The 72,089-nt window shown below is 28.6% G+C and overlaps 1 protein-coding gene across 2 annotated transcripts; it reads right to left on the bottom strand.

Moving 5' to 3' along the window:
* Positions 1–14,045: 14,045 nt before the first annotated feature.
* Positions 14,046–63,963, bottom strand: LOC136973496 (Kv channel-interacting protein 4-like). 2 transcript variants are annotated; one of them, XM_067268225.1, is made up of 7 exons: positions 63,857–63,963; positions 17,821–17,945; positions 17,671–17,740; positions 15,875–15,948; positions 15,575–15,787; positions 15,132–15,194; positions 14,046–14,707 (listed from the first exon to the last, which is right to left on the bottom strand). In XM_067268225.1, the coding sequence occupies exons 1-7, from the start codon at positions 63,876–63,878 to the stop codon at positions 14,660–14,662; spliced, it is 615 nt and encodes a 204-aa protein (XP_067124326.1). In that variant the 5' UTR covers positions 63,879–63,963; the 3' UTR covers positions 14,046–14,659. The 2 variants fall into 2 exon arrangements, with proteins under 2 accessions (XP_067124326.1, XP_067124327.1); XM_067268226.1 differs by having other exon boundaries at positions 15,575–15,784.
* Between the last annotated feature and the right edge of the window lie 8,126 nt (positions 63,964–72,089).

The raw sequence follows: 72,089 nt of genomic DNA, 5'->3' as shown, positions 1-72,089 counted from the left end.
AGGTGAAAAACGTTAAAAGTAAACAATATCAATGTAAATTATGTAAGAATATAAATGTGAGATCTGGAAATCCCCTTGAACGTAAAGTTATAATAAATTATATCCGAATTAATAATTACCTTTTTCTTATATCCGGATATAATTCGAATATAATCCGAATTATAATAAATTGTTCCCTATATTGAATTGAAAATTTTCTTATTATAAACATCCTGCCTAAAAAAGGTCCTGGACGAGAAAATATGCGTCCCCGGCCGTATAACTGTCAACTATCCATTGTTCTTACGCTGAGTACAGATCATCTTGCAACTTAAGTTTATAGTTAGCGCCCGAATTCACCGTATTGTTTCCAATCCCGGGAACACCTGTGACCTAATCACATTCACGTGACCAACTTTCCCAGCAGAAAACTATATAAGATGCTTTCTTCCCCCCTCGGGGGAGTCTATCATCGACTTAGATCGAGTCACGATCCAGTCCATTTTGTCCTTTGTGCCTAAGGGAATATTTTACTTTGTGCCTCAAGAGTTACCGATCCTTCCCTTTAAAAGAATTATCGATCCTTGTGACCGACAGAATATTGGAAATACTGATTGTCTAAGAGGTATGGAACCCATTTATGTGAGCTCTCTTTCTCTCTCTTCGCGTGGTAGGGATATATAGCTTTTTATATATGTCATCCCTTTAATGTCAAATTTGTGTAACGTATTTTTTTTTCATTAAATCGTTGTTATCCAGTTACAAGGTGTCTTGTTTGCTCGAATATTCGCTTATCGCCTTGCCACGACTCCACCTTCCCTCCTACACTCGACCGGATGAAACGTAGTCCCGTCCCTACCGACAAATAAGCCATCTCTGACACCTGGGCAAGTCCCTCCGACTTGTTAGCCGAATTTAGACAGAGATCTGACCTCGTCGTTCCTCCCCGGTACTCACATAAACAATAATTGCTATTTTTTGCTTGGGATACGATTAACTACATGGCATCAACAATGGAAATATCTGTCAACATGGGTTAAAGAAGATTTGATTCGTTTCTAAGTATTATAAACCGTGACCCTGTTAAATTCCATTTTTTTTATAAATAAAAGTGAAGAAATAACAATTTAGAATACAAAATATGGCTATAGAATCCCTATGTACGCGATTGCGTCATGAGGTAATTAGATTAGATTGGTTTAACGGTATAAAGCCGATCACCCTTCTGCCCAAAAGGTGATCGTCCTTATATCCAAATGAGTGTTGCTGCACAGGTAGACTTCCTGCTCCTATTTCATGAAGAAAATCCGGGAGATTCCTCATAACTAACCTAGTTGTACGAGACCAATAGGGTCTCGTACAACCCTGTGTTCTGGGTATCGTACAACCCCCGCAAACTAAACTACCTGTGTTCACTAGTGTTAATCATCGAGCCGTAAGTTTATAAGTATTTGAATAAGACAACAAAGATAAGTGTCTTTTGAGGCACATTGCGCTTCTAAATATCTTATTATAGTTCAAAACTCGTTTAACCGTTACTTCAGACAGAATCAAACCTCTGAGCAACCGTTACCAATGATCGTTGTTTGGATTTGACTATTTTATGAAGGATGTTTTGCTTCTATTTTTGTGTCCGTTATTCGGGGGTTCGATGTACTAGATAAATTACAAACATTATGAAAATTGTTCTTTCTTGTTCTCTACACAAATAACAACATTTTAATAAATCTATATGTAGAAATTTACGTGGTATACAAGAAACTAAACACGGTTAGTTAACCGTGTTCAGTTTCTTGTATTCCACGTAAATTTTGACTTTTGATCCACCCCATATTTTACTGAACTTTTAAGTAAAGTAACGACACTGTCGAACTACCTGTATGGTAAAATTCTTACATTTCTCATCGATCACTCGATGGTTTACCAGGTACAACTTTCCTCTAAAAAAAGAACGAATTACATGTAACAGAAAGTCATTTGTCTTTGTGTTGCACTTATCTTTCTTCCTTCGTCTTTTTTCTTGTGTTTTTCACTTCACTATCGTTTTTAATTAACTTCACTTTACGTCCTTCACTTCTCTCTTATCTTTCCCCATATTTTTTTTCTACAATTTTTTCTGCCTTTATAGTTTAAAAGAACCTGCAATAAGGAACGACCTACCAACAACGACCACCTCTAAGCAGTGGCGAATTTTTCAGGAACTTTTAAACAAAACAGCATACTGAATAACCTCTGAACGATGGAATTTTTTGTTTCGTCAGTGGCCATCGTTTACAGGTTTGATTGTAATTATATTATTTAATCCTTTTAAAGTTGTTTTCCTGTAAAAATAACGACTTTTTCTCGCTATTTTAAAATTAAAAGATTGAAAAATTCTTCTATATTTAAAATACAGTTAACTTCTGAACAACGGACACTGACGAGGACATAGAAAAAGCTTTGTTCGAAAATGTCCGTTGTTTAGAGGTTATTAAAAAAAACGTCCGTGAAAAATTGACTGCCGTTTAGTAATGACCGCTGTTGGGAGGTGGCCGTAATTGGAGGTTCGACTAGCAAATAAGAAGAATGTGTCTTTTGACGTGTTACGCGTACTTCAGAAGGTATTAATCATAAACTGAGTTCAAATCAATGCATTTTTATGTTACATAATTACAATTATAATTTAATTTTTACAATATTGTTTATTGACTTTTGGCCACCCTCTATTTATTGCGAGAAATCTATGTATATATTGCGAGCATTACACGATATTCTGGGAGGAATTTTTCAGATAAAGATGGGTAGATGTACTAAATTGATAGTGATAAAAAATTAGGTGTTATATTACTACTTTACCTGTTACTAATGTAATTGAATATCGCTATTAAGGAAATAGCAGTAATATTAAGAAAAGAATAAATCAATTTAATGATATCTTTTTAATGCTGTGGTAATTCGAAAACGAATTCATTTGAAGAAATTTTCCGACAGTAGAAATTTTTAATATAATTATTTTTTTCCAGGGAAAAAATTACACTTGTTTGAACGAAATTTACTTGTCTTCCACTTTAAAAGTAGAAGACAAGTAAATTTATTTTTGAATTTAACTGTTTTATTCTCCAGAAAGGACAGAGTAATACAAGAAAAATAAATATTTAGAAAATAAATTTACCTATTTTATTCTTCTCGAATTTTTTGAGGAAGTAAATTCAATTTGAAATTGAGAATTTTTGGTTTTCTTATAGTTTTATTTCGTTTGGGAGGGGGCGAACTGAATAGATAACACGCTACTGAACTCTGGCAGTTGGTCTAAAGGGTTAGCCACGTGCAGTTTTTTGGGGTGAATTTTACATGTGTAACACCTAAATAGGATCCAGTTTCCCCATAGAAAGTTTTGCGGGCAATGTCAAAGAGGGTTCTCCTCAGCTATCCTCTTTGACACATCGCCCACGTGTTGTTTCGCCTTATTTCATTAATTCAATCCACCATTTAAGGCATTTTTACTCTTTCCGCCGTGTGGACACCAAGAGTACTTTCCCCATATATTGAGTTAGCCGGTCCCGCATGGAGTGTTGGCTAACTCGGTCATCGTTTGTGAATATAGTGGAAAATGCCCTTTTGATGAATGACAGGTTGGACTTTTCTGATTCCACGTTGTAGGCGGGCAGGCCCTCACCACTCTGCTGCCTCGATGTTAGGTCAGACCTGCGATGGGTTTGATTAAAAGACCGTCTTAAAGTCTACAGGAGAGAAAGAGTGAAATAAAAATACCTTATTAATGTGTGGGGATTCATCCACTTCGAAGCTTAATAGTTCGTGTACCTTTTGTCAAAAATTTCTGAAAGTTTTCAGTGAGGTTTGTGTATTAGAGACATTGATGTTAATAAACTTCGATGTTTAAGGACCGATGGAATGGAAAGATAGACGGGGTCGTGTTTCATATCTCGAGTGGGGTCGAACTTAATGAAGATTTCATTCGTTATTATCATATAGAAATTTTTTACGAAACTCTTCCCTACTCTCAAAATTAAGCTTTTTGCTGTTTTACAATAATCAATAATATAAAATATATTTTTAATAAAATATCCTAACAGATGGAGCCACACGCAGTTATAAATGTTGTAGTCGGAAAAGTTAAGTAACTCGCTGTAGAAATTTTTTCCCTGTTACTTTATAACTAGTTATATCATCTAAACTTCTATAATATTAAAAAAAATTAAGTAAACACAGAAAAATAAATTTATAAAGAAAATTAAATGTTTAAACCATTTAATTTTATACATTTTAAAATGTTTTTTTGAACAGGAAAATGTTTTCTTTTGTGTTATATACATTCATATTTGAATAAAATTAAATGATATTTATCTCAGTAAAGTCATGATATACGGTATATATATATTAATTATAAGATTAAATGTTATACAATTGTATAAATGGAATAATTTAATCATTAATAATTTAACTAGTGCCTGAGCGATTAACCATCTTCTACCTTAATAATGTAAACAATATCTTTTAACTTTGATATGCTCACACTGTCTCTCACCATTTATATTGTTTTTATTTGTTATATTTAATAAAATATACCATAGATTCTTCTATATTTGTTTCATTTATTCGCTATTGAATGTTAGTACAATTTGAATATACTCAAATTGCAAATACTTGTATGAACGAAATGAATTATATTGGTATATAAATTTTATATTTGTAACCTGTAATTTGTTTTGTATAAAACGATTACACGCTTATTGTTTCTTCACAATTACCTTCATTATTTATTTACTCTAGCAATTCAGTCAAAGTGATTGCCGAGTAAGGGGGTTCCCGGATCGAATCCGGATAGATCAGAATAAACCACAGAAAATTTTTAGGTATATCATATATGCCCAGGTTATTTCGGGCCCGAGCCCACAATACGGAGGTCGGGTGATGTGGGACAGGATTCCTAAACTAAGAGGGTCTTTCTAAGCCAAAGATGGACCTGTAAAACGGCTATATCAGTGCTCACATAATGAAAATTACTAAAAAAATGTAATCCTTTAAAGAAAGGCAATGCGAAATGCCAAGTCCACAATAGCCAAAGAATGGTAAAGGAGGGACCTTGTATATCCGGGAGGATTATCTTAGGGAAAATTCCTGGGATTATTCGACTGCCGGATTCGGTCCCGGATGTCCAGAGTGGTAGAATACAACTTAACTGCTCAGCCATTTAGTTGTCGCTTTTTCAAAGTAGAAAAATATTGTATTATCACACACAATTATGTTTATTCTACAGTAGAAGGTCATTTTTCTTCATTAAATAATAAAATTAGTAAAATATAGTCGAACCGCTAATAACGGACATCCCTAAACAACAATCATTTTAAAAGATTTTTTTTTTTATTTTTGAACAAATATCCGTACGAAATAACCTGTAAATAACGGACATTTTTTATATTCTTTCTAGTGTCCGTCACAGAGTTGACCGTAATTAATATAACATCATTTAAATCAAAATATATAAATTAATTATTTGATTTGATTGATAGAAATCAAATTAAGAAATAATTTTTATATACTACGTATATTTTTTCTCACAAAAATGATTTAAGATATAAAAAGTAAACAATTTTTATAATTTTAGATATTAATAACTCTTAATTAATAAAATATTCTTTAATGTCTAGTATAAAAATCAATAATTAATACTTAAAACGATTTATATACTGTGGTATCAACTATACTCCTCCTCATCTTTTCATCTTGAAATGTCATCTCCGTTGCTAAGCAACTGCATCTTCTGTTTAGTCTGACTTGCCATTTTATTTTGAACGATGCAATTCAGAAATGTCAAAACATATTCTACTCATTATTTTAAAACATTCTTTTAAATATTATTATTTTTAATATATTTATACGACTTTTTTCCTCAAATGTCCAGCATTGAGATGACTTTTACTGATTTAAAAATTAATAGATACGGCTGCAATTTTCAAATCGCAGACGTATAAATTCTCACTAATCGTCTTTCTGTCTGTCCTTCGTTAATCTCGAGAACGGAGTTAGATGGATGAATATCGAGAGCAGATACAGAATGCTTAGGTGCCCGAGACCCCAAAAATCACGCGAATTTTTAAAATTTAAATGCGATTTAAAAAAATTGCAGGCATTGTGAAGACATTTTTACCGTTTGCTGTTTTCTGATTGAAAAAAAACAATAATTTTCCTTCATTTTAAGGGTCAAATATTCTGCAGTGCCATTGTTTCTAGACCAGCCTTTCATTTAATTATAATGGTAAAAATTGAGACTCGTAGTACCTTAATATAACAACAACAACAGTGTCAGTTGTCGCGGATTCGAACCTCAAACGGGCTGATCGTATGGAGTATTCCGGGTTTTCTTTACATATCCAACACCTAAATAGAGACTTCTTCTATAAAAAGTTCTCCTGTTTTATGTACTTAAAGAAGCATATGATAGTCACGTGTCGCGTGTAAAAATTACACGAATAGCATAAGCGTTTTAAAGAAGACCACAAATGAACACAGGACGATTGTTGGATAAGCCAGTTTCAACAAGAAACGAAGAAATGAGTTTGCAAAAAAAATCCAAAAAAGACTATAAAAATCAATACAAGACCCGATTGACGTATACAGAATCTTGCATTACTCTGTGCACGTTTGGTGCATAAAGTTAATTCCAAAGTTAATAAAGAATCGTACATTGACATTTCTGACCGTTTCATAGACACAGTAAGATGAATATAGCCTCATCTCTGAAAAATTGAACGATGGTTTCTCCATTATGACAACCCTCTGATGCACGCACTACTGAGTATCTGGTAGAAAGTACAGATATGTGGTGGAAGCACAGGTATACAAGTATTTGATCGAAACACAGGTAAAACATCAGACTTAACTATCACGTGTTTATACCTGTATTTCCACGTCTCCCTGACCTTCAGGACTTCACTCCAGCACACTTTCGTCTTTATATCAAACTGAAATTGTACTGAAGAAGGGTTGCAAATTGGAGTCAGCAAAGAAAAAAAGATGCTACGACATAGGATGGATGCAAAAAATTATACATAAGTATGACACGAGCGTTGGCAGAAATCTGTAACTACACAATGTACTTATTTTAATGATAGAAGAAAAAATTGATAAATGGTAGCTTAATATTTATGTGCATAAAAATGTAATGGCATATATTACGAGAATTTTAAATTTACATTAACTTTTTCTAAACTCCTCACCCTTGTGAGTAATAAGAGGACAGCTTATAACTTAATAAATGTGAATATTTTACTTAACTGAAGAATATTAAATTCAAATGTCAAGGAACTTTACATGGGATTAAACTGATATTACTTCTATGACCCAGAAAAATTATGCATTAGAAATTCTTTTTGGATATTATATAGGTACAAAAGAACTTTAGAGATTTGAAGAATATTGGATGGTCCAAAATTGAATTAAACTATTATAAAGACCCAATTTTTCCAGAAAACTCTAGGTGAAGCGGGAACTCACGACCGATCACAAGTGTTTAGTGGTTTTATGCGCTCGTTAACTGGTAGGATAAGTCATTATTGGAAGTTTTATTATTTATAATTTTAAATAAAGAAATTCTACGTGGTTCCACTTAAGTAATGATTTTATTTTTCTTCATTATCAGCTAAAACATAAATATTTTCAAGCTGAAACTATATTAAAAACGTTCCTTTATAAGTAAAGTCTATCTGAAACTGTTAAATATCATTAGATTTAATTGCAATAATTGAGAGTAGTCAATTTCTTATTAATAAAAATTATTTCGTTAAAACAATGAAGCTTGTCAAATAATAAATACATTTAACCCGAATTACAAATACCAAACGAAGAGCCAGATTCTTTATCGGGCTATAAGGCTAAATAATTACTAAGCAATTTGGCAGGAGGCAAGCAGCCAGGCTGCCATCTCTCGTTAAGTGTAATTAATTCATTTATTATTGTATTTAACGAGAGATGGCAGCTCTGCTGCTTGCCTCCTGCCAGATTACTTTGTAATTATTAAGCCTTATAGCCCGATAAAGAATCTGGCTGTTCATTTGTTATTTGATTAGCTTTATTCATGTACGGTTATACGTCGTGTGGGCAGTCTTTCGAGGGAGCCATTAATGGAAAACATGCCTCTATTTACATGTAACTAAGGTGAAAAAAAATTCAGAAAACTCCACGTGGCCTGCCTATGAAGCCATGACCAACTACCAGTTATCAGTGTATTTACTCGGCCACTGGTGGGCCTAGAATTATTAAAAATTTGAATTTAATGAAACGGATTTAATTTATTTAACATAAGGATTTACAAATATATACGAGAAATTTTTAAAAACGCTAATTATCTATAATTAGTGCATAGGTATATATATATATATGTATATATATAATTTTTTTATACATTTGTGCTGTTTGACACAATAAATCTTACATAAATATTATATATATATATATAAACCTTTGGAACATTAAATTCCATGTATTAATATATATACAATCCAATATACACAATCGAATATTTAATTTACAAATAAAACAATTGAAAATTTTAAAGTACAAATTTCCATATTTGAATTGACAATAATTTGTTTTTTTATTTTATTTTTTAAATATTGTACCAAGAAAATGCATTGTTTTTGTAATAAATAATCAAACTGTACAGTATTTTAAATAAATATATTTACATAGTTTCTTCTCAATTACTCCGTATATAATTCTTGTACATATACTGTACAGCAATATGTAAACACAGTCAAACATCCATAACGGGCACGGTCATTTTTCAACGCGTACGAAATAACCTTCAAACAACGGCCATTTTCGTGTCCGTTCTTCAGAGGTTTTACTGTATTTTACATTAAATAAAAAAACAATTTTGTTCCTAATTATTTATGAAATTATTAAATTGTTTTCTTTACTATTAAATATATTTTACAATTATTTCTGTACGGAATTAACAAAAAGTCAACATGTTTGAATATACAGGGTGGACCACTGTAAATAATAAATTTTATTTTAGCCTTATTTTAGCAATTAGTCGTGATATTCATCAGAACATACAAAAAACATTAAAGACGATTGTTTGAAAGCAAATTTTAATGGAAATTATGTAAATTGCTGTTTTACTCATTGTAAAGGTTGGAACGAATAAACGAGCAGTTTTATGGAAGATCTCATTAATGAGCAATATGTTATAATTTTAATATAATTAAAGATACATCTATATGCCAATATTCACTTTTATATTCTCATAAACATATCTATATATGTATATATATATTTTTCAAAATTATTCCTATGAAGATAACGGTGATAATATTGAAAATTTGATGGTGTGGGAATTAGGTATAAATTACGTGAATATACTGTATATAGGCATATGTATTAACCTTTAAATAAAATTTATTAAATACACACGTAATAATTAAAATTAAAGAAACTAATTAAAAATAGAAATGACTTTTTTTTTTATATATTTATCAGGAAGTTCCTATTTATCTTCCAATTTCATACAGTAACGATACATAATTATCTTTATCGTAATTACTTTTACGTAAGATTAATTTAATAGAAATTAATTTCATATTTTACTCTATTTTAAATTTGTATTTAGAATAAAATGTTATATATTTCATATTAACTCATATGCAGTTTGATCCAAAACTCATTTAACCATTGTTAGGAGTGTTCTTGAAGTATCCAACAGACACACATTCTTCAGTTAACCATTATAAAGATTATTTGTCTATGGCAAAGATTTGTTCAGTTAACCATTGTAGAGAATTTTTCTCCATGGTGGACTTTTACTCCAGTTAGCCATTGTAAAGATTTTTCTCCAGCTACGGAGGAAGCTTAATGGAGAAATGGAACCAGTTAATGGAGAAAGCTTTTCTTGAAGTAAGCATCATAAAATCCTTTTTATTTATTCGTATATTTTATAATTTAACAAGTTCACAAAACTCTTTCTTTCTCGTTCAGTTCTCAGATTACAATGCTTTAACAAATTCAGTTTATGTTTCACACTCCAGTGTATCTGGAATACTCTTTCTTTATTTGTTCTAGGAAGACAATATGAAACTTTCATGCTTTGGTTCATGATTTTCCCAAAAGAACAAATGAGTAATATAATGAACATAGCGGTTATCTACAGTTTTATCTGAAATATTCGATAACAAATTACGGCAAAGTGATTTTTGGACCATCCGGCATTCTGACTCGAGTTTTATTTACTGTTTTCCAATTCCATTATAGTTTTATAGTTTATAATGACAAAGAATAATGGACGACGAAGGGATGCAAACATCGAAAGTGCAATTGAGCCATCAGAGAAAAGACTTTTTTTTTTTTATTGAATGAGGTGTGCCATAAGTGCATTGGTACGACGTCTTTCCAGACGCCTTTTATCAATGATTGCCTTTTCGCATCTTCTTTTATTTATTTATTTATTTAGTTTCTGGAAGTTTTTTCTCCATCGTCATGTTTATCACAGTGATTAAGGACAGGAGTTTGCAATTGCACTCATTTCCCCCATCCCGTTTCGCGTGTTTAACAATCTAGGAATAACTTTTTAATTTAAATTTTGAATTTTTCTCTCAATAGATTTGGGATAATTTTTTAAAAATTTTATTACATTAACATTAGCATCAAAATTTCGTTTAGTTAGCAAATTAAATTAGCTTAAGATAAATTAAGTATAAGGGTAAAATACAGCAAGATGGATCCTTTCTAAATAAAAACATTATAGAAATTAAAATTATAGAATAAAAATTAAATGTGAAAATTTTCTAAAAATATAGAAGATATTCATCAAATAAATTAGATTTTAAAACTAATAATTAATAATAATATTTAAAAAAATATTAAAGTTTTTTCTGTTTCAATTCTTAGTAATTGGAATACTTTTTAAAAAATTTAAAGAAAAAAACAGACAAGAGAAAGATGTCTATTTTTATCTTTTATATTTTATCAACCAATCGTCGTTAAGAATGTTAATTTCTCAATGCTCATTTGTTGAACTATTTTAATCATTCATTCTTATATATAAAGAAGAGAACCGAAAATGTTTACAGGAACTAAATTGGTTAATTTATCCCTTTTCATCTTTCAAATTCTTTAAAAACAGCTTCCTCTAAATAATTAAATGTACAGTGTACAGAGTAATTATAATTAGACAGTAGGTATTCAGAGCTTTCTATAGAAAGAACATTTTGGCGATCTCAATCAAATTTGATATATATACTGTTCTTAGAATGCAGTGTCCTGTTTTAGAAGAAATTTTACTTCAAAATTCAGTCGATATGGTAAAATTTTGCGCTATCCACCTGTTTAATGTTTATTTTTTAAATTTTCGGAAGTTAAAATACAAACTTTAATGTATTTATTTTAAACACAGATATGTAATTACAGATGTTGAATAAAGAACTGATGATTAGAAGAGTTTAACAGTAACACGATCAGAAAGAAACACCATGACAGTTTCCCCGTCAAATAATTGTGAAACGTTTTGTTTAACAATTATTATTGATAGAGATTTGCCCAATTGTTCTACAGAGAGATCTGAACATATACTGTGTAATCAAGATCACCCTGTATATCACATAAATTCAACTTATTATTACTTAAACTAGCATTTTTAACGATATAAATAATAAAGTAGGGATATATCAATTTTATAAGCCTCGATGTTCAGTTATAAATTTTTAATTTATAAATAATATTTATTAAAATTAATTAATTCAAACATTCCTGTTCGTTTTATAACTTTATTAGTAAATTATTTCATAAATGGCTGAAAATAAAACATAAGTGAATCAATAATTTTTAGATTTTTTCACACCTTTTGAAATTATTTAATGATAATTAATTCCTGTTTTATGGGAAAATCATTTAATGCTGTTAGTAATTTATTAATATTCGTGGTTTGTAAATAATTTAAAGATAAATATAAAATTGTGTTCTACATTAAACATATGATACACGTAGCACAGATTATCGCATTATTGTAAGCGCTAATTGAAAATAACCAATAGCAAATTGGCATTTCCATAAAATTTATATTTGTTACCATTGATAAACTACTTGTAAATTTGAGTAGAAAAATGCAAGATTATAAAATTTTAAATATACATACATTATCTGAATCTACAGTTTTTGAATTTTTTTTTTTTAATTGTGTTTAGTTTTGAGGTTTTCATAATTAATTTCGATATGTTCAATAGAAAATATATTCAAGTTAGTAATTATTATTTACACGCTTAAAAATAGTAAATAAATAAATCATAAATTCACTCCTACATTATCGTAAAATAATAAACTATGCTTCAATTTTCTACGTAACTACACTCAGTTTCACCTAAGAAGAATTACTAATGCATTTCTGTTAATTTAAAAAATATTATTTTGACAATATATATCTACTATATACGCTTTAATTTACATTTACGTATAATTGTTTACTGAAAGTATTCCATAATTAAGATTGGATTTGAAAAATCATAATTGAATTACCCAAGGAATATATAGGGTATTCATGAAAGAATGGTGGGATTTCATAGACGTGTATTTTCTGTAATTTTATCTGATACAATCATGATGTGTCTCGATCGAAACTGCAACTGTCCAAGTGTGATGTGCACCACACTCATCCATCTTTGACCACCCCTGCTCACATACAGGTGGCAGTTGAACTATTGTCATACCCGATCGATGTGTCTAGTGTGATCACCTTTACCGAAAATTGCGGAGGTACCCCAGCATTGGAATACGTAAACTGTGTCTTTCGCCTGCCCCCATAGATAGGAATTTAGTTTTACGGTTGGGGTGAAAAATGGAAGAAACAGTTGTTCTCAACAGCAGCAAGTCCATTGCAGTACGGCCAGGGTGTCATAAAGAGAAACAACACTGACCACCCTATACGAAATGAAACTTGAACAGCCGTGTGATCAATCTATTCATGTATTACACTTCGTCATCAAAAACCGAGGGTACTACCCATGTGAAACCAAACCATTCTGTTACGAATACCCTGTAATTTGTTAACCAATTAATTACTATAAATTTATTTGAACATTTTTGGATGGACAAAACTTACCACATAAAAAGGGTGGCCCAAAATTCAGATAATTGCGATATATTTTAAACAATAATTAGCCTGTTTATAAAGTAACCTTAGAAATATTTCTCGATTAACTAACCTTTAGGCCACCCCCATTATACATATAACAGTATTGAGTATTAAGCGAAGGTTATATTTATTTATTTAATTCAGTTTTCAATAGTTTTTTCCACATCAAGATCTCAAAGATACAGCATAGAAAAATATCAATTATGTGAATACACTTTCTTCAACAGTACTTTATTTAATAATAAAAAATACTATATTTGGAAATAGGAAAAATATTTTCAGGCAAAAATTTCATAATTTTTCTTTCATACATTTAATTCTTCTTAGGTGGACGGAGTATAGAGTAAATCTCCAGTTTGGTTTCAAATAAAATTTTTAAGATTTACATATTTACTTAGTACATAATTGTTTAGACTGCACACAGTAATATAATAAACAGATATGCAACATTAGTTAATCAGAATATTATGAAATTGGAAAGATTTCATGCCTCAAAAGTGTAAAAAAGTGCATTGTGCCGACTGAATAGATACATAAATTATTTCAAAAATATTTTAGATAAAATAAAATTAAAACAAAATTACAATTAAAAAAACACAGACAAAATTTAAGTACCATATTTTCGTGCATATTACTTATAAATTGCGTTTAAAGAATAAGTTGAAAGGGGTGCGGGTTATACGAAGATTTTAACTTAATTCTAGCAATTTTATGCAGATATACGCACGAACGTACGGTAATTTTGCATATAGGATTGAAAATTTTGAAATTTATCTTGAATAAGATTGGAGAAAGTATTTTATGTATACATTATTTTTATAAAATAAAAATATGTTAACTGTGTGATAATACCTATAGTACTATTATTTAATTCGGAATTTTTTCTTCCAAACTTTTATATTAAGTAAATTTACCAAAGATTTTCAAAAAATGACTAATAGTACAAATTCTATACAAGAAAAACTATTTTCACTAAACTGAAATTAATTTCGAACATGACACATCTTAACGTAAGCCGTTCTATAATATAATGAAAAACTATAATTTCTTAATGAATTTTTAGTAAGTATATAAATTTGAATCCTTTCTACATCCTAAATTTTTGGAGGCACCATGATTTGCATGGATAATGAGCTAGTATTGTATCCTAATTAGTGCATGATCGTGGACATTTGTCCAAAACTTTATTACATTATAGAGGGTCTCAAACAAAACTAGAAATCAAAATATTTACAAAAATTACAAATTTTACTAATTAAAATATTTAAATTTACAAGAATATATTGGTTTTGTTATCGATCATGCACCACTAGTGTCATTCAATTATTATGAAACTGAATGCGTAAAAACAAACCTATGGAAGCTCCCATGTTTGAAGAGGTAATTTACGTTGATGGAAGCCATAATATTGAGGGAATAACCCACAAAATATACAAGAAAATGTAGATTATTTAACTTAAATTATAGATATATACGAATACTTTTATATTATATTTTTTCTGAAGGATTTTCTGCATTTTCTGATGTATCAGAAGAAGCAGAACAGGAAGGTAATTGTCACAAAATGGTGTCCAACATGAATAAACCATTTGTTCTATTTTCATCCTGAAAATACAATATTTTTAGTTATAAATTTATGTAAATATATGATAATTATAATTAGTTATTACGAAAAGATTGATATTTTTATATACAGTAGGCTCTCAATTTAACACTAAATAGTAAAAGATGTGTCCGCCATTTTGAAAACCCATTAAATCGAATGTGTTTCATATTAATAACGAACAAATGTATTAAAATATTGTTATAACGTATAACTATAAATAAAATATTGTAAATATTATGGTGTACAATGTACATCGGGTAATTTAACTTATGTTCATTAATTCATTTGTTCTTTTTTTATCTGTTCAATCCCGACTTAAAAAATGGTTATAAATTTTTCCTTCCGGACAAATACATTTTGTCCGTTAAATCGAGAGATTACTATATTTATAAATTTTAATATTTAGTAAATAAATTTGCACACCTTTTGACACCATTCTGCAAATTCCTCAAATGATACAACTCCATCTTTGTTTGCATCTATTTGCTAAAAATAAGAAAATAATAGAAAACGACTGCTTTTATTCTATAAAAAATATCACAATTCTTCTATTTTTAATAAATAAATTTAAAATTTATTTATATATTTAAGCAAAATTCTAAATTTCGTAATTTTTCATCACCTATTATGCACTGTACAGTACAGTTCTTCAAGATAGGTTGGAAGTTGTCAAACCAGACTAAACCAATTTTAAGCTAGATGTAGAGAGAGACTACTTTATTAGTTGTTAACAGTTGATTGTTTGTTGCATCTCTGAATCATTGGGTATTCCTTTCTCCACTACAAATTGTATAAAAGTGGTTTAATCTTGTTTGACAACTGCCAACTTATATTGAAAGGACTGTAGAAAATGATTCAATTCTTACATGAAAAAGTCTCTCTACATGCTCTCTCGCCGAATGTTCATCGACTGCAGGGTCTGTGTAATGTCCTAACATATCATATATGGCACTAACAATATCCGTCATTTCTTGTTTCGTTATATAACCATCTCCATTAATATCATAAAGACCAAAAATCCATTTTAGTTTCTCTGTAACTGATCCACGTGATAACGAAGATAACATTCCTAGGAACTGCTATGGAAAAACCAATAATCAAAACATATTTTTATTTAGAATACTAAATATTTATACGAATTTTAATGTATTTTTAAAATAAATTACCTCGAAATTTAGCGTCCCATTTTGTCCAAGTTGTTTAAACGTGTTAAACACATAATGTGCGTATTGAGTTGCATCTGAAAAGAAAGGAATTGAAAGTGGAGAAGAATAATTAAATTATAAAATAAAATATATATAATTTTATTAAATTTAAGTTTATTTTATTGAAGTTTCATGTGTTACTCCACTGCCTATACATTCATTTCTTACAGGAGGATCACAAGAACCATTGCTTTGAATTTGATTTGAAAATGGACATTATAAAAATTTAACAGTAGTAATCATTTATATTATAATAAAATAATATAATTATAAATAAATTCTTCATTATAATAGAGGTCAGCCCAATAGTCAGCTAACTGTGTTTTTTTCAAGCGATTTAGCAATGTTTGCAAGAAAGTCATGTATTTATGGAAGTATGTCAATGCGTTGAAAATTGTGTTGACTTATTGGATTCGATTGATAGAATAAAGCAACTCAACACATCGGTCAGCATGACTTTCTATTAAAAAATTGATCCTACTTAAGTGTTAGACATGGAGAAACACCCGGAAAACATTACGTGAACACACAACTAACTACCAGTGTTCACTGGTATTATCCACTCGTCATTGGGGAGAGATTTGTGAAGAAGAAAGGTTTTATTCAGACAATTTTTGGAAAGATTTTAAGCAATAAAATATTTGTACAAGACAGAAACTTGATATTTACAATTATTATCTAACTTCACTGTGTATAATGAAACAATAATAGGAGCACATCCAGGGGGTGCTTGTGGTGCTGTAGAACACAACTGATACCAAAGCATTCAATTTCAACTCATTACTTTAAAATAAAAATAAATATAATAACGCGTATATTATGACTTTTATTATGTAATATTAGGTAACTAAAATAATTATCAGGTAATTCAAGTTAACAGGACAGTGGGCACGTGTTTTGGCACTCCGAATCTACATTAAGTAACACTCATAATCTCAAAATTATACTTAAGTAGTAGTAAACAGTACTACTTAATAAGTAGTACTTACAGTTAGTTATATTTTTACATATATGAAGAAATACTTATAACTGATACTACTTAGAAATACTACTTGTAATTGATAATTATAATAGAAAATTTGCTAATTTTTATTTTTAAATAATTTATTCATCACATAAACAGTGTTTTAATAATTTGCAATGAGGTAAAATCAATTTTTAATTTCTGAAAATTTAATATATAAAATTAGACAAATTAAAAAGATAATTAAAGTATTTATTTCTATAAAATATGCAAATTTGCACAACATTTGCATTTAAAAAATACATTGGATAAATTAATTTTAATTAAGCAATTTGAATTTTTGAATATTAAAAATAATTCAAATATGAATTATTTATTGAAAAAAAGTTTTAAAAATTATTTTATATATCACCTTTTAAAATTCTTGACGTCTAATATAATTTTTAAAATTTTCCCAAAAGTATATTACATAAAGTTGTATACATTCTCTTTTATATAATGTATATATCATCTCTAAGTATTTTCAAATTCTAGTAAATGTAATATACGAAAATTAAATATGAATGCATTTATTTTTATGGAAAGTAGAGAATCCCATTTCTGTTGAAATATTTCTATGAAAAGGAGAAGAAATAAGAAGAAATTTAAATACGAGACGTCACTCGTAAATTTGAAAATATCAAAAACTGTGAAAGTAATAAATTCTTTCTTTTTTTAATATATAGATATATTTATTCAACTTATTCTCATGTCAGAATTCTTATTAATCATTATCAATCATGAATACACTTACCTCCTTGGGGAAAAAATTGAGAAAATATTTCTTTAAAGGACTCTTCGGTTACAACACCTGTTGGGCATTCCTGCATATTAAATTCTTTAATTTAGAAACCAAATTATTTTATAATTTAAAACAGAATTTCAAATTATTTAAATAATTAACCTGTTTAAATCCTTGATACATGAGCCTAATTTCGTTCTTACTAAAATTTGTCGTTTTGCAAAGTGCATCTAATCTTTCTGGTTTATAACGCGCGACAAAATGATCCACGTCTTCGAATTCTTTTTCTGTGTGGAAAATTTTAAAAATTTAACATGAAATTATTATTATTTTTTTAAACTAAATAATTATATTTTCTTGTAAATACGCTGAAAATAAACCACGAGGAATTATAAAAACGGGTGTATTACAGCTATAATTTATCAATTTTAATGAGCTAAAAACTGATGTAATTTATTATTTATCTCTTAAAATCTCTCTCTTGACAATTATAACTGAATTATTCTTATAATAATTTTAAAATCACAATCGATTCTTTGAAGTTTTTTTCTTTTTCTTTCCATATCCTGAAGCAATTATACAAACATTCTAAAACAAGTTTGTTAGTGCAGATAATAAATTAAATCTCAATATTTGTTAGATTTAAATTATGTTAATTCTTTTCGAATTGTAATGGAAAAAAAAATAATAATAAGTGGTTAATTATTTATTTTAAAGTAACAACAGGCGATGCCATTGGTTTGTTTTCACAGCTGTATTAAAGTCACTTTACTAGGCATCCCCAATGTTTCTAATATAAAATACTATGAACAAAACGAAACTTATAATTCCTCATTTCAATACTTAATAACGTTTTGTTTTTTTTATACTTTTATAATAAATTCATCCTTCATTTTTAATGCTTTACATAGGAAGATGATTTCATCTTCTTCCTATAAAAATTCATTCTGGCAGGCATCACATACGTCTATAAATCGTTAAATATTTTAAAAATTTATACAGATTTCATGATGCACTTGGTAAAAAATCTATTAAATCAACATAAATTTCTCTAATAAATTTAATTTTTATTAAATTATAACTAATTAAGTATAATATGTGTCCATCATCATGCCCCATTACCATATAATAAAAGCGTATTGATATGGAATTAAATGAATAAAAAGAGGAAGAAAATACATATTCTCTGGAGATTTTTAACAAAAAATTCTAAATATTATACTTACTTTTATTACTGAAAACATAGAAAACATCATTTTATTTTTATTAAAGTTATAGATAAATACATTATAGTTAAAATTTATTAAAAATCACTCCACAGATGGCAGAAGAATGAATATTCATGGTAAAATGTAAAATTTAAAATAATAAAGAAAAAACTAGCAGTGCTGTTGCTCAACTTTTCCGGCATTCTTCATTTGTTTTCATCTCTAATAATTGCTACCATTATCCTGTAGTCTTCAGATTGGTTCAGGAGATATTAAGGGGGTGACAGTCATATTTCCGGAAATAATGGTTCAATTTTTCTGAAAAATTTTGGAAACATTTCACTCTAACACACAAACTTCCCTGCAAAATTTCAGAAATTTTAGACAAGAGACACGAGAGTTATTTAACTTCATAATGGGTAAAAAATCCTTAACACAAGCATACATACACAAGCATAACTTCCATACATACAGAAAAAATCCCGGATATTTTTGCATTTATCGACATAAAATAAAAGAAAATATACTTAAAAATATCGAAATAATCTATTTTTATAAATTATAAAGAAAAAGGGACGACATTTTAAAAACATTTCTTTAGCATTATTTCTTTCACTGGTGGATTGATCTCTATACTTCATTGAGTAGAAAATTATCGATTTTACGATTTCAGAGTGCATTTTATCTAAAATCAATCATTTCTTCGCTTATTTTCTTAGATAAAATATATTGTGACTATTAGCTGTGTGTGATAGTCTGATTATTTTGTCTCATTTATCAGATCGTTTCAATAAAATTCGACTCGCATTTACACCAGACAATTCACGCTCCCCTTTATAACACACATTATGATTTGAAGACCCTGCAATACGGCGTAATTAACATATTATCTTAATTGATTAATTAGTTAACAATTTTATTTTTCAGGCCCTTTTAGAAGAAAAGAGGCCTCAAATTTACGCAGACCTCTAAAACACAACAAATAATACAATAGACTACAACCAATGACAAATGAAACAATAGAATACAATGCACAACAGATAAAACAATTGAAAAATGTTAATAATTATTTTTAAAATTAAATTTTACCGATTTAAAGTTTAATAAATTCGAGAAAATAAAATGTCCGATATTAAATATAAATTACAGAAAATTAAATTATTAATAACGTATAAAATCTAAAATTTTCTTGATGTTTTCATGATTATGTTATTTATATTTTTGTTGGGAAAAAATTGATTTTTTTCTTTTTTATTGTGGGTTGAACACATTTTGATGTTGAAAGAGAAATCAATATGACATATACAGTTGTTGACTATATTAAAAAGTTTTCATACGTTTAAATTGTATATCGTGGAAAACATCATTTCGAATTTATACGATTCTATTTATTTTAATATAGTTACAGTAAAACTTCTTCAAACGGAACCTCGATAAAACGAAAACCTGCCTAAACAGAAAAATTCTTCAGACATTCTGTTAAAAAAAAAACCTGCTCAAAACGGAAACCTGCCAAACTGGAAAAATTTTCCGTACCGTATATGTCCGGTTTACACAGGTTTTGCTGTATGTCTATCTATATTTTGATTTAAATGAGATTTATACCATTAAAATATAGTGAACAGTTTTGCCGATCTTTGCATTTCTCTACGTATTTAGTGAATGATTTAATTGTATCTTTTGAAAGTTCACTATATCGAGGAGCCTACTATATACAGTAAAATCTCAAAGGATATAGTTAAAAATTTACTGTGTACTCTTGATTTAGTGACATCATCTTATAGTGAACACTATGGCTGGTATGTGCTAGTTTATTTGTATATATTGAGAATTGTTTTCTCAACATAAATTTCTACTCTAGTTACTAATTAAGCTGTGTGCTGTTTAATTTATACGCTTTTGTAGCATAAATGACAGTCTATAACAGTGTAAGCTATTGTTTCCTGCATAAAAACAGCCTCTTACTGTTAATATTCTGTTTTAATACCTGCAGATCTACTAAACGCATTGGAAGACATCGCTTTCTTTGGCCCGCATATCACTGCTCAATACAGAGATTTTTACTCTATATTGTTATCGGTTAGTGCCTATAAACCGGTCCTTGAATATATGAAAATATAAGAGCATCGTAAACATACATAAAATGTACTGTAGGCCTATAGTGTGTGTGAAAGTTTATGCGATAACGTATGGTAAAGTAAAAATTCTAAATATTTATGAATAAATTTACATATTGATAAATGTTTAATATATGCAAGGTAGCCCATACGTCAGTTTACCGTGTTTTATTTTGAGTATTCAGATACATTTGTGAATATCAAATGTAAACTGCATTTTTTTCAGGTGTTGTAACTTGCATATTAGACGAGATGGAAGGACTTTTATATAGTTTATAATAATGTATATTGATGAAACAGTAATTTAGTGTTTCTAATAGTTAGAGATATTGATATTATTGAAGCAAATTCATCTACCTTTGTTGAATTTTTATGCAAAAAAATAAAAACAAAATTGCAAAAGGAAACGTGAGGAGGAAGCAGTTACCAGTTTTAATCTCTCAATGGCCTTCTTATATTTTAATCCTTCTATTAGTCCAAATTTGTAATATGTAAAGTACAATAAATCATCGAATCTCACAGAAACTAGTCTATATAAATGAAAACCTATTCAGTTATGACGTCTCCTTAACACCAAACTTTTAGGTGCGATCAGATAAGGCAATGCAACTCGTAGGCTATCTGTTATGTAAATTGCTTTCAAAAATGAAATATTATGAAAACTGACTCCTATTTAAGTGTTAGCCAGGTGAAGAAAAGCAGATACTCTCCACATGGCCAGCTCCTTACTAAGATGCAAACCCGCAAGTAGCACTTTCCTCTAGTGGTTTTATCTATTCGGCCAATGCAAATTAATTTCTTCTTTGTAGAATTTAGTTTCTTTTATTAAAAATTAAATCTTCGCATCTCGTTATAAAAATGATTTATAATTTTATAAAGTGCTTCTAAAGTTACATTAATTTACAGAACTTTTTAACAGAATCTTCTTGCTTCTAATAAAATAAAACATCAATTCTTAAAAGAAAAATCTATCTTGCCCAGTAAATATCTGGGTTAATCAAAGTTTAGTTTTAAAACTTACCAAAATATTTCTACAATTTGATAAAATTTCAGTTTTCTTTAATGTTGTATGCACCGTTAATTAAATTTGGAATGCAAAGATTCATTAATTTCAACACAGAAAAGTATCTAAATTTATTCAAGGACTCCTGGTTTCATTTATCTCATACATTCTCCAGTTATTTAATATTATTCATAAGTTAACTGAGAATTTTAATTTCGAAAAATAAAAACTGTATCATTAATAATTATAAATTTCACGATCAAGTAGATCGATGCCACCTTTGAAATATTTCATTTCATAATTACCGAAAGTCACCACGTTGAAAGTCACCCGCATACTTCTAATTGTTAATTGGAAGTATGAGTTTCAAAGTGACTACAGTTTCGTCAATATCACATAACTGTACATTACAACTGATGATAATGCTACTATTCACTTCATTGTGGAGAGTGATGAATAGGTTCTTTATATTCACTGAAGTCTTTAGAATAGATCATCAATCACCATTGTGTCACCGCATTGTTGCAATGGTCTAGTGACGATATCTATTGAAGTGTTTTATACTATCAAAAATCCTGATAAGTTAAAGTCTGTTAGATTGTAGGGTGAGTTAAACATAAAGTTTTTTTTTTATACAATAAGATTTATTATCTTTATTTAAACAGTTTAAATTATCAGCAGCATCTTTATCTATATAGTGTAACTCGTGGAATAGAGATATTTTGCATAATTTAATAGATTTACTAGTGTGTTTTGGTGGTTATTAATTAAATTTATTACTTTCTCAGCTGCTGTATATAATAGATGAAAAATATATAGATCGGTGAAGAAATGACCCTCTAATTTCTGGACTTGAAACGTTGAGAAATAGAAAGAAATCTTGGGCGTTTTCCTGTATGTATGGATGTTTGTACTTGTGTGTATAGTGTATCGTTTGTCGAAAATTTCTGAATTTTTACAGGAAGGTTTGTATATTAGGAGGATTGAAGCTTTTAAATTTTGGTGGTTAAAGGAATGGGCAAGTAGAGGGGTGTCGAACTTTTATGAAGATTTTACTCTTTACCACCATTTATAATTTTTTTTTAAATAAAACTTATCTCTACTCTCAAAATTAACCTTTTTGTCATTTTATAATTGTTAATAATATAAAACTTTTTAAAAATAAAATCTAACAGATGGTGGTACACACAATTCTGTTTTTGCCGGGAATGTTACACAGCTCTCTGCTGGATTGTTTCTTCCCAGATGAATCACATACGAATAAAGTAAATTATGTGTTTTTTCACATTATCCAGTAACAAAAGACGCATCAACACTTAAATTACAAACCTTTACGACGTTAAATAAAAAGGAAAATATGCGTTAAGTTTTACTATTTTCCTTGCATATAACGATTGATCTACATGCTACACTCGCCATAAATCATTGCTCAAAATAATAAACAGCGTTATTATAGGCTTTCAACGTTACCAGTTCATCACTCACACGAAGCCGAAACGTAAACAATATTGAAAAATAAATGTGTTTCAGTGCAACGTTATCTCTCGTATGTGACACAATACACTTTCCATTTTCTCTTGTATTAACTCCCTTCGTACATTCATATCTAACCAGCGCTCTCTTTATCTGTCAGTCCTTGCCTTAAACAGGACATAATCTATGTTTAATAATATTTATGAATATTTATTTGATTATTTTTTGATGCTAAATGTTGTAAGATGCACTTTTAATGTCTGCAGTATTATTGTAATAACGAGTATTCTCTCAATAAAATGGATTCGTGAAGAGCTCCTCTCGGGTGTAGATTTTTATCTATTACGCAAATGAAAACTGTCGAAAATAGTGACAAATGATTGCCCTCACTCTTTTACTTGCTAGGAGTGTTATAAGATGGACTATACCATTTTTCCTATTATCAGCAAGAGATGAAGTGTTATACACTACGATAATGTTGACTTTTCTTCTTTAAGTCACGTTTATTTTGTGTATTAACTGTTGAATTAAATATTTTTACTTTTCTGGCTCTGTTATTTATAACAGAGGGAATGTATGGCGATCGACCCCGCAAGACTTTTACACTTTTAGACTCAGGAGACTTCGAAACGTCCAGAAATGCAAAAAAAAATTTGGGGGTTTTTTCAGTTTGTGTAGATGTTAGCGTGTGTAATTGGCGGGGGCACGATTTTCTTCATCCCATTTGAAGCTTAATAACACCTGTGATTTGCAGGGATGTTTGTGTATTAGGGGAATTCATGCTGTTAAATTTTGGTGGTTAAAAGTCGAGGGAGTGGGAAGATTAGTTACGTATCATATCTCGAGTGGGGTCGAAATTAATGACGATTTTACTCGTTATTAGCATTTACAATTTTTATTATAAAACTCATGTTTACCTTCAAAATGTTTTTAAATAAAATTTCATAATAGATGGCGCTATGCACAATTGTAACTTTATTGCCGGAAAAGTTACGCAACTCGTTTCTGGATATTTTATAAGAAGAGCATAAAGCAGTAAATAAGAAATATTTGTAAATAAATAAATAAATAGGGCAAATTCATATTACAATAAATTTACAAATATTGATTCTTCTCGTTGTATACAAATTTCATAAAAGAAATCTTTCTGTTTCACTTCGTTTCCCTCAGAATAATAAAAGAAGACAATCTGTTGTATTTTGTCATACGAACGATAGATTTTTCATTTGTTTTCTAGACAATACGACGTGTGTGTTGGTCGAATTTTAATAACGAAAAAAATAAATATAAATAGATAAAACAAATATAAAGTAAACACAATAAAGTAATTAAACATTAATAAAAATGAAATTTAAGAATTTTGTTTAACGTTTATTGATGAATATTTTGATGAGCATTATTGTGAATATAAGAAGAGTTTGGATACACAAAAAGACACGATACACATGTATATTGCGTATTCTGGACCACCCCATATTGTAACGATTATAATATGACTATAATTTTACTGTAATTATATTTTTAAATCGTATAAATTTATATAATTTTAAACAATATTTTTTCTCTTTTATATATAATATATATCGGGTTACATTGTTTTTTTTCGTTATCAAAGCTTTATATTTTTGTCATTTTTATAACATTGGCAATGTTCCATACTTGGATATGGCCGACAGCAATCTGTCAAGTTTATCTACCAAAAAAATAAATAAATAAATAAAAATCAGTCTGTCCAAACTGACGATACTTTCAGATAAACAACAACGTTATACAACAATTCATTTTTTAAAAAAATAATACGTTTATTATTAATGGTTTTATAAAATATTCTATAATTATTATTGTGTAGTAATTAAAATTGTTAATTGAAATAATTGTACTCATTAACGAGTCAAGAATAATTATATATATTTTTTCCTCTCTAAATTATAAAAATTAATATGTATAAGATTGTAATTTTTACGGCGAAATTAAAGTAATTTTATACTTAAAAATTATATTTTGGCAAGTGTAATTATTGGTATAAATATATTACGTTAAATTTTAATGGTAAAAATCATATTTGTACCACGATTTCTATTATCACGTCATCGTTTTTGCTGAAAACACTATTGTTACTCCACAATTTGCGCTCAAAATTATATTATTACGTCAGAATTTGTACTATATTGATTTATATGCTACTTAATAAAATATACTATTAAATTTTTAACTAAAATCTTCATTGTCACGTTTAATATTATATTAGAAATTCGACACTGTTACATTCACTTTTCACTTTAAAAAAAGTATTGTTACGTTGACTTTTTATACAAGAAAATCTATTGTATCGTTCACATTTTTATACTTAAATCTCTATTGTTACATTTATTTTTATTCTAGAAAATCTATAGTTATATTCATTTTTTATACTAGAAAATCAATTATTACGTTTCTTTCTTATATTAGAATATGTATGGTTATATTCTATTTTTACGCTAGAAAATGTATGGAAATATTTACTTTTATTACAGTAAAGTTCACTTTTATATTGAAAAATCTATTGTTACATTAATTTAGTTGTAACAGGTATTCCATTGTTACGTTTAGTTTTTATCTTAGAAAATCCCATGTCACGCGTTTTTTAATAGAAATTGTGTTATTATTTGCTTAATAAATACATTGAATATTCACTTTTTTACACCAGAAATTGTTTACTTTTATTTTACTATACAGTACTAGACGCTCTATTGTTACGTCACTCATTGTTTCTACGTTCAATGCTTTTGTATATAACAGGGCAAGTATGGCGATGGGGTAATCCACGTAATTTAAAGCTTAATAACTCCTGTACCTTCTGTCGAAAATATCTGAAATTTTGCAGAGATGTTTATGTGTTACGGCCATTGATGATGCTAAATTTTGGAGTTTAAAAGTCGAGGGGGTGGGGAGATAGAGTGTATCATATCTCGAGTGGGGTCGGACTTTACTTTTTATTGGAAGATTAAAACGCATCCCCACCCTAAAAATTACGCTTTATGATACTTTATAATAATTAAATAATATAAAAAGCTTTTAAATAAAATTTAATAACAGATGGCGCCATACACAATTGTAATTTTATTGCCGGCAAAGTCACGCAACTCGTTAATGAATTTTTTAAAAAAATAATAAATAAACATTTGAATAAATAAAGAATCAACAAGTATAAACATTTTACTTGTTGAAAGCAGTAATTAAATTTAAAAAAACAAAATTTCTTCCTAAAAATAACTTTAAAGTATTTCTATTTTAAGTAACTTATTATAAAATCGTTAATTATTTTAATAAAATTATGAAAATTCTATCAAAGAAAATAACTTATTTCGTTAAATTTCTTTATTTTTTTCTAAAAATTTTAATATAAATTTAGAAATTTGAATTAATTTCATACAAAATTAAATATTAAATTTTATAATGTACACAGGATCCTCGATATAGCGAACTCTCAAAGTCACTCTCTTTATCAAGAATTCAGTACACGGAGAGACTGGGGAAATATTAGTCATTATATCGTGTATTTACTATACAAAGAGTCTGATGTGTTTAAATAATTTAATACATAGAGAAACTTCGTTATATTGAACTCTCAAAACACTAAATCGATCGCTAGTAATTGCCAACGAATTCATCCACTATATCGAGTTCACTGTGTATTATATAAATATATGGCAGACCCTCCATATAGCGAATTCAAAAAATTATTCGCTATATCAAGAGTTCACTACACACGATAAGAGTGGCAAGTACAAAAGAATTATTCGTTATACAGGGTAATCGCTATATCGAGGTATTTACATTGCAAGTATTTAAGTTTTAGGATTGTTTTTATTTATTTATTTTTCTATAATAATAGGAACTTACCTTAAATACAAAAAAAAAGAAAAAAAAATACATTAAAAGTTGACAATTTATAATACGGAATGAGTTTATTTTTCCTTGGATTTTAAAATAGAAAATAAACTGAAATAGTAAAATAAATTGAATTTTTTTTTATATAAAAGAAGATTTAGTTTCATATATTTCTTAATTTCACGTTAAAAAGTATAAAAATAAAATACATTTAGTAATAATGGAGTAACTCATACATTCTACATTACAGAAACTTTTCTTTATTAAAATAAATAAATAAATAAATAAAACCTTATTAAAGTGAAAGTACATTAGGAATAAACACAGCTTAATTTTATGGTTAGGTGACTTTCGGGCTACCCTGTTCGATTCGGTTCCGTGGGATAAGGAAACGCAACACGTTGGCGTTATACCAAAGGGGTCCTGCCAGGTGTGTTTTTTGCGTGGAATGTGCCTCCCATTCGGGTTCTAGACACGTGAAGAAAATCGGAGGAAACTGCACGTGGCCAGAACCGTTAGTGAGGCTCATACCCGCGACTAATCACTACTGGTATTCGGGGTATTTTATCCACTAGGCCACTTGTGGCACATCCTGATATTAACCTGGATCCTTATTTAAAACTTGCTATTATAATTTAATTCATATTCATAAGTGTTACCCGAAAGGCAAAAAAAAAGGTGAACTTACTTTTGGTCGCTCTGTATTATCAATATTCATTAAAGATGTATTGAGAGACGAAAATGTTAATAAATATATTAAACGGGAAGAGAGATAGGTAGAGAGAGGGGCTGAGAGAATAGAAAAAGGAGATAGAGAAGAGAGAAAGCAGAGAGAAATAAAGGGGAGTAGAAAAAAAAGAGAGAAAGAGCAGAAAAAAAGAGAGGGGAAGTGAGGAGGCAGAATGAAGAGAGAAAGGTAGAGAGAGAGGACAGAAAAAAGATAAAGGGGAAGAGAAATGGCCAAAAAACTATCAGGTGTTTGGAACACTTTCGTCAATTTATGTTTTGTAAACATGAGGGCAAAGAATGTGAAGAGAAAACACGTCAGGAAACGTTTATTAAGCTGAGGAATTCGAAGAATTAACTGTTACTTAGCTGACCACTAACAGAAATGAAAGAAAATATATATAATAGAAGACGTTATTGCGGCAAGTGGGGCACGAAATAACAAAATGGAAGTTTTAGCACTTCCCAAAATGGAGGATATAAATCCTAATCTGCAGTTTAGCGATAAAGAAAACATAAAGAAATGATGACGAAGTAGGAAATATAAGAGGATTGGATACTAGGAAGTTTAATTTAGATGATGTAGATGGGTGAAATTCTTAGATGGATGAAAGGAAAACGTAAGAGGACACCCTTATAAAGTAAATGATGACTCATTAATGATATGGGATGTCTGGAGTAACTTTGAGTAAACAGACACTGCAATAAAAATTACGCATGAAACAACAGATATTTAGCTTATGAACAGAATGATTTATGCTATACTTTAGAATATTATTAATTCATTCAATTCTCAGTATAGTGAACTATTTATATAATAAATTAACTCAATTCTTTTGGGAGTCTACTGTATATGTTTTATAAATATCTGTAGTAATCTCTCGATACAATGAATAATTTTATGAGTAACTGCTAGTATCTATGTGTGAATTTACGTGAAAAAACTGAATAAACATAATATATTAAGTACAAAAAGTATTCTGTGAAATTGTAAAGAAATATTGAGACTCTACAATTAGGAAGTTTTCGTGAAATTTGTATTAAAAAATTGCGTTAAAATACTATCATATAATTGAGAAATTCAGCAGAAATTCATGCGAAGTTTTTACGAAAAAATACATTAAAACATCTTACAATTGAGAAATCCTCGTAGAATCTTTGTAAAAAACAAAAAATGCCAGAAAATTGTGTCATAAAATAAAAAAAAATTTGTTAAAAAATTAAAAATAATTTTGTATGAACTTTGCGAAATATTTACGCAACATTTCCCGAAAGCTGTTATATATTTTACTGATGATTGGTTGATGATATGGATAATTTAACGGCGATTGGTTAACGAAATAAATAGGCGGAGATATGTAATATTTACAGCATAAATAATTTAATTTCTTTACTCGTATTAATAACTTAACATTTAGAAATGAATAAAATTCTTGAAATTTTTGTGACCTCAAAGGATTTTATATTTTAGGTGATTTTTTTCTATGTATGAATATTAGTGTTTGACGGTTTAACCAAATTGAAGCTTAATAACTCCTATGCCTTTTATCGAAAACTTGTGAAATTTTGCAGAAAGTATTGTGTGCTACGGTGATTAGTGCTACTTAATTTTGATGGTTAAAGGTCGAGGGAATGGGGAGATAAAGGGGGTCACTTGTCATGCCTCGAGTGAAGTTAGATTTAACAATTTTACTTATCAGCATTTAGTTTTTTTCCGAAACAAATCTCTAATTACAAGTAAATTGTTTTCGTTATTCTTCAATGCAAACCAATAATTAAATTAATTTACTGTTAAAACTTTACTTATTTTTATGAATTTTACTCCTTTCTCTTATTGTAAATTCATGATATTTTTATAACACAAGGCTTTAATAATATTTTCTTTCATGTTTTTAAATTCTACATATTTTTACGTTTATAGGATTTCGGTATGGAGAGGAGGGTGAAGCAAGGCCACCATCTAAAACATCATTAAAATGTATTGTTATCGGAGTTAGATACATCCTAAGAGTATCAACTTTCTATCTTAATTACAGCTGGATTAAATTTAAGTTGCTAGGTTTAAGGGCATGAAACGAAGGAAGAAACTAAGTACAAACGTTTAAAAATGTAAGAAAAGAGCAAAACATTTACAATTAAAAAGTAATAAAGAGCAAAAGGGAAAAGAATTAACGAAAATTTAACAATTTCACACGAAAATGGTGCTTCAAAATAAAAGAAACTAGCAATTAAAATTAACGCAAAGTCTTCAGAACACCGGGCTAAATTTTTAATAATATTTTGATTTAAAAAACACCACGTGACTTCCGGACCAGACCGGAAATTCGTCTATAGTTAATCGGCAACTCGGGTCCCATAACTCGAGATTAACGAAGGAGAGAATTAATTTTAAAATTTAAAAACAATAAAAGAATACAAATAAATTCATAAGGAAAAAAGAGCATCACTTGATATTTTTCAAGAGTAGTTTGTCTAGTGAATGTAAGGCTACTTTATGTATGTACAAAGCTGATGCTGTTGCTTGGCAACTGGATACAGCAGTTGACATTTAAAGATAGAAAAGATAAGAGAGATGATACGTGATATTACACTTTGATAATATTACAGTAGAAGTTAATAGTTTATCCATTACATCAAGTTATTAAAGGCAAACTTGTTAGATAAATTAGGGAAAGATCATACGTTCCAATGGATAAATATACTGCTCTTACAGTATTGATTTATTGCGTACTTACACAGAATAAAGTTACTTTCCAGTGATTTTATTGATTATAAAACATCTTCAAATCCAGATGTAGTGAGTTTATGAAAGAAAATTGACCGTTCGGATAAAATTTCACATAATTTATCACCGTTACTTTATCCCCGTGATGAAATTTTTGTAAGGGGCAATACGTCTTCTTTTCCTTATGAAATTGAAGTTTATAAAGGTTTATACAATTATTTATTCATAGAAAAATGAATGAATTAAAGTAAATTTACTTTACTTTAACGTAAAAATCTTTATTTTAATTAATTAAATTAAATACATAGATGAATTTTTAAGATTTTTAGCGTGGTTTAATCAGTAAAATCATCACAGTTTGGACGGAGAGGTGCGTAAAATGACTTTCATTTTATATTGTTTTTCAGGTAAATTATATCAAATTTACCTTAAAATATCGCATTTTATCGTTTTAAATTAATTTCTAGTTGATTATTTAAATATTTACTTTCAATCAAACCTCTGAACAACGGACACTGGAGAGAAGATGAGGTTATTTTGCCTCAAACGTTCTTCAGAAAATGGTCGCTGTTAAGAGGCTCCGTTATTGCAGGTTCGACTATATACTTATTTTATAAAATAGTAAATAAGATAATAGAAGTTAATTTTATTTAAATTTAAACCTTAAATTTACTCATTTCAATTCAATTTTAAGGTAATTAAACATGGGCTTTAAATGTTTGTCATGTTTTAATTAGTAAAATTATTGTAATTTTGATAAAAAGCTGAATAAAATACATTATATTTTATGTAATTTTCATATTAAATTATATGAAATTTTCTTTAGACAATTGATTTTTTTAATATTATTTTAAATGAATTTCTATACTTTCATTCAATTTTAACAACGATTATTATACTCCAGAGAAAGGAGATGAGGAATTATATGAAAAGATTTTCTTATTTTTTATGATTTTAAATAAGCTTTTTCATTATCAATTAGAAATTTTCTTTTATTTTCTTTACATTAATTTAATTAAATTACTTAATTAAAATATAGGGATGAGCTGAATATTTATTAGAATTATTGCTATTCTTGAAGAGTAACTCGATTATTTCTTAATTATAATCCATATAAATAATATTTGTAATTGCCTTTTAACAAAAGTTGTGTGTTAAATATTAAATAAGAACATTTTAATGTGTAAAAAACGCAAAAAATGTTTTCGCAATTTGATGTATACAGTAAAACCTGCGTTAACCGGAATCGTTATATTTTCCGGTTTGGCAGGTTTCCATTTTAAACAGGTTTTTTTAACATAGAAAACCGTTTCGTTTAGACCGGTTTCCGTTTCATTCAGGTTCCGTTTTGGACAGGTTTTACTGTATTTACTTATTATTATTATTATCTAAATTTAAGTCTCCTTACTTATAATACGTGTCTGTGCAGTAAGCAATGAAAAAAATTACAAAAAATTATATAATATTTATTAAAAAGTAATTAAAATTATTTATTTTAAATAAAAAAAAAATGTGGTTTTTATCCATCTGAAATATGTTTTAGTTAGTTTTTAAACTTCTTAACTTCCAATTTATTGATCGGATGCTGCTGCTGACTCATCGAGTAGCTTTCACATTTCGTTTTGTTACAATTAAATGAGTTTATGTTTTATTTTAAAATTTAAAGTTTATGTATATTTATACCGTTTAACATTTATACCTATCAGAAACTTACACCCTGTAATGAACATAATTAATTAACTACTTCAGAGTGCATCACAAGTGGAGGAAGAGCTGCAAGTGGAGTAGTGTAGCTAGAGGAGAGTGTAGCTGTAGGAGAAAAGGGAGCAAGGGAAACTAGAGGAGTAATGGGACCAAATGGAGCTGAACATGCACAGGTAGCAAGAGGAGCTGGAGGATCTCAGGTAGCATGAGGAGATGGAGGAGCACAGAGAGCAAGAGGAGCTGGAGGACCTCAGGTAGCATGAGGAGATGGAGGAGCACAGAGAGCAAGAGGAACTGGAGAAGCACAGGGAGCAAGAGGAGCTGGAGGACCTCAGGTAGCATGAGGAGATGGAGGAGCACAGAGAGCAAGAGGAACTGGAGAAGCACAGGGTGCAAGAGGAGCTGGAGAATCTCAGGTAGCACGAGGAGATGGAGGAGCACAGAGAGCAAGAGGAACTGGAGAAGCACAGGGAGCAATAGGAGTTTGAGGAACAAAGGAAAGAAGAGTAACTATAGGAGCGAAGGGAATAAGGGAAACTGAAGCTAGAAGAGCAATAGTCAAGTTAATTCGATTTCTAGTCTGTAAAATATAGTGTTTAACTTAATGTAAATCTTATTTATTATAACATAATTATTAACATAATAATACATACAAACTTGGTTATCTGTAAAGAAAAAATATTATTATTGTTATTATTATTATCCTATATCCAAAGTGAACTTTTTAATAATAATAATAGAAAAATTCATCCACCTTAATGAAGAAAATTTCACTTCTAAAAAATATTTTAAAATATAAATTAGCCCGTTATCGTGTGATTTATTTTTTGGAATTTACTTACCTCTGCTTAATTCTATACAGCAAACTTTCTTAAAGATGTTTCTTAGTTATACAAAAACTCCTCTTTGTTATAAACAGCTTACAATTTAGAAGGCATCGCCTGAAGGTATTTAAGAAATTTCAAGATTTTCTTTACATTTTTATGAATTTATTTCATTATTTTCTTTATAATAACTGCAGATAATTGCTTCATTCTCCGTAACAACTACACTAGCAATACATTCACCCATAAGGAAATTGAGAACGTTAAAAGTTGTTAACGAATTTAGGAAAATTCTTACAATTTTATTAAAATTTTAAAAAAGTTAAGTTAATTCAAAGAAAGATTTTTATGTATTTTTAACTAGATTTTTCCATGGAAAATTGGCAAGTTAAACGTGTATCAGAAGCCATTTCTTTGCATGTTTTAAGGATAGTATATATTTAAAAAAGTAGAAAATAATTTATAAACAGTTCAGCATTAAACAAGCAGACATACAGACAGTCTACTTAAATTTACATAAGGCAATTTATGTCTTTTCATTAGAGTCTTTAAGCATCAATTCGCTCATTTTTCTTCTTTTCTACTGGAAATTTACGTTAAATATATTATTTTTTAATTTGATTTCACATAAATTTTTATATGTCATTATTAATTTCAAAAGAAATTCATAGCTTGGCGATAATAACAGGGAAAAAACCGTTTTCTATTATTTTTTTAAAATGTTTTTATTCGTATTTTCCTTTGTGTAAGCTGTAAAAAATGGAAAGAATGCAAGAAATTCCAATATCCTAGTTCATATTTCATAATTAGCAGAAGAGAGTTGATTGAATAACAACATTTCTGTACAGGAATTAATGAGCCAGTACAGGAATTAGTATTTTAAACGTAGTCCATTAACTACCACTCCACAGTTAATGCAGATTGCTGACTTGGCAAACTGCTCCTATTCAGTTATGCATTACATGCTGGAGATTGCTGAAATACTTGCTGATTATTTCGATGAATTACGAAATGGCGAAGTGCATCCATTACACGAGAAAATGAAAGAAGAAGAAAAAGAAAAATAGAATAAGAACTTCGTATATTTTTTTACTAATTGTTGCAATTTGTGTCCTCCACTGAGACGATTATAATGATGCAAAACTGGGAAGATAGAAAAGTCCTTTAGATGATGATCTTTAAAACTCCAATACCCATAAAGTAAAATAATTTATTAATTTATTAAGCATAAAATTTATACATTTTTAGACAAATTTTCAATTTTTTAAAAGGGTGTATTAATTGTTGCCTTTCCTAACTTACTACAAGTCCCTTGATCCCAAAGGGAAAACCAGCAATTCTGTTTATAACTAAGTCTTTTATAAAGAAGACTTCAAATCGTTTTTGTGGGTTTGTAATAGAAGATTTTTAAGTCTTTGTGGGTTCCTAAAAGAAAACTTTCAACATTTTTCGTAATTCACTTAATTAACTTTCAACAATTTTTCGTATTTCACTTAATTAACTTTCAACAATTTTCCTAAAAGACACTCAACTCTTTTCGTAGATTCCCAAAATATTTTCACCTCTTTTCGTAGGTTCCTAACAGGTGACTTGCATGTCTCTTGGTCTAATTTAGTTTGGGCATTTTATATACTAAGGTTTAGGCCCCTAACAAGTCTAAATTTAGACCTGATTCAAGGTTGTTGTTATTAAATTAATGGGGTTACTGAAGGGATTAAAATAAAAGGTATTTTTTTTGTTAGTTATAAGAAAAAATAAGAATAACGGAAATACGGATTAAAAGTAAAAAAAATAAGGTATTTTCTTAATATTTTTAGTGCTATAATTATCGATTACACGATAACTTTTTTTTGATTTAATTCAAGTGTTTAGTTCATTTCAACACAACCTCTGATTAAAGTCTAGCGCTAAATTATTTTTCTATTTTTTATATTTATCTGTTGAAAACACTTTAAGAGACTTAATTGGATATAAATTTATAACAACATGAATATTATATATATATATATCAAATGATATATATATATATATATCAGAGATGATGTGAGAAGAAGAGACGAAAGATAAAGAGGAGTAAGAAAATGAAAATTAAAGAGGAATAAGAAGATGAAGTTCAAAGAAAAGTAAGAAGAAGAAGATCAAAGATGAGTAAGAAGATAAAAAAAAGACAAAGAAAATGACGATTAAAGAGAAGTAAGAAGATAAAGATCGAAGAGAAGTACAAAGATGAAGATCAAATAGTAGTAAAAAGATCAAAGAAAAATAAAGAAGAGGAAATGGAAGTAGAAAGGATGAAAAACTTCAAGTTACGTTCTTCTTCAGAGAAATTGAACTATTTGATGTAAAATTTGATAATGTATTTCCAAAATTTGCAATTTTATTATCTAGCTACTTTAGTGAAAGATTTATTTATGAACTTTTTATGATTTTCATTTAGTATTTCCAATATCTACAGTAGAGTTTGTATAGATGGAATGCTAAATGTATAGTCAAATAAGAACAATAATTAAGAATTATTTGATTAAAAATAGAAATAATAACGATGTTTTTACTTGTATAGAGTATAGAAATTTTGAAAAAGTACAGCATTAATTTATTAAATATATATTAGAAATGTATGTACCATAATTATCATAAGTGACAACTGTTGAATAAGGTATAGAATGCTTCAGAATAAGATAGAACAGTAAAAAAATTAAAGATAATTCTCGTAAATATTCATTCAAATTAATCAGATACATTACACAACGTATACAAGAATTTATTGTATCGTTTTTTATGCGAATATCAACCCAAAATTATTGTTTAGTTGCTAGTATTTGCCAAAGAAATCGTTAATTCGCCAGACTATTTTACCACGAATATAAGCAGAATTTGGAAATTATTTTCAGATAACTTAGCAGGCATGGTAACTATGGAAACGACAGATGACATTTAACCTCCTGGCTGCATCAAAACGTACCCGAGATCGAATATTTACGATAAATTGAATCTTTAACGTAGACAAATTACGATAAACGAAACGTCATTTACATTACGATAAATGGGAATTAACGATGAAAGATATATAATTTATCGAAATCTTAATTGTGTTTAACACCTCTTATGTCTGTTTAGAACAGCTGTCATTTTTTTCACCTCGTGCCTCTACGTAACGGAAGTGACAATGTGAAGTTACATTAGCTCAGCAGGAAGCTACAACTACGTCAACACATGAAAGAAAATCAGTCTCAGGAGGTATTTTACACGATCTACAAGTATTTATATTATTAAATACTGTTATTTTATACATTTCTAATCATTTTAGAAATGTGCTGTACTTGCTGAATAGTAAATAAATGAATATGAATACTAGTAAATGTATTCTTAGATATACACGAACAGATAAGATAAATAAGCTACAGATTAGTGCCTCGTGTCACGATCGGCCACGCTCCATTTTCCAAAAAATTTAAAGAATTCAGCAACGAGTTGCATAACTTTCCCGGCATAAAGGTTTAGATTTGTGTATGGCTCCATCTATTTTGATATTTTATTTAAAATGCTTTTTATATTTTCAGTTATCGTAAAAATAGCGAAAAGCTTAATTTTGAAGTTAAGAATGGGTTTTATAAAAAATTATAAATTCTAATAATGAGTAAAATCGTCATTTAAGTCCGCGACCCCACTCGAAATACGATAAGTGTCCCCCTCTATCTCGCCACCCCTTCGACCTTTAACTACGAAAATTTAAGAGCTTCAACCCCCCTAACACACAAACTTCTCTGCAAAATTTCAGTTAGTTTCGACAAAAGACACACGAGTTATTAAGCTGCGAAGAGGGTGGAAAAAATCGCGACCTCTTACATACACTAACATGCATACATACAGGAAAAAAAACCCGAATTTTTTGCATATTTCGATATTTCAAAAAAACCCAGAGTCCATTTTGGGGGTCATTTTTGTATAGCAGGCGGGAAAGTAAAAATGTAAAAACAATACTTTAGTGTACAACATATTTCAAGAATTGTAATAATACAATACATTTTTGCCCCCGAACAAAACGAAAGGGGATAAATCGGTATCAATTGTAAATTTATTTAAATCAATAACGTCACAAGTAAGGTTTCTTTGGCTGCATTCTAATTAATTCTGGAAGCAATACTGTTTAATCTTCAGTACTGTTAGAAGGAAGCAATACTGTTTAATCCTCAGTAAGGCGTAATGTATTTTGTTATATTCCACTGTATTGGTGTATAGTGATTAAGTGACAACCCTGCTGCACTTCACTACAGCAAACAGATTTCCATCCAACTACCTGTTACTAAAAATAAATCCATTGCTCAATGTTACTAAATAATTTTTACACGTTGCTGAATAAATAAAACCATTTAATCTAAACATTTTTCATTATTTTTCGGCTATTTCGTAATAAAAATTAAAGAATTTTACTTTAAAAATTTATATTTATAATTTTTATGTTAATTTAATCTTTAATTTTACCATTTAAAATTTTTTTAATTAAAACGTAATTTATAGAAGAACTATTCTAAATCGTGTTACAAGCGACATTAGTGCGAGCGATGCGATTTTCGCTTTTGTCAGTATATTCGAAACACTAATCGCAGAATTTTAGCGATTTCTGTAATGTTATACTTTACAAATGTTTAAATTCATTTATATTATAAAATACATATGTTTAATGATAATGAATATAGAAAATTGCGAGTGATTTGCGATGCTACATTTTGTCGCGTCGTGTGATCGCGCGCCCATATTTAAAAGGAAAAAAAAAAATATTAAATTATTGTATTTTGTGTTAAACATGTAGAATAAGGCGAGATTTTGTTTTAAAACTAAATAAGAAACATATTTTATTATTAATACTAAAAAAAAAATACATTTTGTATTAAATTTCTTCAATATAAAGCGCTTAATGTCGCTTCGCATCGCTTGCGCTTTGAGTAGCGACGCGAATGTGTATGATAGAAAAAGTGTAAGTAATTACTTATGAGAATAGAATAAAAATTCAGAAATTGTATCCAAAAGACAGCTCGTAAATGTGTAATAAAGTCGCATTTAATGCTCCCATCAAACCTTTCTAACGTTCCTCTTGTAGTAATAATACTGTATTATAGATTATTATAATATATGTGTACACATAAAATATACTTTACGAGCTTAAAAATAGAGTCAGAAAGTAGAAAAATCTTTCCAAAAGTTGGCATTTGACATGAAAATTAAATTTTAAAAGAAGAATTTAAAGTTTTATGCCAAGTAATTTCGGGTCCATTTCATCGTCTTGATATTTTTAATCATAAAAATTCCTCTTATAATCCTTCATGTCCACAGTTGATTTTTATAATCTTTTGAGAATAATCGTTATAATTTATGGACAGTTGTTTTAAAATGTCTTCCATAAATTACAGGCAAATTTCAATTTTCTCGAAATTCTCTAAAAGGTAAAGAGATAAGAAATTTCCCCCTCCTTTTTTTTTATCAAAGCTTTAAAAAATTTGCTAGCTTGGCTATAAATTTTGTTTAAAGACAAATAATAAAAATTGATTCATACAAAACAGGATTAAGTATATTGAATTCAACGTTCAGATAATAGTCTCTATCAGTTATTACGTAATTTACTTCACTCCTTGTCAGGTATCTCTTCATTATGACGTCTTATCTTTTAACGTGTGTATCGAAAAAACTTATTCTAGAAATTAATAAATACAGTTTATAAATTGTTGTGTAGATTTTAAGAAAATTTAATTTATAATTTTTCTTATAAAACGATGTTTAAATTAAATAAAATCCACAATCAAAGTAAAGAACTCTCTATACAAGTAAACTCGTTGTGTAAAGTTATCTTATTTTTTTTATCAAAAAAATAAATAAAATAATTTATAATGATAAAAAGTTACCTTTTTAAACATATTTAAAGCTTTTTTTTTAATGTTAAAAGTGAGGTTTTATTGATTTAAATCATGATAATTGAGTTGTAATTAAAGACATTGATGAAATTAGGCAACACAACTAGGCTATAATGTGGGCGGTCTTTCCATAAGAAAGTAATCCTCGTTTAGTTGGTAGATTGATAGAAAGAACCGCATATTTAAATGTTAGATTTATAAAAATGTAACCCCCATTTAGGTGTTAGAACTGTAGTTCATTGGGTGCGAACCCGCGACGAGTGTTCAGTTAAACGATTTTCCTTAATAAGTAATGACAATTCTCATTTATTTTCACGTTAAAAATAAATTGTCGAATATATTTGTGACATTTTTAAATAACAAAAATAGAATTTTATTGATTTAAATCGTCATAATTGAATAAAAATAAAATGTTGAATTTTATATTAAAGCTGTAGAAAATTTTTGTTTAATATTTAAAATAATTACAGTAGAGCATCGATTATCCGACTCCCGATTAACCGACTTATCGGTTAACCGACCGCGTTCTAGTCGGCAAATTCAAATGTCCGCTAGTGATGTGACGCTACAATATTTGGTTATGTCTTGGCTACTTGATTATTTTTGTTAAATTTTTGCATGTTTTAGCTGGCAGCACTGGCTCGACCATGAAAGGGAGGCTAGTATTTAAACCAGGCTTAATACACTATACTGATAATGTATTTCTTCATACTTTTCGGTTATCCGACTTTTCAGTTATCCGACCAATCCCAGTCCCCAATTAAGTCGGATAATCGATGCTCTACTGTATTATTAAATTAAATTTTTATTTTTTAAAGATATGAGTATTTATTATTGGACTCTGCGCATTTAACACGGTAATTATCTTTAATTTTTACGAGAAAAAAAATTTTAAATGAATAAATACATTGTTAAGTTCAAGAAAGAGAAGATTCTGTAAATAATATCGTAAAAAATTTATATATTTTTATTTATTTATAGTTTTATTCCGCTTACTGTAATTTAAAAAGATTCATCACAGTACAGTGCAGTACTGTACAGTACAAGTACAGTACAGTAAACATTATGACATTGCGTATTATGCTAAACACAAGAATTTGTACGCTGTTCTAATATTACAAAAATACTTAATTGTAAACGCGACATTTTGTAACTAATAAAGATTTTTAGTTATTTAAAGCAATTATTTATCACATGTTTTAAACATTTTCCCTGCTGTTATATATCCTGTGTAAGAGGGAAGGTATGAAGATCAGACAGAATTTTTAACCTTTTGGCCGGAAAAGTTATGCAACTCGTTGTTGGATAATTTATAAATATATTTTTACATTTTAAAATTATTACAAGAAAGTGATATTTAATGATTTTCGTTTTATATTCATCAACTTTATGTATTAATTTACTAAACTGTATAATATTGATATGCCTAACAATGAGCACCTTCCAACCAAGGAGATCTTTAAACGGCAGCCATTCTCCCAGGAATATTTTCCTTGATAATAATGCATGCGATATAACTTCCAAACTATGGTTGATTTTTTATGGTGTCCGTTGTTCATAGGTTTGACTGAAAATTAACCAAGAGGAAGAGATTAAAAAAAACTAAAGGTTTAAATTACTCTACACAATTAGATACGTTGTGGCCTACATTATAAACTATAAGATGTTCTTCCCCTGCACCGATTAATGTTACGTATTAAAATATGAGGCCCTAAACTGTATAACTTAGTGCCTTAAGCTGCAGTCAGTTTAATTATGTGCAAATCCGATTCTACAATTATCTACATCAAGAATTAAAAATATAATAATTTAGGATCACGTAATGTTTATAAAATGCCACGAAAGATGCATAATAATAATTCCTTACAAAAAATTATTATTGAACTTCAAAAAGCGTAGAAAACAGATAATAAATTTACTTTAAATAAGTATAATAGCAATATCCATCATAAAAATTTTAAGAAAAACTTAAATAAGAAAAAGGAGGAGGAGGATAGAGTATTGAGGGATACATTGTTGGATGCAGCAGTTTCCGCTGATACTTCATCTTTGTCATCTTTCAAGTGATCCACTAGAAAATAGAAGTTACAAAGTGCAATTTAAGATGACACGAAAAAAAATATAGTTTCGGAGTGATAAAAAGCACATTTTTTAAAGAAAAATACAACAAGAAAATGAAATGTCTCCTTCAAGGAGAAACTTTGAAAAATCTATAAACATGCGGTCTTATATTATATATCATCATTTAAAATATACTAGCAATAATAATTTTATGAGAATTTATATTAGTTCAGTTATAGTATGAAACCTTAATAACAAAATTAACTTGTAATTTTATTCAATGCCTTTATATATATTTTTATAACCGTATAAATTTTAATTTTTTATCGAATATTCTTTACTTTTATGACGTATTTTGACATTCTATTTAATTAAAGAATGTGTTTTAGTGTTATAAATCATTGTAAACAGCAAAAAATATTAAGTATAATTTTCAAGAACTTTCAATTAAATGTTATAATTATATATATAATTGCTATTATTCATTGTGCTTTACATTTACGAGTAATTTGTAATTAAAGTTTTATAATAAATTTGAATGTTTGTTCGATTTGAATGCTGCATTTAGCATCATAGGCAGAATCCCAGCATACAGGTGAAACAACCAGCACCAGATTCCAGGTGCATCAACAAGCACCCAACCTCCAGGTGCATCAACAAGCATCCAGCCTCCAGGTGCATCAATAAGCACCCATCATCCAGATGTAGGAACCAGCATTCAGTATTCAGCTTCTGGATGCTGTACTGTACAACATGAATGACGTAGAATCTAGTGACAAATGCTGTTGCAGTATTCAGAAAAAAAAAACCCTTCGAAATATGTATAAAAAATCAACAACCTGGTTAAATTATTAACCGAATAATAAATTTTCATTCGGTGTATATCAGTAAAACGTTAGTTTTAAATAAATTCCTATTATAACAGTTAAATTTTCATTGTTTTCGCTAAGAATTCAAAGATGGCGTTTAGAAACGGTACATCAAATTCATTATCTTAATTACCTTTTTAAATTTTTTATTCATTTATTTATTATTATTTCATTTTATTTAGGAGTAAAATAATTTAAAAATTAAACAGTTTTTAAATGTTTCAGTTGGTTGTAGCATAAATAATGTAGTTATTATAAGAGAGTGCCTTGCATGAAACCAAGTAAAATAAAATATTAAGTGTATGTACGATATACATACACTTAAAAATCGATTTTCTTAATACCAAATAAATGAATTAAAAGAATTACAACTAAATTTAACCGACACTTTAATTAAATAATTAAATATCTCGTTAAGTCAGATCTAATTAAATTTGGATTATGTTGATTTTAATATTTAAATAGATTCGAAGGTACTATTAAATTTAAAAGTACATTTCTTAAATGTAAACATGAAAAAAACAAAAAAAAACTCTTTCTATTTTATTCCTTTTGTTTTAATATCAATAAGTTAAAACGTTCGTAATTCAATCACTTAATACGCTGCGTTAACAAAGATGGCGACGGGAAACGGTGTAATCAACTTAATTTACTTTAACCGTTTCCAGTTTTTCCCCCTCTTTCTATTAATTCCTCATTTTTGATGAATTAAACTCAATTTTTAGAATTGAAATAACTTATTTAACGTTCTTTATTCGTTTTTTTAAATGTAGAAATAAACTGACATTAAAATTCATATATAATGAAACATTAATTTTAGTTCTTAGAAACTATTTTAAAGGAAATCTTTCTTCAATTTTGGCTCTTACTTGGACCATATTCTCGAAAATCGTGTGAGAAAAATGTAAAATAAAATAATAAAAATAAAATTGAATAATTTCACTTATTAAAAATTATATATTTGAATAAATATTTATTTATATTAATTCTTAAAAAATAGAAATAAATAATTAAAATATATTTTTAGCTATGTCTTAAAATTTTAATATTGTTTACAGATGATTATATAATGCTTTTTTTACTTTGTTTATTATAATACACTAAGAAGCAAGAAATAAAAAAAAAAAACAAAGATAAATAAATTTGAAAAATTAATTTATATGAATGAAATATTTTAAAATTTGCTATAAACATTAAAAATATTTATTGACGTTTACTGTATTTTAGTCTACTAGCTATTTTCTTAAATATATAATTTAATTATATTGTTTACATTATAAAAACGTCAAACTACTTTAAGAAGTAAAACAAATTTTGAACTTATAAATTAATTAAAAAAGTAATTTATCTAATAATATTTTAAATTTAAATTTACTTTACTTTATTTTCTGGCATATTTTCATTTTATTAAATTCGTTTCTTGATTTGATTTTGTTGTGTTTCATGAGTCGACACCAGAAACAAATTCATTTCTCTGTGTGTTTCTGTGTTGATTTCTTTTTTCTGTGTTGTTTTCAACAATAGAATTAACACAAGAAAACTGTTTCTTTTGTTCATTTCTCTCTTTGTGTTGTCTTTTAAATAAACAGAAAATAAAGAAATGAACAAAATTAAGAGAATAAATATATTTGTTTCACTGTATTCATTATTTTTCAGTTTTCATTACACGAAATTACACTAATTTTAGTTTACTTTTTACTGCTTTATTTCATATTTAAAAAAGTGAAAAATTGCAATTATTGAGCAGTTATATAAATGTCATTATCCGTATTGAATTTATTTTCATCTTTTATTAATTATACTCACTCCCAATTTATCAATAAAACCTATTAGATTCGGCTTTAAATTATAAATAAATTACTAGTTATGAAATGTAAAATTCAAATTGCAAGAGTAATTTACTTGAATAATTAAGCATAGATTTCTATGTTAAAAATTTAAAACACGTTTCGATATATCTAAATATTATACACAATGCATAACGTTCGGCACGACACTAAGAATTTAGGTTTCACACAACGAATGACGATGTATACAGTGTTATTTTATATGAATAAATTGTATAATACATAATAATAGCATATTATATTACCTGTACGATATTAGATGCAAAGTAAATAAATTATGAGAAATTTGATGTCTTGTTTTGTAAAATATGTGTCTATTCTAAGTAAATAAATAATGTTAGTGTTTACGTACATTTTTACTTTTTTATTCATACTATAACTGAAAGATTGAGCGTAACGATAGCGTAACTCTGTTCTTTTAAAGTTCAGATATTGTATGTTAAACGTGGGCTACATCTTCACATTTCACTGTTTCCATCAATACTTAAGCGAAGCTCTAGTTAAGTTTTCATTCTATTTAGAGACAGTATATTATACATGAAAGTACAGCACTATTAACTCAATTTTGACATTGGAGTGTGTCAGATAACTCTTGTGTCAGCCTTTTAATCTCGTAAGCATTCACATTGTCTTATTCTATCTCCTATTTAAAACCAGGAAAGTTGTCTGATAATATTTAGTCACCCTACGCTATGAAATTTAAGTAACAACTATTACTTAATGTCGATAGTTTTTTCCTAAAAAGAATATTCAAGTTTAAAAATGCTAAGACACTAATTGAAAGTTAAAATTGAATATGACGATATCTGTTATGAGATTTTATTTAAAAAATAACTTTTATATTATTAATTATTGTATTGTATTGTATTGTATTGTTGGTTTATTGACGTAAAGATTTATTTTACATGCCCTGTACCTGCCAGTGGCACAACCAGGGCGTAGGAAACAATATAATTGGCGCTACAGAATGCTACATTGAAGAGACAAGATGAAAATATAGAGTGGATAAAACAATAAAATAAAACAGTTTCACGAATCACCGCGTTACAGCTTGTATCGCGTGGAGAAAGAACAAGATGACCTCCCCTGTAGCTAAAGAGAAGGGCGGCATTGCCGCCCAGATTATTAATTATTATAAAACGGCAAAAACCTTGATTTTGAGAATAGAAATAAGGCTTTAAAAACAGTAACAAGTAAAATTTTCAATAAGTCGAAGATGGCCATTCGATTAAAATGACAGCCTACCACTCTGGGAATCCGGAATCGAATCCGAAGGGGTCGACAAATCCGAGAAGTGTTTCGGTGGTTGTTCTTCCGAAAATTGTTCCATCCAGTCGACCCATTGTGAACCTGACAAAATCCATTCAAAATTTATAGAAACAGCCCTGTTATTGCCCACAAAACGAAAAGTCTTTAAAAAGACCCCATTCAAGATAACACATGATCACTCTATCCTCTTGACCTTCGATATCCTGTGTCTATAGAAATGATCATTCCAGAATTCAAAATTTTTGGTTCATCCAGTCCTGAGATATAATGCAAAATAAACACATACATACACGTAAAGAAATCTGATGGCCATTTTTTACAGATTTGGGCCATGAAGTGTAAAAGCATTGAGAAATGCAAAAAAGAAGGAGTCAAAGTATGACGAATCACCACACAATCTATTAATATATGTTATATTCTATATCAGTGTTTCGCAACCTTTTCTACTTGCAGCACACCCATGACTCAACACGGCACACCAAACTGTTATTACCCTAAAATACGGATGAAATGATACTATTAATAGAATTACATAGTGCCACTAATCTATTATTATTATTATTATCATTCTTTTTCTTATTATTATTATTATTAAACAGACATAAACACCTATGAGCAAATTTATTTTACATTTAATTTCTTAGAATACATAAAAATGCGTGGCTTGTAATAAAGAATAAACAAACATCATCTTATTTCATCAGTTCTGCGGCAAAGAATGAAATACAAGCATAAGAAACACAGCAACTGTGATAAAACATATAAATAAAACTTGACAATTAATAGAATATGTAAAAGTTCTCGTCACACCTTTCAGCTTGTGACGGCACACCGGTTGCGGAACACTGTTCTATATCATACAGAACTGGAACAGCTGGGTAATAACAGTATTAAGTATAAGACAATATCATTTCCTTTATTATAATCTAATCAATTATTCTACATATTTATCCACTATCAAAACAAACCAAAGTTTTTTCTTTTAAATTTTTATACAGTCAACCCTTTAAAAATTCTAAAATTTTTGCACACTTTGGTATAAATAATTTAATTTTATAGCTTTTATCCACTAAACCAAAACATTATAAACTAGTCACAATCTACCATTTTATATAAAGCTACTTGTAAAATTTCTGCAAACATAAATTTTGATCACGCGTGCTTACGTAATTGAAAATAAAATAGAATTTTTTAGTAGAAACGTGACTAAAGTAAGACTTAAACGTAAAAATTACGTACTAAAACTTTCTGCAAATAGCAATTCAAACAATGCCGGGTTACTTAATGCACTATTAAATTTCTTAATGCAGTTTTCAACATTACTTAATTAGCAGGTATTGAATGGATCGATGACCAAAAAACTACAGTTAATAGTCATGCTGAATTTAAAAAATGTATGTAAATTGCTCATAGAGAATAATCTATAATAATGAAAGTTAGAGACTAATGACGCGCGTTACGTGTAACGCATGGCTGAGTATATGCAAATTTTAACACGACAAGCAAATATTTGATACGTCTTGAACGAAATCAATCTCATTCCGTAAATATCGCTTTATTGTGTTTAAACAGATGTATAATGCTCCTTTAAAACGTTGAATGATTCAAATTTTAATTTTTAAATATTTAAAAAATAAAATTTTAATAGTTTCGTGTAGAATATTTGGTTAAAGAAATATTTTACTTCGTAAAATTGAATAAAATGCATAAAGAACGTAACATCGTTCGATATTTTAACAGGAAAAAATCGTATTAAGCAAATAACGAAGTTTTTTGGTTGAGTAATTTTGTTGTTAGTGTAATTCAAAAATTATAACAATTTCTACTGCTGATTGGTTGAGATAGAAATTCGTAGAGAGAGATTACACCAATAGCAACACGATCTCATCTCCGGTAGGAATTACGTATTATTACGTTTCGTTTTCAATTTCAGCCAATCAGTAGAGAGAATCTATGCAATATTTAAACTTTTCCAACTTCTTGTAGAATTTTGCAAGAAAAAATTGATTAAAAATATTTTTAACACTATTTTTTACTTAAAATATTTATATAGGCCTAAACATTGAAATACATGCATTTACATCTACGGGGTGGCCCGAGTGTCAGTTAAGCCGTGTTTTGTGTTCCAAATAAACTGAAACTGTTACGTGAACTTGCAGAATTATTTCAATAAGACAACAATTTAGTTTAACCGACTTTTGGCCAACTTGTACGTGTTATATTCTACTAATTTCTTCTTGTTTTATTAATTTCATTAATTAAAAACTCTTTGTTTATTTTGGTACCTACAAGCAATTATACTGTTTCGTTTTAATTATGTTTGCATACGTGCCTCAGTTTCCTAATTCTTCTAATTTTTCCTCAAAGTTTACTGAAAATTAAGCTTATTCAAACTTTAGGTGATTATGTATTTGATGTTTTGCATAATAAAGTTAAATTGTGCCGTATTGGGAGCACAGTTTGGCTGTTATCATGGCACAGAAGAACGTTAAACTCTAATGGTAGATCGCATGGTGGAATTTCTGTTTGCAAACTGTTGATTCATTCAGATTAATTGCTTATCGTGGTTTGCCATCTTTCAATTTAATTATGCTTAACATGTCCTGTCTTTGATAAGGCCTCAATGCACATTTAATCACTCCTAATCTCTTGTTTAAACTCCTTTGCTGGCGAAGAGGGAAGGGAAAGAATTGTATTAATTAATACAAATTAAATTCTTTTGCGGTTTCTTATTAATTTTATTTAATGGGTAGAATTATAAACAGATATAATTAAAACTATCCATCTCTTTCATTACTTAATTATAATTAAGAAAAATCGTTAGTTAAGTGAAAGTATCTATTCAATCTTTAGTTAATTTACTACAATACACACAAACACGATTTGTGAGGAAAAGAATGATGATTATAATCGGTTTGTCCGTCTGTATGTCTGCTTACGAGAGAAAAATTGAACTGAGTTTATCGATTACTCTTACAATTTTAATGGAATACACAAATTACTCAAATTCTTACAGGATTTATACTACACCCCCGCATTTACGATCTAATCGGTCGTAAAGTGAGTTATCTAGTTCCATGTCGTAAGAGGTGTTCAGATTCCTGTAAATGCAGTTTTAAATAAACAATATGACAGTAAAGGGAGGGCATAATATAACTTTACAGTCGATCCTCCAAAGACGGCCTCACCTCTGATCAACGGCCATTTTTTAGTGACCGTTGTTCAAGGGTTTGATTGATACAAGAATAATTTTTATAGTAAAAAAAGTGACATTTTCCTTATTAAAATCATTGCCATCAGCAAAAGAATTTCCTATTTTTATGCTAATTGCATTCAAACAAATAATGAATTAATTACGTTAATAATGTGCTTACATCCATTTCTACACAGTTTAAAATATTCATTACGTGTAATTTAGTTAAGTATACGTGAAGACATTTTGAATATTATACGTTTAATTAATTAATAGCAACTGATTAATTCTAACCACAAATAAATAAATAAAAAAATTAGCAAAATTTATATAAATATAACGCACGGTACACTGTTTTATACTGTACAGTTGCAAATGTGTCTGTCTCTTACGCTGTATAATAAGATTATTAATGTTTATAAGGAAGAGAAACTGTAAAATAATATCTTAAAACAATAGAATGGTATGTTTTTTACGAAATAACGAGGATTTGTATCGTTATAACGAGACTTTTTACTTTCAAGTTGCAGCAATCTAATTATATGCAAATATATGAGATTTTTAAGTAATTTCTTGATCGAATCCCGCACTCATTTATCTATAAAGATCGTTTGTTGGCTGCAATTTAAACAAATTGTAGACCTAGAAATTCTCACTATCGTTCGTTTGTGTGTCTGTCTGTTACAGACCAGATATGGATCTTAGGGGCATTAGGCCCGATTAACTGTATATTAACTTCCAGTACAGACCGGAAGTCACGTGGTTTTTGAATTCAAGACTTTTCCTCTAAACGGAGTTAGATAGATGACTGCCGTGCCTCTGTTGTTATCAGGAAAAGTATGATGTACAGGAGCAAGACACTAATTTGAAATCGAAAGCGTATATTTTAAATTAAATAAATTAAAAAATATGATTTAAAATTGCAGCCCGGCAATTAATAAATAAATAAATAACAATAAATAATTGCTCGTTTTTACTGATTTATTATTATAAATACTCTATTTACCGTTTGCAAAGTTTACCATCTCTTCATATACCACAACTCTTTATTGTTTACCACTTTTTTAGCAATGTAACAATCACAGTAGAAAATGTTTCATATGACATAAAGTTTCGTTCGGCCATCATTTCCCATTCTTCATCACATTTTATAGCACTCAAAGGGCCGTGTCGCAAAATGATTTCCCCTCTGAGGCATGAAGTATGCATATCTTCTTGAACGTCATACTTTAAAGATTCAAACTTGTAATATATACGACTCGATAAAAAACGGGTAATTCCCTAGTTTCTTTATGCAGAAACTGAGATATAACTTTGTCAAAAAAAAAGTGCAGTAACGGAAGGAAATTTGTCCTTATCCAAAAAAGGTGTAGTAGAGGAAGGAAATGTCTGCATCTATCCAAGAGAAGGTGCAATTAAAGGAAAAGATTGCGCACCATCCAAGAAACGGGTGCAAGAAAGGAAGCAAATTTGTGCTTCCATCCAAAAAAAGAGTAGTAAAGGAAACAAAATTTCTCCACTCATCTACGAAAAGATGCAGCAAAAGAAGGAAATTTGTCCGTCTTTCTGTTACTAAAGACTTTCTTATAAGTCTCGTGTAACTTTTACTAATGTTTATATCTAAGCGAGTCGATCAAAAACAAAATAATCTTTAAATTTTATAAGTTTAGAAGCTACTAAACAAATCCTTTAAACTTATCTTAATCAATTCTACAGAAAAAGAGTTTTAAAGTTTTACAACCGAAATTAAACTTACGTATCCATTAATGAATCACTTTGTGATAAGTTTATAACATTAAACGATGGACACTGCTAAGTTTCTTAGTGAGAGAAGTCGTAAAATATGTGTTTAGATATCATAAATAACACTCGTGTCATGATTTCTTACGCTTGAACATCTCTTCGTTACGATACAACTAATAGATTTATAACAAATATTATTGTAAAAGATTAAATCCTGTTACGAAGCTGGTTTGATCTGATGGAGTAAGACAAGGCAACAGATTGGCACTCTGCTAATTAGGGATGCCTCTCAGGAGGCCTTTTTATAAATAGCTGGGTCCCCTGTTTAGGTATTAGACACGTGAGAAGAGAACTCCACGTGTCTGGCCCTTCAGTGAGGTGCGAACCCATACCAATATTCATACTGTACCTCGCATTTACAGGGCCTCACAGTCCTAAGAGGCCCTGACTTTACATAAACTCCACGTCTTTAATTCGCTTAATATTCTTAAAATTATGCAAAAATTTACTATAAATATATATCAAAATATTCCCGAATATGCAAATATATATTCTAAATCAAGATTATTCTGTAAAAAAAAGTAAAAAATAAATTACATGATTACGGAAAATTTAACTTCCTTCACGAGAATGTAATTAAATAAATTACTTAAGGTAAAATAATAAAGAAAGGGGGAAGGGAAAAAAATAAATTTAAATTCAATCTGTAAAAAAATTCACGATAATGAAACTTAATTTTCTTAGAATTAATCATTTATTCGACTTTTAAAAATTATTATTACACAATTTTTTTTAAATGCAAGTAACAAGTAAAGTGCTTAATTAACGCGAAGCTTGACGTAAAATTTAAATAAGGATAATAAATTTTATCACAAATACTTGACACGAAGGGAGGAGGAGAAAAAAGTTTATTTTACTTATTTATTTATTATAAATTTTAGTGACAAAATTAAAATTCTGTTAATGATTAATTTTACATGAAATAACTTAATAAACCCTTCTAAATAATTCAAAAATAATTATAAATATTAGAAAAAGTGATTTAAAGTAACAATTTTTTCTTCCATGGAGAATGCCACCCACCCTACAGGACTTTCTATGTAAACTTGCCCCCTATTCAGTTGTTAGACACGTGAAGAAACACCCTCTATAGGAAACATGGCCCTATTTACGTGCAGAAGGATTTCATTTTAGAAATTTGGTTTTATTCAGTTGTTAAACACATGAACAAGAACATTATTTGGGAAAGTTGACCCTATTTAGCTATTAGACATATTAAAAAGAAATTTATATGGGGAAACCTGTTTCTATTCAGTTATTATTCACGTGAAGAAGGGTTTTATATGCTAAACTTGGCCCCTTTAAGTTCTTGTGAAATTTACAATTAAAAAAAAATACTTCTGTTAAAATAAATGGCAGAAAGTAAAGAATTTAAAGATATAAAACATTACAAATTAAAAGAATATTTTCTGATATATGAGTTTGATTAATTACTAAAGTAATTCTTAGTTCTATAATTCTCACGAGAGTAACTTTAATGGAAATATCACGCTTAGTAAGTTAGTGAGTTCCTGAGAGAAAGAGGTTAGATAATTTACGTTCAAACATTTCTTTAATCTGTTTAATAATAAAACAGACACTTAATACGTGAACTTCTGCTTTAACTGTTATTTCTTGAAGTTATGAATATTTCTAAATCTTCACGTAGTTACTTTATTTAATCGTAACTTGTAAAATATCGCTTGCAAGATACTACAGTTGATTTGCTCAGAAATGGATTAAAATAAAAAGTATAGAAAAATTCCTTTGTATATAACAGTAACGATCACTTTATAACGTACTAAAGCTAGCTACGTATGTGGAATACACAGTTATTGGGCTGCAATTTTCAAATTGCAGACCAATGTCTGCCTGTCCTTCGTTAAGGAACTGAGTTAGATGAAAATCAAGAACACATGTGGAAAGCTTAGTGGCCTGGTACTCTAATTATCCTTCAAACTTCCGTTTTCGAACAGAAGTAGCGTGATATTTTAAATTGAAAAACGATTAAAAATTGCTGCCCTGCTTTGTGACGAAGTCACAGTTACTAATTGTTCGTATTGTATAAAGAAACTACTTAAGAAATATAAATAGTGCAAGCCCTAATAAGTTTTCCTCAGACCATATGCAGGTTGTTCCATAGGCCCGGAAACATAAGAGTTACGCTGATCTTTGTTTAGTGTTTGATACCGAGTAAGGATGTAACACCCCAGTGTCAGTACGTGTAAGACAATAAAGATCAATGTAACTCCCACGGTTACTGACTTGGGACACCCTGTACATTTCTTGCTACTCGATCTTGATTCAGTACAAGTAATTTGTGATACAGATTTTAATTATATAAACTTCTACAGAAGGAGCCTCTTAAATACAGTTGCAAGTCTTGCATACTGCGTTGTTGCATTCTGAGAATTGCATCTATTCTAAAGTCATTATTAGTTAAGATTCTGATAAGCAACTGAGTGTAACAGGTGTGTAAGAATTAATAAAACTGATAATGATCATCGTGTAACGTATTAAATTCCATTACGTTCACCCACCTAAATAATATAATTACGAACCCTAAGCAATTTACTGTGTTAATTACATGGCCCGGTTACATTATTTATGAAAAACAAGATAAATTTACAAATTATTGTATCATGAACATTTGCATATGTAACATGTTATGCCGATTTAATCTTTGATATATGTATGAAAAAAAACCAGCAATGAGTTTCGTAACTTTCCCGGCCAAAAAATTTAAAATTGTGTGTGGCGCCATCTGTTATGATATTTTATTAAAAAGGTTTTCATAGTGTTAATTATTATAAGAGGCCATAAAGTTTAATTTTTGAGAGTAGGTAGTCAGTTTTTTAAAAAATCTAAATGCTAATAACGAATAAAATTTAAGTCCGACCCCACTCGAGATATGAGAAATGACCTCTCTTTATCTTCCACCTTGTTGACTTTTAACCACGAAAATTTAACAGTGTCAATTCCCGTAGGACCCAAACCTAACTGCAAAATTTCAGAAAATTTGGATAAAAGGCACAGGAGTTATTAAGCTTGAAATAGGGTGAACAAAATCGCTCTCCCTACGCGCTGACATTAATGTATACAAAACCCCCCAATTTTTTTATTTTTCGACGTTTCAAGTTCACCTGAGTCCAAAAGTGTATAAATCTGGGGATCATCGTTCGATCGCTCGCCACACAAAAGGAATAACACTTGTGTTATTCCTTTTGTATGGCGAGCGATCGAACTTGTGTGTAACAGAGGAAACCTCTGTTATCTATTTACTGATCAAAATTAGTCGATATTCGAAATAAGTAACAAAAAATCCAACATTATTAAATGTGACTAAACACATTGTCAGCTATCCTATAACATAATTAAGTGATTTTTAACTAATTATGAAAGGATTAAGTTAACTTTTAATTTCTTTATCGAACACTGATAGAGTAACTGTTAAATTTTTACACTTCAATAAGTTATTGATGAAACTTCTGTGACGCACGACTTAACAACACTCGAATTAAAACATGCTGTTCTCTATAGGCTATACTTGCAATAATTATTTAACATTAAATTCATTGTTCAAATTATTCTGGTTAATGGCAAATTAAGTAAAACTTCACACTATAAGATGTGTACTTTCACCTACTTTTCAGCTTAATAACTCTTGTGATTTTTCACGAAAATTTCTGAAATTTCTCCAGTAAGTTTGTGTATTTGGGCCATTAATGGTGTTAAATTTTGAAAGGTAAAGATCAAGGGGGTGGGGAGATAGAGGGGGTTACGTGTAGGGTATTACGTGTCATATTCCGAGTGACGTAGGACATTTACTCGTTATTAACATTTAAGATTAATTAAAAACTCGTCTCTACTTTCGAAATTAAGCTTTTTGAATCTTATAATAATTAATTAATAATATATAAGGCGTTTTAATAAAGTATCATAAGAGATGGCGCCACATATGAGTTTTAAACTGGCCGGGAAAGTTACGCAACGCTTTGCTGTAATTTTTGTAGAGAATTGGAGAGTAGCAAGCGTGTTTTATTGTTACGTCTACTTCACAGACAATAAAAGTACAATGTTAAAATAATACTAATAATAATATCAATAGTCTCCTTCATTGCAAGAAAATTCCGTTTTACAGAGGTTATTCTCTGCTTCCGCTATAGATAGGTTTCATTTTATACTGGTATAATGGTATTTATCTAACTATTTCATTTGTAGAAAAGTCCGTTTTAGATGTAAAATTCTCGTTTCAAAGTAGATATTACCGTGTTAATGCGTTAAGAGTTAAATTAATGTTACATTTTACTGCAGAAATAATCGACAGCACGTTAATGAGGCAAACCTCCAACTTAAATAAATAAATCATGAATATTTAAGGATGCCGTAAACATTTGTATATTCGAATGCTTCAGGAATCTATCGAGATTTGAAATTTATGGATGTTTACTACAAATTTATTAACTACTCTCCTACATCCTGTAGGCTATTCCCTCAGGAACAATGAAATACTCAGCTATATGAGTCACTCCATTCCACTAATTTCTTCATCTTGCAATTAATTTTAACTTCTACAAGAATTCGAAAAATTCCAAATATATAAGGGATTAATAATCGAATTTAATTATTAGAAAGTAAGAATTTGGGTGGCTGAAAATAAAGTTATAATTCGATCTTCCCTCAGTGACATTTGATTCCTAATACTAGTATCTCACTCCCTTGTTATTGCTTACGTGTTCAGCCAATTTTTTTTAGGAAGTAACGAGCGAAACTTGAACACTAATTTCGTTGTTTACTTCACCTATAAGTGACCCTTTCGTTCTTTATTACAAAATAAACAGAGATTGATTCCGTATATTGTTACGTTCTACTTCACAATACAGCCTTCTTGCACGTGTTATCTCACATGTATTGCTGTTTACGACGTTGTAAGGTTAAATTATTTTCTTAACCTTTATATTTCCTACAGTATTACTGGTTTGTTTTAATCAGTTTGTGCTTTATTTTATGGGCAAACAGGGCAATTCTCATGCCAATTGGGGTATTTTTATAACAAAATATTTCTTCCCAAAATCATTCCTCAGAAGACGTGAGTCCCCTAATTCAAATTCGCTTGGGTCACATAAAGTTATGATGCATCACTGGTCCTATGGCTGTAACATTTACACGTAATCTAAACAAACTGTAACTTCGCTTCGCTCCATCCTCAAAAAGTTAATTTATAAAGTAAAACCCGTGTAAACCAGAATCGCACGATACAGAATGATTTTTCCGGATAAGCAGGTTTCCGTTTTGAATTTGAATTGTTAATTTTTTTACTTAATTCATTTCTTTTCATGCTGTGTACGGAACTGCAATTGTTCATTCTCCTTTGCTTAGTTTCTGCATCACGTTCCAGTGTTTAGTATCTGCTCAAGCTCATCTGCTTAGTTTCAGCTCATTTTCCAAGTAAATATGCAATTGTCAATTGTTTACGTATCTTATAACTCATGTTTATTCACGTGTCTTACAGAACAGAAATTGTTCATTTTCCATTTAATTCATTTCTGTTCATGAACCATAAAATTCACTACTGCTTCTTTCCTGTTATCATCTAGAACTGTTTGGAACTGATTCTCGTCACCCTCGTTTTCACTCCTGTTTCTATTATTACGTTTGTTATTGAATGTTATTTTTTATATCAACTTAACCTCTCAGATTGCTTCTATTCATTTGCATAACAATTAAGACTTTCTTTCACAATTAAGCATCATTACAAAGTATTTTTTCTTCCATTACTTAAACACAAGTGAGGATTTCAATTTACGAAACAAAATTAAACTAATTTTTTTTTTCCATTTTAAAGAAAATTGTCCAAATAAATACTACTTAAACGGTTCTTTTATTATATCACAATTTAACTAAGGTAAGTGATCAGTAAAAAAGTCATTCTTAACAGCTTATTTTCATTCCTTTAATTATTTTCCCCCCTAAAATTAAATTTCAAAGAATAATTTTGCATTAAATAATGAACAAAAAGAATTAACATTCTCTTAGACAATTGCGCAAGAAATACATTAAAACTTGTTCGGAACGAAACCTGAATATAACGGAAACCTGCGTAAACAGGAAAAAACATATTTCGTACTGTGAAATTCCAGTTTACACAGGTTTTACTGTATAAAATTATATTCATAATTAAACTGTTATATTAATGTACTTGTATATTCACATTCCTTGTAGAGTTTGTAGCGTGTATAAGTATACTTATACAGCTCTACAGTATACAAGCATACTCTATATATTAACATAGACTTTATGTCATGCAAGCTAAGTTAGTGCCTACAGCTTTACGAATGAGTAATTAAGTATGTATGGTACAACAGAATTTAGCAAAATACATTCATATTGTGTATAACTTCTAATATATAATTTATATCCATAAATAATCTATGTAAGTATACTAATACAGATTATACAATTTATATTGTAGCTTGAATAAATTGTGCACTAGCTACACGTTTACTTAATAAAATAATGGAATAAGCAGTATAGATGTATGCATATAATATAGAAGCAGTCCAGTATAGACTTTGCAAATACCTGTGTAATCTATAATACAGTACATAATATAAACTTTATATAAGTAATTACAAGTATAATACATGTACATGGATCATATATAGTACCAGATTTGAGACAAACTAAACAAGCTGCAGCGTAGGATCTCACATTATGAGAATATAGCTTAAGACCTCAGATTGGGTGTATAGTTTAGGACCTCAGATTATGAGTGTATAACCTAAGGTTTCACATTATGTAGCTTGGGACTCCAGGTTATGAGTATATAACCTGAGGCATTAGATAGGGTGTAAAGCTTGCAGTTTTACATGTATCATTTAGTGCAGAAGAAGGGTCTATTATTATATAACTTAGAATAAAAAAACTTCAGGTTATATATCATATGAAAATAACACAAAATATGCGAATTACTGTACCAGTTTAAGATATTATTTTTAAAAAATATACCTTTAAATTTTTCTTGAAAAAAATTTAGATATAAATCTCACATGGCCCAGATTTTCTGAAGTTTAGTGTAAGAAATACAAGACTGTACTTTATGGAAGAAAACGAAAAATTTGAAAATTGCTTACAGAAAATTTGATAAAATTTATGTGTTTTTCTTGTTTTCTGTTGAGGATATTTACACTATTAAAGTAACAAACATCAATGTGTTGAATATATCTTACATTTCAGTTTCTAATACCAAAAATTTTATAAAAAATATAAAAAAGAAATCCTAGAAGAAAAAGAAGGTTCTTTCAAACATCCACTTTGCACTTTAGAAAAAAAAACTAAAATAAAATAAAATAAAAATAAGAGTAATAACTAACTTTTCTTTACTTTCGACATCAGATAAAAATGTCTTTTCCTCTCTCTCAAGTACAAGTGAATCCTCTGAGAGAAAATCAAACTCTGCTGATTTTATGTAATAAAAATGCAACTTACTTTCTAAATATTTTAATATAAATGCAATATTTATAAACCTCACTTTTTGTTTTAAAAAATTGCATTAAAACTTAGTCCTGAATACAATATTTGCTTAATTGTTACGCTACTATTTAATACAGTATATAAAAGCTTCTAAAAATTATTGTGCTGCAATTTGAATAAAACTGTAGACCTATAAATCCCACTGTCGTCCATCTATCGGCCTGTCTGCCCTTTAATCTTGAGGACGGTGTTATATAGACGAAAGTAGAGAGCAGATATAGAAAAGTTAGAGACCTTCCGTTAAGTTTTTTAAATCTATCCATCTTTCTGTCTCTCGAATTTAATTAATAATACTGTTTATTACATAAGCTGTATACAAACTTTCGGTATAGAATGGAAATCACTTCATTTCCCCACACCGGAGTTACACAGATGACCGGCATGACTCTGTTGTTATCAGGAAAAGTATGATTTACAGGGGCAAGACACTACTTTGAAATTGAGAGCGTATATTTTAAATTAAATAAATTAAAATTATATATGAAAATTGCAGTCTGGCAGCACTATGACCTTGTCACAATGCTGAGTTGTAATTGTTAATTATATTATTAATGTCTTTAATTTAAAATATACGCTCTCGATCTCAAATTAGTAGTGTCTTTCACCTGTAGATCATACTTTTCCTGATAACAACTTAGTCATGTATAGATTTCAATTCAAAAATTTTTGAATTAAATTTCTAGGAAAAATCGCGTGATTTTTGCGATGTTCGGGTAAAATCACGTGATTGTTTCGCAGCAAATCACCTGTATTTTGCGAGTGATGAAATCACGTGGCTTTTTCCAGACAATCACATGACTTTTACTTTCCCGACTATTTTATATACATACAAGAGAGGAAAAGTATGCCGATCGATCAAAAAACTTTAAATTTTTGAACCCAAATGACCTTCAAAAGTCGAGAAATGCGAAAATTTTGGGAGCTTGTATGTCTGGATGTAAGATATGTAGGGGCACGATTTTGCTCAACCATTTTGAAGCTTAATAACTGCTGTGCCTATTGCGAAATATGTGAAATTTTGCAGGTGTCAGAGGGATTCATGCTATTAAATTTTTGTGGTTTAAAGTCGAGGGTGTTTAGACTTAATCAGCATTTGCAACTTTTTTTCTTTTATAAAACTTATCTACATCCTCAAAATTAAGCTTTTATTATAATTAATACTATAAAAAGTTTTAAATTAAACATCAATAACAGATGGCGCCACACGCAATTTTAACTTTTTTCCTACCGGGAAAGTCACGCAACTTGCTGCTAGTTTTTTCTCCATGACTTTCAAAACTCTTCCGTGATTGGTATCATATTCAATGGCCATTATTTATAAATTAAACCACGAAGAGAATATTGTTACTCGTGTTATATAAATATTCATAATGGTAAATTAATTTAGTAAAATACAAATTACATTTTTATAACGACAATTAATATTAAATTACATTTATTAATTATCGTTATACCTCTCAGATTCTCCACAATATCAATGGCGTCGTATTTAATAAACGCATTTAAATGAACATTTCTTTACATTAATCTCTTCTAAATTTAAGGAATTAAAATCTGTAGGCTTCAAATTTAATTCTTTTTATTTATAAAGGGTGGTTCAACAGTCAATTAACCTATGGGAAGATTAAACACTTTCTTCTAGTGTACGATTCATATTGACCAGTGTAAAACTCAAAACGGATCTAGGCCACTCTGTATTTTACTACTTAAAATCAAAATGTCTCGTTGTTCGTTCTAATAACTAATAACTAATATATGTATATATAATAGAATGTTTGTGTGTCTGTCTGTTCACTGTATACTTACAAATGGCTTGACCAATCAGAACCAAACTTTTTATACCTACTGAAGATAATACAGGCTAACTAGATGGCTAACTGACTTGTGGGCTACCGTGTATTTACGCCATAAAAAATAATAATAAAATAGAATTTCTTGATTATTTTTAAGGAGAATAATTTCTGATATTCTCTAAATAATAATCCAATTTCCTTAATTCAATTTTCGAAAATCCATTTATACTTTGTCGCATAATAAAGATAAGCAATTCGACTTTAAATGAAATTTCTACTTTTCCAGCAAAATTATTGGCTATAAATTAGCTTTAACGCCGAAATATTTAATTAAATTATTTTTTAATTATTCATATAATATATTCCTCGATGAATATAGAGGGGAATAACACATAAAATTCTGCGAAAAATGACGTAAAGTAAAGTCAAAAGGTAGATTTAATAGGAACAAAAGTGCTATTTGTGACGATAAAAAAACTGAGTATGAGGATCAATGATCTAAAAATAAAAATGGCTGTAGATTAGATTGGATAAAGAATATCAAAAAGATGGATGCTTTTAATAAAATAAGATTAAAGATCAAAACAAATTTTTTTTATCACGTTATAAGCGTGTTTTTCTTTTATTTTCTCCACTCTACTATAGTATTAAACGAACACTTTTCGAGTCTCTATCAAGCCAAGTGTTACACTTTTATAAATTCAAACGGTATAAAAGTCGACTTTATTAGTTAAAAATGGTATATAGGGGTGATAAAAATTAATATTTTTTAAATTAGATTACCGTGCGTCCTCTTTTTCTCGGACAGAACGTTTATTTTATTGTAAATTTTATTTGGTGTCCTCTTTTTAATTGTTTGGCTGCCATGTGGTTAATTTAACGTCAATGAAATTATCACGAAGTCGACTTTATGGCGTTAAACTGAGGTACAGTATGTGAAATTAAAAAATGCCCTTACGTTATAAAGAGGTCTACACAAATTCAATTTGATAATTTGAAAGTTACGTGATTTGATAATAATATTTGCAAAACAAAACATTACAGTTAGTAATTTGGGAAAATCCATTCGTTAATACGACAGTGGCGTTATATAGGAAGGCGCTATATCCAGGTTTGATCACATAAAACTATATTTTAAACTCCATAAATAGTTATTTCGCGCTTTTAAATGGCGTAATAGTATTAGTTACAAGTAAATAAAACCTCGATTTAGCGCCACCATTTGCTGTAAAATCAACACTAAATCGGGTGTGGCGCTAAACTAAAGCATCTCAAGTGATAATAATTACACGTAGTCACGAAATCTACATACAAATTCGAATTTGAATGTCGAGTCACGTGAATAAGAGCAAGGTGAAAGGTCAAATCGTATATTTTTAGTGAATCACAGACACTTCTTAGTGTTTGTGAGTAAGATCAGACCTAGTGGAGCTATTTAGAAAGGCGTTATACCGAGATTTGGCCATATTACAACAGTTTTAAGGTATCTTACTCAAATGTTTAGTACGGTACATGAAATAACTTTAATGTGTTTAGTACCCTTAACAACAGGAAATTCGATTAGAATATTAACCAAAAATTATAATAACAATTAAATTTTAATAATCGTCATAAAATTTTAAGCAGAAACTGTGTATATTACGAATGGTCAAATCTTATAGTATTAACTAACACAGGCCTATTTATTAATTTTATTAACAAATAATAATAAAATAAAATTCAAATACAAATATATAATATATATATATATATATATATATATATATATATATATATTTTACAAAAAATAATAAAAATAATTACATCATTTTAAACAGAAAATAATAATAAATTTAAGTCTTTATTGCATGACCCAAATACGAGAAGACGTATTTGTAACTTGTTTACATTCGTAAAATAAAACCAAATTTTATTGAAATTACAAAAGAATTATAAAAAAAACAATAAAATATTGATTAAAATTGTACTTTTTCTGAAAAAAATACAAATTATTTACAATTAAAAGCATTGTGACATCGTCACAATGCCATCAAGCTGAACTTGTCTTGCCTCTGTAAATCATAATTAAATTCATAATTCATATATATATATATAGGAAAATTTTCGAATTGAAATCACGTGACTTCCGGTATAAACCGGAAGTTCTTATATACCAATTCCGGGCCTCATTCCCGTAATATTTCCATATCTGGTCACGTCTTTCACTCATCTAACACCGTTGGCGAGATTAAGGAAGAACAGGCAGACATCCGAACATTTTTTCTTCTTTTATTATAGAAACAAAACAGAAAACCTTTAATTAAATATCTAATAGAATTATGGCTTATATTAAGGTCTAAAGAATTTTAATTAGGAAAGTCGAGCGGATATTTTCATAAAAAGACATAAAAAGAAGTAAATGTGTAAATAAACACGAGCTCACGCGCAAGTCTGGGTGACATTAAATCGAGGTGGTTCTTTTTTAAAGAAAATATATAAAAATTTGGATATATGTAATGAAAAACATTTCTAAAAATATTCTTTAACGTATAAATGATCAAATTACCGTAAAAAAAAGTTAAGAAACTTTTAAAAATTCAATTTCTCTTCAAATACGTTAAAATTTTAAGCATAAAAAGTGTAATTTTGTAACTAAACACGAAGATAAAAATGCTATTTTTGCATAATTTCATTCATTAATTATTTAAATTTATAATATCTTTTAAAACTTCGATGAAATTAAACACATTTTATTTATATTTTAAGTAAAAAGGACGTCCAGACAAACTGAACAACAACGCAAAATTTCTAAAAATAATTTTTTTTTTTTTTTTTAAAGAAAAGTTATGACATAAAAAGAAAATTTTATTTTATAAATATATTAATATTATAACTTACTTGTTTAAATGTAAATAAAACAATTGATATAATTAAGCATTGTTCAGGCGATTTTTATAAATTATAATTAAATAAATTTTAAAAGTAATTATAAAAATATTAAGAAATAAATAAAAAAAAAACACTCCGTAATCTCGATTTTCCCAAAAAACTAAATCGAAATTTTGCATATTTATACTAAAAATCAACATACAGACAAACATACAGTCACTAAAATATGTAAAAGTACACTGAGATTTTTAGCAGCGTAGTTGAGTTTAATGACATTATAGTTAAGAAAATAAATTAAATATTATAATTAAAGTGTTTATAATTAAACAACATCGTAAATAACTCGTATTGTGTGACGTAAAGGGAATTGCACACATCATTAATACATAAAATGTGCAATTCGTGAAAACGTTGAGCATTCGTTAATTGCCAATTATAAGTGAGGAATTGATAGAGTTTGCATGCTGCTGAACATGCTGAACATGCAGGAAAAACGTCACAGAACATATATTTTTTTGGGGGGGGTGTTTTCATTGATAAAGGCTGAACGTGTTTATGAAGCTTAACTTTATAGCAATATTGTCCTAGAAAATTATTTATTTTTATTACTTTAAAAAACAAATATTATTTATATTTTTTATTAACTTTATTTTATTACAATTTATATATAAAATTATGTTGTGAAAATTTAAGGGTTTTTATTAAATAATTCCTTAAAGGAAAAAAATTCTTTAAAAACTAGGTACAGTAAAACCTCTCTAAAACGAAAACCTGTCTAAACGGAAACAGTTTTTCTGCGTTAAAAAAAAAAAACAATTTTTAAAACGAAAACCTCCTAAACGGAAAAAAAATATTCGGTATGAGTCCGGCTTACGCAGGTTTCACTGTATAATTATAATTATAAGTAAAAGAATTATATTTATTAAATTTTGCTTTCATTTTTATTTTAGGAAAAAACAAAAACAATATATCTTCACTTCTGCTGGAAATAAACAGAATTTCTTCAGGAATTTTTATTGTTAAGCTGATAAATTTCCATATATATAAAAATTTCTGATTACTCTTCCATAAATAAAGTAGAAATTATTTTAAAAAATCAATTTTCCCTCCTCCCAAAAGGCTATAAATATATTTAAAATACGTCCGCAACTAAATTGCCAAAGTGAAAACTTTCTTATCGAAATGTCACCCCCAGTGACAATTGCACCAAGAAACTACCACTCGAACCAAATTAGGAACCGTTAAATATCCGCGAAATTGGAAAAATTTCGCATAAAAATCTCCATTTTTCCCCAAAGGAAGCGCGGGATTTATCGCTTCATCAACAATTAAAAAAAAAAAGGGTGCTACTAGAACAATTGACAAGCGAGAATTCCCCGAATGCCGCCGTTAGGAATGAATGTTTTAACACAAGGAAATAAACTCACCTTTCTTTTTTCCACCGAACATACCCGAAATGTCAGCAGAATGAACTGTTTTTCACTATAGTAATGCCGCTTGCCCGCTACTGGCAGGCAAGGTTTGCTTTGCTTCCCTGACAGTGTTGGATTCTGGGATAGCTCCGCTTGTTGCCATGGTTCTCACGTGACATATCTTAGCGACCACCTGTGCTTGAGTGAGGAAACATGGCTCCTAAAATCTCACGAGTGAAGTCTTCCATTATGTTATTGACAATCGAAGACGGATATAAATACGTTTCACTATTTATTGAGATGTAATATATACTGTATATATTTTTTCCACTGTAAACATTCAGAAATAGTTTAAGGAACACCCTTTTATTTTTTAAATATCTCTCCCTTTTTGGGGGAGTTTAAGTGGTAAATTTAATACCTAAATTTCATTGTTTTTGAATGGGGAGATGAATAAAGTATGGATCTTTAAGAAAAATGTGAGACAAATTAATGATTTATAAGTCTTAATATAAGATGATGATCCATTTTACATTAGACGAATGAAAAACCACGTGCATTTATATGGAAAAAATTGATTTATTTATGGTTTTATGGCATAAAAAGGGGATATTTATCTTTAAAATATTCAGTTTTTACGCTACTTAAAGCAAGAAATGCAATAAAACCGGTGCAAAACGGTAACCTGCCTAAACGGGAAAAGTTCTTCGGAAAGTTCTGAGTTAAAAGGGGGGAAAAACCTGTTTAAAACGATAAGCTTTCAAACTGAAAAAACGGTTTTACTATATTTAACAAATAAACATGGAAAATAATTCTATCCATTGATATAATAGTCAAAAATGATATTACACTGAAACTTGTGTAAACCGGACACGCACATTACGAATATTTTTACAGTTTTGCGGGTTTTTGCTGTAAACAGTTTTTTTAACACACAAAATCGATTTTTTTCGAAGAATTTTTCCATTTAGGAAGGTTTCCGCTCTAGACAGGTTTTACTGTCTTCACAAATATGATGATAAAAAAGAGATTTAAATCGTATAAATTTGTTATAATTGATGAAAAACGGTATAAATGTTATTTTACCTCTTTAAACAGGTTAAAGCAAGGTGATTGTTACACGTTTAACAACTTACTGACAAGCGAATGTAAACAGATGTAGCGCAAGCGTGATGCAGTTATTTACTCTAGAATCAAAACTTGAATTTTTTAAACTTTAAAAAATCCTTTTTGAGGTTTAAAAATTTAATTTTTGATATTATAAATTTAAAAAGTTGAATATTATTTATTTTTCACATCTGTTAAGCTCGTGTATAAAGTAATAATGAGGTGGAAGTCAATGTAAATGAATTTAAAACACGTGGTGAAGTATTGTCTCCACGCCTTTATAAAAATAGAATGAAGTAATTTAATGAGGAAAGATGATATTTTGAGGTATGAAAAATACAAAAAAAGAGCAATAATTAATGAATTTAATCGATTCTTGAGCTTTCTAATAATACAAAAATCGTAATAATTAACCAGTTTAGGCAAATCTAAAGCTTTCCAACAATACAAAAATCGTAATAATTAACCAGTTTAGGCGAATCTAAAGCTTTCCAACAATGCAAAAACGCGATAATTAACCAGTTTAAGGAAATCTTCAGCTTTCCAACAACACAAAAATCGTAATAATTAACCAGTTTAGGCGAATCTAAAGCTTTCCAACAACACAAAAATCGTAATAATTAACCAGTTTAGGCGAATCTAAAGCTTTCCAACAACACAAAAATCGTAATAATTAACCAGTTTAGGCGAATCTAAAGCTTTCCAACAACACAAAAATCGTAATGATTAACCAGTTTAGGCGAATCTAAAGCTTTCCAACAATGCAAAAACGCGATAATTAACCAGTTTAAGGAAATCTTCAGCTTTCTAACAAGACAAAAATCGAAACAGTTAATCAGCTTAATAGATTAATGTAATCATTGGTATAATTTAGTAAAAATGCAATTAATATCATTAATTACAAATATTTAATTTCGATAAAAAATTGAAATTAGCAATAATTATTATACATAAATATCACTATACATTCATCGATTTTTTTAATATATTTACCGAATAAAATACAAAATACAACATCTTTTAAATATTCCACTTTCATTTTTAACTTGAAAGTTTAAATTTTCCTGGAAAGTGTGGAAATTGAGTTAACACCTCTTTCTCTTAATAGCTTCAATTAATGATAAGCTGAGAGGTGTTTTAAGAAAAATGACGAATTTAACAAAATATAATTCATGTAATTATATTTAAAAGAAGGAAGAGAAGAATAAGAATGTTACAAAACTAAAAAAATATTAAATAAACCTTTACAATATTGCTTTTTTATTCATCTTTAAAACGTCACAGACCAAATACACAAAAGTTTAATTACACTAAACTTTCCTAATTAGATTTCTTTCGCTGTTTATCATGAAACTAGAAATGGAACGTCGCCTGAAGCTCATTTTAAAGTAAACAAAATCCCCCAAAATATATCTTAACAATGTTTTATAAACTTATTTACAATTTTTAAGCACTAATTTTATGTAAAACAGTCCTACATACTATTATTATTAGGGGGAAGAGCTTACAGAAGAGTATGCAAAGATGAAAAGAGCAGAGTGTACGAATTTTCTTTTGAAAATGCTTGTAATTATACAATGCTTGTAATTATACAGTAAAACCTGTGTAAAACGGTATTTTCCGTTTTACACAGGTTTTACTGTATTAGTGTTGTAGTGTGACAGTATAAATCTAGGGGTGGAAAACAATAAATCCTCCTATTAAAATATTAAATCTCGTATACAGGTGTAAAAAATTTATTGTTTTATAAGGTATTTGCTACCTGAAAAATTAAAATTTAAGAATTACTAGAATGGGATTTATTACCTTTATTATTAATTACGTTAACAATTTAAAATATATATATATATACAATAAAATTATAAAACGATGTTTATGGTTGGCTCACTTCCCCAATATCTAATATTGTGTTCTACTTTCTTCTTTTCTACTATAATTTACCCGCACTAAAAGAAAGTATGTACGAAATTCTTCTATGCATGCTCACTTTTTCCAGTTTTCTCCAGCCTAGTTTATTTATTTCGATTTATCCCATTTTAAATTTTCTAACTTCTCTCTTCTCCTGTGTGTTTCATATAAAGCTCCGACATATTGAAATCTTCGTCAATACCCAAGACCATTTTAATGATTTTTACTGTGTTTTAATACTTTATAAGCAATTTATTATTAATGTTTCCATCCAACAAGTTTATATGGAAGTATAGTACAGTACATCAAATTCAATTTCTCCAAGTAATACAGGGAGTAATATGACAATATTTTTTTTTACGCTGGCGCAGCGATATTACGTAAAATAACCAATATATAAAATTATTTTATGAAATAATGCTGCATGAAAATTGAAAGAGGAGGGTGGAAGAAGTAAATTTATTAAAGTAACTTACGCTTGAAACAATGGACTTAGTAAAACTAATGAAACGAGTCGTGCTAAAGTGCTATATCTCTTCACTCAACTAATGAGCAACTTATCTATGAACTTCAGATGAAAATTGAAAAAGTTGATAGAATGGGCTTCGTTCATTTATTGAAGTATTGACTTTTTACACCAGTGGTTTTCTTCCCTCTTTCAAAAATATTGATCAACTTTCAAAACGATTTTATTTTCGGAACCGAAACGAAGAGGAAATTGTAACTATTAATACGTAGTAAAATTTAATTTAATCTCCTATAATTAAATCGTAGGTTACCGTTAAATATAAATTTTAACTGTAAAACAGCAAATTTTCAGTACTCTTCCACACGCCAGAAAGGGTGAGAAACGTTTAAAAATTGATGTTTCTCTGGGGATACATTTTCCTAATTTAAAGGAGCTAAAATTACTATGAAATCGTAGTTTTTAATCTATTTAATTTAAAATATATGCTCTCGATCTCAAATTAGTAGTGCCTTGCCCCTGTAAATCATACTTTCCCTGATAACAATACAGTCATGCCGGTCATCTGTACTTTCTAGAGAAAATTGTTGAATTAAAATGACGTGACTTCCGTTCTATACCGGAAGTTCTTATATAGCTTATCTAATGAATAGTGTTACTAATTAGATTAGAGAGATAGAAAAGAGGATAAATATACAAAACTTAGTCTCTATGTTTTCTATGTCCGCTGTAGATTTTCATCTATTTAACACTGTTCTCGAGATGATAGAAGAGACAGGCTGTTGGAATTTATAGGTCTACAGTATTTTAAAATCACACCTTTCTTACGAAATTATTATGAAAATGGCTTATATTTATTACATATATGCCATTGTCTACCTTACTAAACCCCTAAAACCCAAAATTTCGTACCTATTAGAACAACTTTGTCGTAAAATTTTTGGAAGGTTTTGTCTTTCAGAGGAGCGTTCTTAAGTGTGTAAGCTGTATCTATAATTAGAATAAAATATGTGAGAAATTTAGTTTGTTCTATCCCCTTAAATACATGAAAAATTAATGAATATTGTCGTGAAGTACACGAGAAGAGGTTAAAAATTTAAGAGGTGCGAGCAGTGGGAAAAGTTAAGAATCATTGTATTAAGGCAGCAAGAGAAATTTAAATGAGGCTTAAAAATACATTACTCTTCTATTTTCTTAAATAGAGTAGGAATTCTTATTTTATATTTTATTTTTCACGCAATTACGCTTAAATAATGACAATTACCGACGTGCTAATTATCACAATGCACTCTTAATTCGCTATATCTATGTATTCTTTTCACTTCAGACTGATAAAGTATATACAGTAAAACCTGTTTAAAACGGAAACCTCTCAAAACGGAAAAATATTCGATACCATAATCCGATTTACACAGGTTTTACCGTATAGAAACAATAAACAAGTATCGTATTGTGCAGTTTACAGCAGAAAATGGGAGATTATTTGCATAAAATATGAAGAAAAAGTAAAAAATCGTGTATAAAGAACAACGAAAATAGAGAGAGAGGAAAAAACCAGACAGATTCAATACAAAATAAAGGAAAAAAGGTATTTCTACATTCAAACTTTAATGGATATGTCTTTCTTTAGTGTAGACGTTACTTCTTCTATATTATTTCTAAATATAGATTAAATAATATAGAAAAAATAGATAAAAAAAGTGAATAAGACTCTTACTACATTAACGAAAACCATTTAATAATAATTATTAATCAGTAATCCAATTAATAACAGACTCTTCAATACATTTATTGTGTTCATTGGTTGCGATAGATCGATCAACAAGGCCCGAGGCCTATAATGATTGACGTTTTTAAGCCTTTTACTTTCATCGGGCATTACTTTTCTCTATTAAGAACTTTTTACACTCCAGGCTTGGTGTACTTTTTCTTAGCTTTCTTTTTTTTTTTCTTGAAAGCGAAGAAAGTAATTCCTCTCCTCTTCCTTAAACGCCTGGGTATTGTTGTTTATATACAGTATAGAGTATTAATGACAAGGAAATTAATAAATAAAATTACTATCGATATTTATGAAGCAATTAAGTTGCGTAATGAATTTAATTAATGGAGTAGTGTGAATATAATGAGTAATACTTAAGTGATGCTCAATAAATCAAAGCATAAAATACTGTTTCCGAATAAATACAACGGATTTTATAACGATGAATAAGTAACGTAGAATGCCACATAAATGCTTAGTACTCGTACATTGTATTTATTTATTTAGTACTTAGTACTAAATAAATAAATACAATGACATGTAAAATAATTGCCGCTAAAACGCAATGCAAACGTAATAAAGATATGTAATAAATAAACACGACGCATTAGGCAATATAATTGATAATCAATTAGATTATATCTGTAGAATATAACTGAAAATTAAATGGGAGATTTAATCCAGAACACCTTGATTTTACTTATCAATTAAATATAATAAATAAAAGCTAATTATACAATTTATTTATTATTTAGAAGTAAAACGTGATAAGACTGTAGAAAAAAGCCTTGTCATCCCTTATAACTGCTACCATAATTTCTATATCGTCAGATTAATTAAGAGAAATTAATGGAGTAATTGCCATAGCTCTTGAATCAATGGTACGATTTTGCTGAAAATTTCAAGAAAACTTTCTCCCTAAAATACATATCACGTAGGAAATTTTCAGATATATTCGACAAAGGGTACAGGAGTTATTAAGCTTTGTATTGGGTGACAAACTCGTAAATTAAATTTATTAAATCATATTTAAATTCATAAATCAAAAAGTAATTTTTAAAAAATTGTACATAAAATGTGCAATGATAAAGAAAATTAATTAAATTCTACATTTATTTCGATTATTTAATTTCTATCATTTTCCTTAATAATTTATGAAAAATAATTAATTTTTGTAAAGTAATTTATTAAATTATTTACTTCGAAATATTCTTATTGTATCGTATGTCATTTTGGTTATTACGAATTTTTTTTTTATTATAAAACATAATTAAAAATTTAAATATAATAATTAATTTACGTCACGTAATTTATAATAAATTTGTCAAATTTAAATTAAATGGTAAAATTGTGTTTAAAAAATTTATTAAAATTTATGTTTTACATGAAATTTTGCTTACGAAAATTAATTTTATAAAAATTATTAATTTAGTAATATATTTTAAATAAAAACTGTACTAAAATTTATTGAAATAAAAAATATTTCGAGTGTAAAATGAGGTATTTTCTTTGGAAATGTGAAAGACATTTCCGTAAGAAAAGATTAGTATCAGAACTCTCCACTGTGGCACTTTCGGCTCTGCAAGCAACGATAAATCAGTTTCACTTGCAAATACACTTAAAAAAGTGTGGTTTATGAATACATACAAACTTGTCAGCCTTGAAAGACAGTGTGAGAATCATCAGAGAGAATCAATAATGGTCCTTGAACACACTGTTCATCGCCTTTTACAACTTCAGAATGAGGACCACATTGAGCAACATCCCTGCATTTTTAATGTCGCTGTGTAGTCTGGTACAAATATAATGTTTGTTGCTTGCAGCGCCAAAAATGCCATAGTGGTGAGTTTCTGTGCGAAATTTTAGTGCGTATATGTCTTCCAGCATAATCTGAAATGTCTCCATACCAGATTTAGTTGTATTGGACATATAAATCTCTCTAGAAAGAATTGAACGGTGGTAAAATATGTCATCTGTTAGCATATCATTGTTATGTTTAAAACAGAATGTGAAGGGTATGAAATCGGGGAGGAGTGAGGTATAAAGGTGTGTTTTATTTATGTGTTTATTTGTATTTCGGTTGTCTTAAGAAAACGATACCCGTTGGCACTCATAGCTTCACCATTGTAATTTTATTAATAAATAAATAAACATCTTTTTTTAAAAATTTAGGTATTGGTTAATTTGTTATTAAATTCAAGTCTTTAAGCAATAAAGTTTAAATTAATTTTATAATTTTGACACAGATAAGTACTCATTTGATTAAACAAAGAGTAAATTATGAAAATATTTTAATAAAAATTGATTGGATAGATGATAATTCGAATAAACCAATAGCGTGGTGAATCGAGTAGAAGGATAACTCTTTCTACTTCTCAACCAATCGACTTTCATTTTAAATTTATTAATCGTTTATCTTCTTTATTACACAGAATACCGCCTATTTTCATAGAAACTTTTGTATGTAATTTTTAATTATAAAATTTATCAGGAATTTTCTGTTTTGTAAAAAAAAAATTCTTTTATATGTAGTATGCGTAATGCGTTTGTTTCCAACGCATTTATTTCATATACTTTAATAATGTTCAGTACGCTTTATACTAAGACTTTTATTAAAATTTAATTGCTAAAGGTTAAAGTTTTGCACTCAGAAACACTTATTATCTGCCTAAGAGGACGTATAAATAGAAAATCGATACGAAAATAAAACAAACGAGTACGACGTTATTTTTATGAGGAATTCCTTCTTTCTTCATTAATTTAAATTTACATATTTAAGGAAAAACATCCGAAAAAATCAGGAAATGATTCATTTGGGGAATTAAAATTTTTTTTAAATATTAAAATTTATCAAGAAGTTGACTTGCGATTTTTCAGTTGTTGCTTGACGTTAATAAAATATTTCTGTCAAGTATAAAAAAGTTGCAGATTATTATTTTTAAATAGCATTCTTTAAATATTAAACATTTATTTTTATTATATTTAAATATAGTTATTAAAAACATAAA

This window comes from Centruroides vittatus, unplaced genomic scaffold (assembly GCF_030686945.1).
Source record: "Centruroides vittatus isolate TY-2023 unplaced genomic scaffold, ASM3068694v2 contig_318, whole genome shotgun sequence".
Classification (NCBI taxonomy): Eukaryota; Metazoa; Arthropoda; class Arachnida; order Scorpiones; family Buthidae; genus Centruroides; species Centruroides vittatus.
Note: the sequence above shows the minus strand (reverse complement) of the source record. Positions and strands in the feature narration are given on the sequence as shown.

Excerpts from the sequence above, each read along its gene's own strand:
- LOC136973496 (XM_067268225.1), bottom strand. The coding sequence starts at position 63,878 with ATGTTCGGTGGAAAAAAGAAAG. Across the intron at positions 17,946-63,856 it reads GTTCGGTGGAAAAAAGAAAG|AAAAAGAATTCGAAGACGTG; the intron begins GTGAGTTTATTT and ends TTTTCCACACAG. Across the intron at positions 15,195-15,574 it reads ATGTAGAGAGACTTTTTCAT|CAAATAGATGCAAACAAAGA; the intron begins GTAAGAATTGAA and ends TCTTATTTTTAG.